The sequence below is a fragment of the Dipodomys merriami genome, unplaced genomic scaffold (assembly GCF_024711535.1).
Source record: "Dipodomys merriami isolate MVZ:Mamm:240054 unplaced genomic scaffold, mDipMer1.0.p SCAF_107, whole genome shotgun sequence".
Taxonomy (NCBI): domain Eukaryota; kingdom Metazoa; phylum Chordata; class Mammalia; order Rodentia; family Heteromyidae; genus Dipodomys; species Dipodomys merriami.
In genome coordinates this window covers 4,591,752-4,663,840 of record NW_027202349.1, presented here as the reverse complement: position 1 = coordinate 4,663,840, position 72,089 = coordinate 4,591,752, and the positions used below count along the sequence as shown (strand labels likewise).

The following is a 72,089-nucleotide window of genomic DNA, read 5'->3' as shown; positions in this document are numbered from 1 at the left end:
TCTAAGGAACCTTCCTTCCTGGGTGGAATTTGAACCAGGGTCTTCATATTTTAATATTCAGACATTCAGATCTCCTGAATGTCTATGATAGATAAAATATATAACTGTAAATAATATTTGCAAGTGTTCTGATCTCAAGAATAACACTGGAGCCGGGCGCTCTTGGCTCATGCCTGTAATCCTAGCTGATCAGGAGGCTAAGATCTGAGGATCGCGGTTCAAAGCCAGCCCAAGCAGGAGTGACCGTAAGACTCCTATCTCCAGTAAACCACCAGAAAATCGGAAGTGGCGCTGTGGCTCAAGTGATAGAGCGCTCGCCTTGAGCTGAAGAGCTGAGGGACAGTGCCCAGGCCCAGAGTTCAAGCCCCAAGACCGAAAAAAAAAAAAAAAAAAAAAAAAGAATAACACTGGTGGAAAATGATGCAGCAAAGTTTAGTGTAGTGTTCTTTCTACAATACGGAGGGCATCATATTAGCAGAAGTGTAGTATTTTTTCACAATAATTATATGCTTGTCCTGTTGTGAAATTAAGGAATTTTAAGGTGCACATTACAAGTTGGAAATTGTTGAGCTAGGATGACTTTATGGCAGAAAACTTGGGATTGATGGTCATAGAAATAATGGCTTACTTTGATGAACAAATGTTTACTCTAGAGGAATTAATATAGATACTTCTTAGTTTTACCTTCTACCAGACTGTGGCTATTTTTTCTGTTGAATTTAAATATGTAATGCCACATTGAAAACTGCACCTATTGCAGAATTAAATAAAATGCAAACAGGTACTCTTTTGAATGTCTCTAGTATGGCATGTTCAGAATTTGAAAATGAGTAGTTAGTAATAATAGGAATCTTGAAGAACACATATACTCTGCCCTCTTAAAACAATTATTCAGTTTGAAAAGTTAAGAGTTTCCATAGAATGGAACTATTTCTGTTTTAGTATGAGACAATACTAAAATAATATTTTTTTCAAAATAATGGCAAGTAAATTCTGAAAATATTGTATAGTTTCATAATATTCAAGATGATGACCCTCTGATAAAGGGGTAATTAATTCAAATTAGTAGCCAAAATGTTCATTAATTAAAAAGGTAATACACATAGAATAATATTTACTATACCAATAAAGTGAAATTATATTTTATGCAGCTCATTTTTAATATAATTTTATTATCAAGGTGTTATATAGAAGGGGTTGCAGTAATTGTAAGGTTTGAATACATAACATGTTGAACTTTTTACCCGCTCCCCATTTTTCTCACAGTTTTCCTTCACCCCTATACAGCTCATAAGTTGTAATGTAAATTTCCAACATGTTGTTTTTGAGTATTGCTATTACATTGGTTTGGCCTTTGTTCTTTGTCTCGCCATTTCGTTGTGCATCCTCCCTTGCCAAATTAAGATAAAAGTATCTACAATACACAGGATACTGAAATCAAATATAACAGGGGATAAACCAAAGAGAAAACACAAAAGAAAAAAGAAATCACATAGTACATTAAAAACAACAACCACAAACAGAAAATTCTGTTCCCATATCCAGGAGGTCATTTTGCTCAACTGCTAAGACTATCCTAGACATTTCTTTTTTTTTTTTTTTTTAATTGTATTTTATGTTATTTGAGAACATACTGTACAGAGGGGCTACAATTACATGGGCAGGATAATGCATATATTTCTTACCAAGCATTGCAGCCTCCTCCTTTGTTTACCCTTCACTTCCCTTCCCCGCCTCCCCCCTCCCCCCACCCAATTTTACCCCCCTCCCCCCAACCAATTATACCCCCCTCCCCCCCCACACCGACATTGTAAAGCTGGTTTTGACATGACATTTTGTACTTCTCATTGTTGCAACAGGTCCACCTGAATCCTTAAACGACTTGTTTGTCCCCATCTCCTCCACATGTTATACTGACATCAAATATAGTGAAAGCAGGGGTTACACTGTGGGGGAGGGACATACAAAGCAACAAAGAAATAATCTTATAAATGCATTAGAAACACATGTATGAAAGAAACGAAAACATTAAAATACATACTTAAGGGTTCATTTTCCTAACATCACATTATCTGACCTTTTCCGCTTGACTCATACCTATACTAGATATTGCAAATAAGGGAAACCATGGGACCTATGCTTCTTTGGGCCTGGCTTACTTCACTTAATATAATTTTTTCCAAACGTTTCCAGTTCCTAACAAATGGGGAAATGTCATTCTTTCTGATGGAGGCATAGAATTCCATTGTGTATATATACCACATTTTCTTGATCCATTCATCTACTGAGGGGCATCTGGGTTGGTTCCATATCTTAGCTATGGTAAATAATGCTGCAATAAACATAGTTGTGCTGGTAGCTTTAGTGTGGTCTTGTTTGTAAACATTTGGGTAAATGCCCAAAAGTGGGATTGCTGGATCATAGGGGAGATCTATGTGAAGTCTTTTGAGGAACCTCCATACTGCTTTCCAAAGTGGTTGAACAAGTTTACATTCCCACCAACAATGAAGTAAGGTTCCTTTCTGTCCACATCCCCTCCAGCACCTGTTGTTATTAGAGTTCTTGATTTTTGCTGTTCTATCTGGAGTGAGGTGATATCTCAATGTTGTTTTGATTTGCATTTCTTTTATGGCTAGGAATGTTGAACATTTCTTCATGTGTCTATTGGCCATCGTTCTTTCTTCTTCAGAGAAGCTTCTCTTTAAGTCTTTCGCCCACTTATTTATTGGGCAGTTGTTTCTTTGAGGATTTGTTGTTGGGTGGTTTAATTTTTTGAGTTCCAAGTATATTTTAGATATGAGACCCTTGTCCGTTGTATGGCTAGTAAAGATCTTCTCCCAATTGGTGGGCTTTCTATTGATCTTGCCAGCTATGTCATTTGCCCTGCAGAAGCTCTGCAATCTTATGCAATCCCATTTGTCCAGCCTTTCTTTGATTTGTTGTGCTTCAGGGTCTCTATTCAGAAAATTTCGACCTGAGCCAAGGAGACCTAGGGTTTCTCCTATTCCATCCTGTAATGTTTTCAGAGTGTCTGCTTTGAGTTCAAGGTCTTTGATCCATTTGGAGTTGATTCTGGTGCAGGGTGATATATAAGGATCTAGCTTTAGTTTTCTACATGTAGTTAACCAATTTTGCCAGCACCATTTACTGAAGAGGCTGTCTTTCTTCCATTCTATTGTTTTAGCTTCCTTATCGAAAATTAGATGGCTATAGGTCTGTAGGTTCATTTCTGGGTTTTCAATTCTATTCCATTGGTCCTGAGGTCTGTTCTTATGCCAATACCAAGCTGTTTTGATTACTATGGCTTTATAGTAGAGTTTGAAATTTGGTATTGATATTCCTCCAGTATTGTTCTTTCCGTTGAGGAGGGTTTTTGCTATTCGGGGTCTTTTATTGTTCCATATGAATTTTTGGAATGCCTCCTCTATTTCCTTGAAGAATGAGGGTGGAATTTTGATAGGTATCGCGTTGAATTTGTAGATAGCCTTGGGAAGTATTGCCATTTTCACGATGTTAATCTTGCCAATCCAGGAGCATGGGAAGTTTTGCCATTTTTTAAGTTCTGTGTTGATTTCCTTTTTCAAGATTTTAAAGATTTCATCATAGAGGTCCTTCTCTTCTTTGGTTAAGTTAACTCCTAGGTATTTTATTTTTTGTGGGGCTATTACAAATGGAGTTGCTTTCCTAATTTCAGCCACACTTTTCTCATTGTTGGCATATAGAAAAGCCATTGATTTTTGGGGGTTAATTTTATAACCTGCTACTTTGCCAAAGTTTTGAATCAGCTTGAGTAATTTGGGAGTGGAGTTTATGGGATTCTTTAAATACAAGATCATGTCATCTGCAAAGAGGGAGAGTTTTATTTCTTCTTTCCCTATTTGGATCCCCTTTATGTGTGCATCTTGCCTTATTGCTGTAGCTAAGCATTCTAATACTAGATTGAAGAGAAGTGGAGAGAGTGGGCATCCTTGTCTTGTTCCTGAGTTAAGAGGAAATGGCTTTAGTTTTTCACCATTGAGTATAATGCTGGCTGTAGGTTTGTCATATACAGCCTTTATTGTATTGAGGAATGATCGATGGATTCCTAATTTTTCCAGAACCTTCATCATAAAGGGGTGTTGGATCTTGTCAAATGCTTTTTTTGCATCTATTGAGATAACCATGTGGTTCTTATTCTTGCTCCTGTTGATGTGATGAATAATATTAATTGATTTGCGTATATTGAACTAGCTTTGCATCCCTGAAATGAATCCTGTTTGATCATGGTGTATGATTTTTTGGATGAATTGTTGAAGTCGATTGGCCAAAATTTTGTTGAGAAGTTTTGCATCAATGTTCATCAAAAAAATGGGTCTATAGTTCTCTTTCTTTGATGAGTCCCTGCCTGGTTTTGGGATGAGGGTTATGATGGCTTCATAGAATGTGTTCGGTAGTGAGCTTTCTCTTTCAATTTCATTGAAGAGTTGGAGGAGTATTGGTGTGAGCTCTGCTTTGAAGGCCTTGTAAAATTCCGCTGTAAAACCATCTGGTCCTGAACTTTTCTTAGCTGGGAGGTCTCTTATAGCTGTTTCTATTTCAATGCTTGATATGGGCCTGTTAAGCTGGTTTAACTCATCTTGGTTTAGTTTTGGCATGTCAATATTTGCTAGGAAAAGTTCCATTTCTGTCAAGTTCTCAAACTTATTAGCATAAAGTTTTGAGAAGTATTCCCTTATAATGTTCTGAATCTTGGTTGTTTCCGTGGTGATGTTTCCATTCTCATTTCTGAGCTTATTAATTTGGGTGTGTTCTCTCCTTTTTCTGATAAGGTTTGCTAAGGGTCTGTCAATTTTGTTAAGTTTTTCGAAGAACCAACTCTTTGTTTTGTTGATTCTTTCTATAGTTTTTTTGGATTCTAATTCATTTAATTTTGATTTAATTTTGATTATTTCTTTCCGTCTACTGGATTGGGGTTTATCTTGCTGCTCTTTTTCAAGGAGGTTTAGATGTGTCATTAAATTGTTAGTTTCCGATCTCTTCAATTTGTTGATGTAGGAGCTCAGAGCTATAAACTTGCCTCTGAGTACTGCATTTGCTGTGTCCCAGAGGAGCTGGTAATTTGTGTGTTCATTTTTGTTGAATAGCATGAACATTTGAATTTCCTTTCTAATCTCTTCCATGACCCACTCATGATTCAGCAGTGTGTTGTTCAGCCTCCATGTGATACCGGACTTTCTTTGGTGGCTTTTGGTGTTGAGTTCTAATTTTATTCCCTTGTGGTCAGAGAGAATGCAAGGTATAACTTCAATGTTTCTGAATTTAGACAAGTTTGCTTTGTGGCCTAAAATGTGGTCTATTTTAGAAAACGTTCCATGTGCTGCTGAGAAGAACGTGTATTCTGATGCTGCTGGGTGAAATGTTCGGTAAATGTCTGTTAAGTCTAGTTGATCTATGCAGCTGTTTAGATCTGCGGTTTCTCTGTTGAGTTTTTGCCGAGTTGATCTATCTAGTGGGGAGAGTGTTGTGTTAAAATACCCAACGATTAATGTCTTTGGATTTATCTGGGATTTGAGGGAAAGTAGTGTTTCTTTGATAAATTTGGGTGCTCCATTGTTTGGCGAATAGATATTTATAATTGTAATATCCTTCTGAAGGAGAGATCCTTTAATTAGTATGTAGCGACCTTCTTTATCTCTTCTCACGAATTTTAATTTGAAGTCTATTTTATCTGATATTAGTATTGCAACTCCCGCCTGTTTATGAGGGCCGTTTGCTTGGTAGATTTTGTTCCAGCCTTTAACCTTGAAAATATGTTTGTTTTTACGGGCAAGATGTGACTCCTGCAGGCAGCAGATAGAAGGGTCTTGTTTTTTAATCCAACTAGACAGTCTATGTCGCTTAATTGGAGAGTTCAGTCCGTTAACGTTAAGAGATAGGACTGAGAGGTGTTTGGGATTTCCTGCCATGTTATCCAACTTCTTGGAAGCTGTGAAAACTGGGTTCTTCCTAAGGTTCTTGGATTCTCAGTTTGGGTGCAGTTTCTTGGCCTTTGTTGCGTTCTTGTTGGTTTTCTATGTGTAGGACATCTTTAAGAATCTTTTGCAGGGCTGGTTTGGTGGAGATGTATTGTTACAATTTTTCTTTGCTATGGAAGGTTTTTATTTGGCCTTCAGCTATGAAGGAGAGTTTAGCTGGGTACAGTATTCTTGGTTGATAGTTGTTTGTTTTCAGGGCATGGCATACGTCATTCCAGGCTCTTCTTGCTTTGATTGTCTCTGCTGAGAAATCTGAGGTAATTCTAATTGGTTTCCCTTTATAGGTGATTAACCTTTTCTCCTTGACAGCTTTAAGGATCTTTTCCTTGGTCTGGGTTGATCCTGTGTGGATTATAATGTGACGGTGGGATGTCCTATTCTGGTCTGGTCTATTTGGGGTTCTAAAAGCTTCTTGTATCTGAATAGGCCTATCTTTTTGTATGTTTGGGAAGTTCTCTGCTAGGATCCTGTTAAACAAATTTCCTAGACCATTAGCTTCTGTTTCTAGGTGCTCCTCTACACCCATTATCCTTAGATTTGGCCTTCTGAATGTGTCTTCCAGGTGTTGGATAGACCTATCATATTTCTTGGACTTGTCTTGGATGGTTGTTTGTTCTTTCTCTATAATATCTAGGCTGTCTTCAATCCCTGAGATTCGATCTTCTGCATGGTCTAACCTGCTGTCAAGACTCTCTACTTTGTTTTTTTATCTCTTTTCCTTCTAATTGGTCAGCTTTGATGGCTTCAAGTTCTTTGTTGAAACTCTGTTTTAGGTCTTGTATGAATTTCTTTACTTCCTTAATTTGGTGTTCAGTGTTTGTTCTCAAATCACTTAGTTGATCGGTTATGGTTTCTTTGGACTCCCATTCCTTCTGTTGGGTTCCATTCAGCATTCCCTTTGTGGTCTCCCTGACTTCCTTCAGCTCTTTGTTAATGGATTCCATGAATGCCTTTAGTGATCTTTGTGTATTCTCTACCTGGTCTCTTAATTCGTGAATTACTCTTTGATTAGTTTCCTCCCTTCTGTGGGATTCCTGCAGTTCTCTTTGAGTGTTCTCTGCCTGCTCACGCTCCCTTTCTCTTTGAGTATTCTCAAGTTGTTCACGCAAATCCTGTATCAGTTTTTGAGAAGCTTCCTCATGCTTATGATATTCCTGTATAAACTTCTGGGATGCCTCCTCTCTCTCCCTATCACGCTCATACAGAGTCCTTTGTATATTGACAAACTTCTCATTTATCATGTTTGCTATTAGTGTTTGTAGAGCTATTTGGGAACTCTCCTCTGGATTATTCTTTATCTGTTCTAATCCCTGATTATCAAGGTTGGGAATTGAGATACCCGAATTTGCCATTTTTCCTGTGTTTTTCCGGCTTACTCGGCCCATTTGAGATAAAGATTGCACCAGTTTTGTGCTAGAACACTATCTTAAGGCAACCATCAACCAAAGTTTGCATTTGTACAGTCAATAGTCTACAGATACAATCTAGTTCAACAGATACTTCTATTCAACATCAAACGACTATATGTTAAAGGACTTCGAACTGCAGAAAAGAATTTGGAAAACCAGAAATTATTAGGATTAGGGAGAGATGTGGGTAAAAAATAGGAATAGATTGGTGTGGGGAGGCCCAGGGAGAGTTAACTATGTCCTAATCACAGTGCAGGAAATGGGTTGGGTAGGATGCAAGTAGAGAGAGAGAGAAAAAGAAGAGACGGAAAGGGGAATAAAGAGAGACCAGAAAAAGAATAGAAACGTAAAAATTAATGTTATTATAGAGGTTAAAAGACCGTCTATTTAGAGAGGAATGTGAATATGTTCAGAGAAGGGGAGGGACATAGAGGAGATGTGAAAAGCTTTAAGGATGGGAACGAGAGAAGAAAAGATCAGAAGTTCAATAGAGCTAGATAAAAAACAAAAAGATAATTAAGAAAGAGAGAAAAAGAGAAAGAAGACAAGAAAAGAAAGGAAAACTCTCATTCACGTATTCCTAAAATAAAAATTATAAGATGAGAAAAAAAAAGTTACTGGAAAACAATTATTTTTTCAGAAGAGGCAAAAATTAAAGATTAATAAAAGTTTTAGAAGGGAAAAAAAATATATACATAAGGTAACAAAAAACAAAAAACAAGCAAAAAAAGAAAAGAAGAAGAAGAAAAAAAAAAGAAAAAAAAGTCTTTTGATTTTTTTTTGGGGGGGTGGGGAGGAGTGGGAAGAATCCTGTATCTCCCTTTTGTCTGCAACCAGTCTCTTGTTGGAGTCTCTGGTCAGCTTGAGGTCCTGTGGCTTGATTGGTTTCTTAAGTCGGTTGGTTGGAAGAGGCAGAAAAATGCTCTGCTTTACCCAAGATTTTGAGATCCCCCTCCCAGGTTAGTTTTCTGGGAGGGTGGTCTGCTTTGAGAGTCACAAAAGAGGGGGATGTGGTGATGAGGCTAGGTTCTGGGTAGAGTTGAGGCCTTTCAACAAACAGTAGTTCTTCCCTGGGGCTATTTTGTGATAAAGCTCACAGCGCCCAGCCTGGAGCCATTCTCAGGGTTTCTGTTTTTCAATTGATTGTGGTGGCTGCTAGAGGGAGGGGCAGCCTCTGGCTCTGGTTACCCAGTGAGGTAAGGCACTCTGATGGCTGGCGCCTGAGCTGGGTGACTTTTCCCTGGTTGGAGCTGAGTCTGGCAGGTCACTTCGGCGTTAAGTTCTTGTGACCTGCTAAATGACTCATTTTATTCCAAGGCCTGAGCTGGAGCTAGCAGCAACTCCGAGCTTTGTCGGTATCCAAGATGGAGATCACCGGTGCTGTGGGGGGAGGGGTGGCCTTCCCTCTTCTGCTCCCTGAGGAGTGAGGATGTGGGCTTGTACTCACGCCGAGTCTTGGATCCTGGGTTGTCTCTGGTCTGCAAACAGCAGGATGAAGATGTTCGCTCCTTGTTGGTTCTTGTTGGTGTTGAGTAGAATCCGCTCGTCCGCTGCGTCTGGCTCCTTCGTCCCCGACTCTCTGTGTCTCAGGTATGACTCCGGCGGTGGTCGCCGCCGCGACCCCGCCGCCGGAGCGGCAGCTGGTGTGTTTCCTTGGCTTCCCCTCTCTTGTCTAATTCTCTGTCCTGTGATGACACACTTGGTGTGATTCTCTGGCTTAGGACTGTTCACTGGAACTCTAAACCTACTTTCTATGCGAGAGCTTGTTCAGATTCCAGCTTCTCCTTCCCCATCTTCCCGGAACTCCCTATCCTAGACATTTCTAACTTATTACAAATGAGGAAACCACGGAATCTGTTTCTTTGTGTCTTGTTTATTTTACTTCATAGGATTTTTCCAAGTCTTTCCAGTGCAAACATAAACCACATTTTGTCAATTCGTTCATCTACTGAGTGGCATATTGGTTTAAAACATGACTGCATATAACTATCACTTAGTGTCATTCAAAAATGAGAGAAGCCACTTCCCCAGACATTCTAAAAGCATGATTTCTAAGTAAGATAGGATTTTTATGGTGGTACGAGTTTTGAGATATCTGGATGAGTCTCGTGTATATCTTGCACTGAATTAGGCAGGAAGATATCCAATATCATAGAGGATAAAAATGGTAGTGACAAAAATATTTCCCTTGAGAAAGATATAGAAGGCTGCCAGAAGTATAAAGTAGTTCAGATAATTTTGAAGAATTTAGAAATGCAAGCTTAAGTATGTCTCTTTAAATAACAATTATGTAAGTGGAAGGGCAAAAGAAGGGGAAGAGAAAAAAATGACTGACCGCATATCATTGTCCCAAGATAGAGTAGAAAAAGACATAATGTATAACTTTCAAGTTAAAGAGAGACCAATAGAATACATCCTACTTAATTTAGGTTCATGCAAAATAATTACTTGGTTTTTTCCTATTTTAATGCTCCAAAACAATTGAAGAATTATAGAAAAGTTATGTGATTGCCATTGCTTTAACCTGAACACTAACTGTGATGAGCCCTTTTTTTCTCACTTTGCAGTTGGAAAATAGTCCCTGGTTGATGATGTTGTGGCTGATTAAAGTCAGAGTTAAGGGCTTGTACTTGTACAATTATCCCAGAATAGGTTAAAGCAGTTTTTTCCCTAAGATATCCAAGTACATTGTCTGAATTTGTACTTTGAACACACCCTCACACCTGAGCACATTATTTGAAATTATACTTCAGCATTTCTTGGCACATTCTATTTTGTGCCCTTGTCTTCTTTGCACATTCCTTTTGAGCTCATATTTGCTCTATTTCCATTTCATCTGTAAAAACTGATAAGAAAATTGTTCAACTACCACTTCTTCTTTGCACATGCCCTGTCTATGTATGAAGGTACAATGTCCATGTTAAGCAATAGTGTAGTTCTAACTCTCTGAGGAGAAAAGTTCCACAATATGACCCTATGTCCACATTAGAGTGTGTAGAATTTAAAGCATTGTAAGACAAACCGTGATATTGGAATTAGAAGGCTCCTTATGGACATTTTCTTGGAGCTCATTAGTTTTCCCAAGAGAAATATAAATACCCACAAAATCTGGATTGATATTTTTAATGTTACCACTTTGCATGCATCCATATTAAAAATTTGCACAAATAAAGAAACAAAAATACTAAACCATAACAGGTAGATTGACTACATGCTTATATCAAATTATGGAATAGATTTTGGAAGCATTGCAAATTCCTAACTAGTATGAAATAACTTCCTCTCTCCCCATCGCTACACACAAAGATTTAAGAGTGTGAACAGAATTATTTCAAGTAATATAGTATAAATGTTACTGCAATATCATGTGTATATCTAAAATTACCTTGAAAGGAATAGATTCTACATTCTATTGAAATATTAGTGAGTCTATTCTAGGAAACTTTTGGAACAATAGACTGTATGTCTTTGAAATGAAAAAGGTAAAAAAATAGCATAAAAGTTTTAGAGTAAGTCTGTGTTCAGCAACATATATATATATACATATATTATATGTAGAAAGACATACATTTTTAGAGATTATTTGTCATCAGAAATATATACATATATATGCATTTATGTGTAGAACGATGTATATTATAGTGAAACAAAAATCTTAAAACATAATTAAAATTTAAAAAATACATCCAACCAAGCGCCAGGGACTCATGCCTATAATGTAAGTTGTTCTGGGTAATGAGATCTTAGAATTGTGTTCGAAACTAGTTCAGACAGGAAAGTACTTGTTAGGGGGCTGGGAAGGTGGCTTAGTGGTAGAGCCCTTGCCTTGCATGCATGAAGCCCTGGGTAAGATTCCTCAGCACCACATAAGCAAAAAGAAAAAAAGCTGGAAGTGGCTCTGTATCTCAAGTGGTCGAGCGCTAGCCTTGAGCTGAAGATCTGAGGGACAGCCCCCAGGCCCCACTACTGGATCCCCCCACTAAAGAAGTACTTGTTAGATTCTGATCTCCAATTAACCACTAAAAACCGGAATTACCTCTGTGCCTCAAGTTGTAGAATGCTGGCTTTGAGCATAAAAAGGCTTAGGAATAATGCCCAGGCCTTGCAAACAACAACAAAATATATCACATTAATTTCACAAAAGCACCATTTAACTGCTGTGAACATTTCTTACAAACATGAATACATGCCCCTGGAAAATGTTAGGTAAAAAGTATAGAATATTTATGTTTATGTTAAAGACATGACTATTTAGTTTGATTAAGATATTAAGGTAATAATTAAGAATTAAGAATAATGATAATTTATTGGGACTGGTCTTTTATTATATTTTACTATAGTAATAAAATGATATTTGTAATGATTGTATAAAAATACTCTTGTTTGGTATTTGAGTTATAATAAGTAATAAACACTTTTAATTGATTTCCAAAAAAATCATTTTCTTAATGGTATCAATCCTTTTGTAATTTCAAAACAATTAAAAAAATTAGTCCAGTGCTGGTTGGCTCCAAGGCTATATTTGTTTTCTTGTTCTAGTTTTAATATGTTGGTAGAAATTAAAATTCCAAAAATTCATTGGATGTTGATATTCAGGAACATCTTCATAGGTACTAATATTGGAGTCGCTTAAGTGGAATTGTTTTATTTCATTTGTTATTTTCACAAATAAATAAAGATGATTATGTATTTTGTTTCTTTTCATTGCTATTGGCTCTTACCTTGAGAATAATTTTTTTCCTAGCAAAGTAGAGAAAAGCAATTGAATTGAGGAAGTAACATATGACTTTCATAGAATGCAGATGCATGGATTTGGGTCTTCTGTCATTTGCTAAAAGTTTCTTGCGGAAAAGGTTATCAATTACTTATATGTGATGCATAACTCCTAGATATTACAGTTATCACATACACTTTTTGATTGAGTTATCTCTGTATGAACTCAAAAAAAACACTCAAAAACACTCAAAATACACAAAATCACATATTTGTTTTAAATGCTGTAGTTTACAAAGAATTTTTAGTCAATATTGAAAACATCTTTTTAGGTATTCTGCAATTTATGTGAAGTATTTTAACAATTGTTTTGTTTTTGTTGCCATGAAATTTACATGCAATATTTAATCTCCTTTTATTGTATAGATTTAGTGCTTTGGAAGTAAATTATACAATGATAGATTTTCCAAGCCTAATTTTCACAAACTTGCATTTCTTCAAATAGAAATGCTGTAAATTTTAGAACAGACATTAAAATAGATATAAAATTCACTTACAGGAATTTGTCCAGCATACATCCTCTATAGTGTGTCTTTTCAAATTTGTTTTTGGGGATTATTTCCAGGGTCTCACACATATTACTCAAGTGCACTGTCAATGAACTACATTCCCTGTCCAAACAAGATTTTTACTTCTCTTTAATACATACATAGAAGTGTAATGGCTGGATCATATACAATTCTCTTTGACCTTTTGAAGAATTGAAATCTTGCTTGCTAAAATGATCGAACTATTATACAAATCATTCTCCTATGTAGAGCTTATCATTTTCTCCACAAATGCATTACTATATTTTGTGTCATCTTTTTATATTAGGTTCAGACTAGTGAGTTTTCTTTGTCTTTTTTCTTAGATACTAAAGAGGAACTTATTTTATATGCTCCTTCTATTGACTATTAATTTGCATATGTTCTTCAAAGAAATATCTTATTCAGGAAAAAATTTATATAGAATTAGAAGATACAAAAATACTTAAGATTCAGAATCATTGTAGCATTAACATTGGAGCATTAACACATATGTTCCCTGTATCTGTTGGATATGTTTTCACTTCGGTTATAGGGTCCTTTGAATTATGAAATGCTATCAATTGATATAATCCAGTTTATTCTTGCTTATCTTTAGCCACTAATGCTTTCCATGTCAAAGTTTTAGAAACCTTTACTGATGTAATGTCATGAATTTTTATATTTATATTTTATAGGTTTTCACATCTCACATTTAGTTTGATAATCATTTTTTATTTTAAATTTTTGTGTAAGGATGGAGGTAGGACGTGTGCCTGAGGCTCATATCTGTTACCCTAGCTACTGAGGAGTCTGAGATCTGAGGATCACAGTTTAAAGCGAGCCGTGGCAGGAACGTCCATGAGACTCTTATATCCAATAAACCACTAGAAAACCAGATCTGGTGCTGTGACTCAAGCGGTAGGGCACGAGCATTGAACAGAAGAGCACACAGACAGCGCCTAAGCCCAGAGTTGAAGCCTCATGAATGACAAAAAACAAAACAAAACAAAAAAGTATTTAGGTAGTAGTCTAAGATCATTCTTTAAATCTCAAGAGACAATAGTGCCAATACACCATTTAAGATTTTATTTTTATTTCATAAAGTTATAGGATAGTTTTCAAAATTTATTGACCATAAAACTAAGAATTTATTTTTGACAAATTTGTTACAATCTTCTATGTATCTGCTCTTATAGTAGAACTATTTTGTCTTCACTAGTAAACATGGTAATAAGATTCAAAGCTAGAATGAAGGCTGAAGCTACATCATTTTACATGATTGTTCTGACTGACCTGTATTCCTTGAATTTACATACAAGTTTATTGAGCAGGTGGACCAATATTCTACAGAGATATCTAGATGTTTGATAGTCACTCATATTTTGTACCTTATAAAAACACAAGACCCCAGATATTATATATCGAGAAATGTCTTTAGAGAATACTTGAAACAACTAAAATTAATTTAGGAATGAGTTAAGATTTAGATAATGCTGTAGCATAATAAATCTGAATGATAACAACTTGAGCTATACAACAGAGGAGAGTGAGAGGGGAAAGAATGATGGACCATGTAGGAGCTATATGACATTGCTATTGTGTTTCAAAAAACAGAAAGATTTCAGAGAAGAGAAGGAGAAGAGTAATTGTCCTAAGTCAAGTTTCTTTTTAATCCATCTAATAGTTTGGACCAAAAGTCAGTGAAAATGGAAAAATAAAATAAAAAATAGAGCATTGTATATACCTGTAACAATGTAAGGATATTGTAATAAGAATATGATAATTAATTCTCAAAGAAATAAGAGAAAGAGTAGCTAAACTCAAAAGGAAAAAAAATGAAGAGAGAAAAGAAGCAAAGTAAAACCTTTATCAATAACAAACACAAGAGTTTGGAAGTGGAAAGGCAGTGGGAATATTCTAAGTAACTAAATATTGCTAGCGTGGATAGAATATGGATCACGTTTTATCATATATTATTTTGAAAAAACATACTAGGAATGAAAGTTTCAAAGTCATGATTTAAAACACTATTTTGATTATAACTAGGCAGTATAGCTCAGTGGTAAAACATTGGCCTAGCATGTGTAAAGCAATGGTGTGACCTCCCAAACATTACAAAGTACACAGAAAGTGCACACACACAAAAACCATATAAACACACACATACACACCACATACACATATTTGGAATATAGATTTTATCATATTAAACAGAGGAAATTATAATAAATAGTAAAAGTATGTTATATGATATCATAATATTGCTTGTACTATTTAAAAGTTTAGTAGAAATAAAATAATCACAGTATGCTTGGATTTTAATAGCTTAAGTAAATTGAAAATTAATACAAGAAATGAGAACCTTTGCAAATAAGTTTTAAATAATAAACATTTTGAAACGTGTCCTTTTATTTTGAAAAAAGATTGATGTTACTTGTATTTTAACTCAAGATTTAGAATATGATAGCGAGGTGCTGTATATAACACTAGCGATGGCTATATCTCTAATCAGTTCACTATGAATAGTTTTATAATAAGGTCACAGAGTTTCTCAGTATCTCCCGAATTACAAACTCTATTTACACTTCCCACCATAGCTAGAAAATGGATTCCACAAATCAACATGCCGAGCTCAAACATTTTTTTTTATTTCAAGTAAAAATATTTCCAAAAAGTGACCAAGTAATGAAGCCTTTCTTTTTTTTTTTTATAAAATATTATTTTATTTTATTTGAGAACATACTGTACAGAGGAGCTACAATTACGTGGGCAAGATAATGCATACATTTCTTACCAAGCATTGCAGCCTCCTCCTTTGTTTACCCTTCACCTCCCTTCCCAGCCTCCCCCCTCCCCCCACCCAATTATACCTCCGTCCCCCCCCCCCACCGACATTGTAAAGCTGGTTTTGACATGACATTTTGTACTTCTCATTGTTGCAACAGGTCCACCTGAATCCTTAAACGACTTGTTTGCCCCCATCTCCTCCACATGTTATACTGACATCAAATATAGTGAAAGCGGGGGTTACACTGTGGGGGAGGGACATACAAAGCAACAAAGAAATAATCTTATAAATGCGTTAGAAACATATGCATGAAGGAAACGAAAACATTAAAATACATATTTAAGGGTTCATTTTCCTAACATCACATTATCTGACCTTTTCTGCTTGACTCATACCTATACTAGATATTGCAAATAAGGGAAACCATGGGACCTATGCTTCTTTGGGCCTGGCTTACTTCACTTAATATAATTTTTTCCAAGCCTTTCCATTTCCTAACAAATGGGGAAATGTCATTCTTTCTGATGGAGGCATAGAATTCCATTGTGTATATATACCACATTTTCTTGATCCATTCATCTACTGAGGGGCATCTGGGTTGGTTCCATATCTTAGCTATGGTAAATAATGCTGCAATAAACATAGTTGTGCTGGTAGCTTTAGTGTGGTCTTGTTTGTAAACATTTGGGTAAATGCCCAAAAGTGGGATTGCTGGATCATAGGGGAGATCTATGTGAAGTCTTTTGAGGAACCTCCATACTGCTTTCCAAAGTGGTTGAACAAGTTTACATTCCCACCAACAATGAAGTAAGGATCCTTTCTGTCCACATCCCCTCCAGCATCTGTTGTTGTTAATGAAATTGAAAGAGAAAGCTCCCTACCGAACACATTCTATGAAGCCATCATAACCCTCATCCCAAAACCAGGCAAGGACTCATCAAAGAAAGAGAACTATAGACCCATTTCTTTGATGAACATTGATGCAAAACTTCTCAACAAAATTTTGGCCAATCGACTTCAACAATTCATCCAAAAAATCATACACCATGATCAAACAGGATTCATTTCAGGGATGCAAAGCTTGTTCAATATACGCAAATCAATTAATATTATTCATCACATCAACAAGCCTTTCTTAATAAAGTATGTGCTTCCTGAAAATACAGTAAGTATTTGTTACCTGGACAAATATGTTCATAAGTATAAGAAAATAAATTTATTTAACATCATTAACATTATAAAAATTAAGAAAACAATTTTTAAATAGTCACATGTTAAATATTATAAAAGCAAAATACATGTCTGAATAATTTACATGTGTAAAAATCATGCAAAAATAAATAAACTAATTCTACAACTCTGAAAAAAATGAATTATCCTAAAGAAACAAATGAAAACATTTAAGCACAAAGTATGAAATTTAGAAAATAAAATGAAGTGTACTCTTTAGTTGACTTAATTGAGTGTAAACCCTTTGTATATCAACCCATTGATCAATAGCAACAGCAAAAGTATCAGTGGTTCTTGTTTTGAGTGTACAAAAATATCGATGGAAGATATAACAATGTTCCTTCCCTAGGAAATGTATTCATTACCTCATTTATGTAACTTTAACTCCTTTGTACATTACCAATACAATAAAATTAATTGAAATTTAAAATAAACCTCTATATATATATATATACCAATTAAGAATTCTTAGAAGCCATTGGTTAAAAACTTTCTAAAAATCTTCCCTAAATATGCAAGGAATATACTTTGATGATACTATTTAAATACTTCAACTTTAGCAGAAAAGCAAAAAAGTTTAAAAACTATTACAAAGTAAAGTAATAAATCAGAATATATTACTATTAATAATAATCATAAGACGAATTTATAGTGGTAGTCAAATATGTAAGAAATGAAGAAATTTGCCATTCATTTGCACTTAATAAGTGTGAAAGAATTTTCTAGGACTTTTTAAATTATCATAAGTTTAATGAAGAAACTCTTCTGTCACATCATATGATAATCAGATAAAGCTGATATTAAAGAATAGATTGTACTAAGTTTTTGATTGTTCATGTATATACTTAATTTGGTTGTGGGAAATTGTGGGTATTTCAAACTGGAGTATATTTTTCTTTCTAGGCCAGCATCATATCAGTGGTTAATTTTAGGATAGGGATTTTCTTTCCACAAGAACATGCACCTGATCTGTCCTTTTAGCCTTCCCATCATCAATGGCATCTGACATGAACACCAACTTGTCTAGCCTGCTACCTTGACTGGCCTGGATCCGCAGTCCTTCCAATGTTAGTAACTAGATAGTTAAGGATGTTGGAAATGATCCAATGCACCCAGCTGTAGATTGAGAAGGAATTCCACTAAACTTTTGGCCTGGGTTCTATTCTCAAGCCTCCTAAGTAGGTAAGAGTATAGATGGGAACCCCTGGTACCAAGCAGTAACTATTTTTAAAGCAATTAGACATATATATATATATATATATATATATATATATATATATATATATATATATATATATATAACTTAGGCTTGTGATTACCTCAGGAAATGAATAAAAGAGCAGTGAAGCATAGAGGACACCCAGAATTTTAACTAGGTACTCAGAGGCTGAATAAGCTTAGCTAGCAACTAGGGAGTCTGAGATCTGATGACCACTGTTCAAAGCCAGTCCAATCATGAAAATACAAGCGATTATCTAAAAATAAAAACAGAAGTGGCTGAAGTGGTAGACCACTATCCTTGGGCACAGAAGCTGAGGAATATATCCCAGGCACTATCAAGCCTCAAGAATGATGAATGCATGCATGAGCACATGCACATATGAGTTTGCATACTCACATGCGCATGAACACACACACACAAATGAGTATTTCAATGTGAAATTCTTTAATTTTTACCTTGCTGTACTTTATTTCCCTGTATTAGGTCACAAATTAACAAAATCAGCTAAGGACCTATTTACATAAAATTCATCATGTTTCTCTAAAATCTACTCTCATTTTGGAAGCCTGCTTTTATTTGACCCAAAAGTAAATTATTCAGGTAGTCAAGTCATCACTCTCAAGTCTACAGTATTAGATGATTGTTTAGGTTCCTCCTAGCAATATGATTTTGTGAAATCCTGCATCAAGTAATATATTTCTTTCACTAGAAGGGAAGCTTCTGTCAAACAATTAATAATAAGGTTTTCTCCTCTTGGCATGCATCTGTAGTTATATTATCTTCATATATTTCATGATCTGTGTATGACAAAGACTACCGTGAAAGTAAAAACACCCTTCTCAGCGTTTAGCATTTGTATACCATTCATAGATATGAAGGTGTTTAAATGTTACTGAAATTTCTTTGGAATAAATAATGTTCACCCTATTTTGAGAAAGAAGAATTGGTTTCACAGCACTTTAGGTAAGAACTTGAGGGAAATAAACAAAAGGAAAAGTAAGGAACAAATCAATACATACATTCAAATGAAACAAAACAACACAAGAAAACACAAATTAATTCAGTACTCAAGAACCTGCAGGAAATGAAAAGATTTAAAAAAAAATCAGCTATGACAAACTTTTGAAAATCCTAACTACATGGGAGTGCACTGTTGTGAGAACAGTGGCTAAAGCCCAGACTAGACAGAAAGATCTGTACATAATACCATGCACTTATTATTCTAAATTGCAGGAAGAATAACATAAAGTGGACTGTGGCCAAGATCATACACAAGTAGGAAGCCAGTTTCTATCTGAAAAAATAATCTTGATAATTTAGGGCTGGACACATGACAAAGTGGTAAGAACACCTATTTAGGGGGCACAAGACACTGAATTCAAACTGTAATATTAGGGGTATTAAAGATAAAAGCTATGATTTTAAATAATTGGAATAATTGTAACACTTGAGTATTTGAGTCGAGAAAACTCCATGAGAGAGACAGAATGAACCTATGTTCCAATGCTTTCTACTTAAGTGATAATATTTATTGGTACTTCAGACAAAACAGAGTTACCTTGCAAATGAGCATGGATGTACATTTGTGTGATGGAAATACTCTACTTACACAGGTGTAAATTAAATAATTTTTTTGGGTAGATTGTAGTTCTTGAACTAAGAGCCCGGGTGATGTCCCTGAGCTTTTTCTCTCAAGGCTACCACTTTATTACTTTGAGCCACAGTTCCAATTCTGATTTTCTGTTGGTTGTTTGGAGATAAGAGGCTCATGTACTTTCCTGCCCAGGATGGTTTTAAACCATGTTCATCAGATCTCAGCCTCCCGAGTAACCAGGATTCCAGGCATGAGCCATCGATGTTTTTAATAATTTAGTAAATTGTATAGTTACAGAAGTTATAATTATCATTGTAACCTGTGTAATATATGTATGTGTGTATTTATCAATATATACGGATAGAAATAGTTTAACATATTTTTGTATCTACAGTACATATATGAAATCATCATTATAAAATAAAATGGAAACAAAAGTTAATGAGGAGGAAAACAAAGGGAATTGTTACACGTTTCTTTTTGTTGAATGAAATATGAATCAGTTTGGGAAAACCATCTCTACTTTAACAAAATGGATAATTGCTATTAATTCCAATCCATCTATTTACCCATATTGTACATCCTCGCACATGCGTGTCAAAATCAAACCACACTTTTTGTCTTTATTTAACTCACCTGTTATAATTTAGGGGCTAGATGAAGTAATCAAATAAAGATTAAAAGAATAGTAAGTGAGGCTATGAGTTAGAGCTGAAAAAGATTTTAAATATGATAATAGCTAATTAAAATGCATATTTCTTACTTTTACACTGTTTTTATGTCTCTCATTCCCACATTAGGAAAGTACATAGAACGTTCTCACTAAATTTATGTAATTATTAAAAATGTATTGAAAGAATATGGGCACAGTGTGGTTTTAGCTTATTGAGACCTGTATGGGGTAGTTTGTTTTTGAGGATTTGCAATACGTTGTGATGGAGATGAAGGGAAGGATGTGCTTATTCTAAAAAACTGGCTATAGGATTGCTCCCAGAAAGATAATGATGAATTCTTCTAAAAGGTTACAGTAAAATCACTTTCACAATCATCTTCATTACTGCACTATTCACCATAGCCAAGATGCCCTTTGGCAGAAGGATGATTGGAGAAAGTGTGTCATATATACACAATTGTATTGCACCTATCCATTATGAGGACTGTTACATTATTTGCAAAGAAATGGATAGATCTAAAAATATGTTAAGTAAATGAAGTCAGATCCAGACACACAAAGGACCCATGTTCTGTCTCGTATTTGGAAGCCAGAATTATATGCAAGTTAAACAACAATATTAACCAAAGCTTTCATTTTTCAGAGCAATATTTAAAAGGTGTAATTTCTTATAAAATTGAATTTTAATCCCAAAAATTGAATACCAAGAAACAATCACTTGGAAGATGTGAGGGGAAGTCAAATGGAAGGAATAAAAAGAGTTATGGAGTAACAGTGAAGACATTATATTCAATGGAAATAATATGAAACTAGAAAAAATTAAAGTGGGGTGAGGTTTGGAAGGGTAGGAAAAGTTATATAAAGATCCATTATACTTAAAAAACTCATTTATTGAATGGAAATTCCCGTGTACAACTAGTTAAGATAATAAAAACATGATTAAAAACAATGGAGACATTTGATCTTAAACTGAATTCTCTTAAGCCATGAGTCATTATAATAGTTTCCTCCTCAGAAATTTTCTTTGCAGGTATTTTCCTCATAGTGACAGAAAAGTGATCAATGCAATGCATATCAATACATCACATTGCACATATAAAATCACAGTAAAAATGCTTGATTTCATCACATGATAAAATAACAGGTAGAATGTGCCAAATGCTAATTGATTGTTTTTCCAAGTACTTTACCTATGGTATATAATTTAATCCTCACAATAATTGCATGAAGTGGAGCTCCTTACATTTTTAATTCTCAGATGATTATATTGAAGTCTTCAGAGTTGGAATTACTAGTACAACATTGCAGACATGGTGTTAGCCTGAGGTTCATCTCCCACTGTATCAATTATCCTCATTCTATTTTATGACTAAAATACCAGCACTTAGGCTACAAATTCTAGGAAAATTTCCCAGAATTATTGTGTACACTCATAATATTTTACTTTATCTTAGAAAATAGGGAACTGTAATATGAATACTCAAAGTTCATAATCAATGCATACCTCCCTTGTGAAAAGAACTGCTAAAGTATAACATTCTTGATTTCTAGCTCAAAATAGTAGAAATCATATTTTAACCCTTCACTAAACACTGAACTGCCTGGGGACCCTATCTCTATTTAACACTGTCTTACTGAAAGAATGACCTCCATAATTCCTGATGGAAACAGACTGCAGGTCTTATGGACCAATCATTTCCACATTGTAGCTCAACTAAGTTGTTTACCATTAGAAGTATTTTGATTGCTTTTTATACCCAACATTTTGAGAGAAAGGTACTACTTTAAAATGCTATTAAAGCAAGACTGATATAAAAATCACCTTTGACCCTAGATAAATATTTTATCTTTCCTATAACCAAAAATGCACTCTGACCTATCATTAATGTTAGGAATGAGAGGTTTAAAATCATAGACATCAAGGCCTAAGTATGAATTAAAGACTCTCCATTTTGTGAATACTATTGGTTTAAAAAGACATGAAGGGCTGGGAAGGTGGCTTAGTGGTAGAGCGCTTGCCTTTCATGAATGAGGCCCTGGGTTCAATTCCTCAGCACCACAAAGGCAAAAAGAAAAAAGCTGGAAATGACGCTGTGGCTCAAGTGGTAGAGCGCTAGAATTGACCTGAAGAGCTGAGGGATAATGCCCAGAGTTCAGGCCCCACTACCGAACGCCCCCACAAAAAAGACATCAATACTACCAAATTTTTCAAAATTTCTTATGATGCTGAAGATTCAATTATAAACTATTAACACTTGATCATAACTCATTTTCATGGGAGTAGAATACAAAACACAAGATTAATCCTAATCATTTTAAAAGACCTTTATTTATACTACAAATTCATTCTTATAACTACAAATAATCTAAAAATAACAAGCACAGTGAGACAAAAAATAATTTAACTGCATCATCTACATTCAAAGGACTGTGCTAATAGAAAATATAATTATACTAATAATTAGGTTACCCAATTCACTTACATTCTTTTATTCTATTTCTTTTAGTTTCATAAAAACTGGCTTTTCATGAAATGATGCATGAAAAGCCTATATACCCACTTACATTTTCAGATCTTAACAATATTTATTTCAGAAATGTCTTTAGCTGTATAGTCAATGAACTAAAATAATAGTAAAATATTTAAATGTTTTTCAGAAATTGCAAAACTCGCTCTGGGATGTTATTTATATTGGAAAAGATATTCGAAAAGCCTTATTTGTTAAAGTTGTGATAGTTACTCCCACAAAAGAACTATTAATGAAGAAACCTTTGTATGTACAAACTTCAAATGCATCCACAATCTGGAGGTGACACATGTTTTTGTTTTTGTTTTTGAAATATATATCTAACACGCATAGCCACAATACTGATTTTCAGTCAATATGATGGGATATTCAAACCTTAAAAATACGGATTTTATTATCTTAGTGTGAATAGATACGATCTTACAAAGAAAGTTATTTTTAACAGAAATCCGGAGTTTACCTACCTTGAGTTTCACAGAAATAACCAGAGAGTAATACTTGTTCAAGTCGGTCAAAATCACTCCATGAGTATTTCTTAAAAATATAATCAATTTAAGAGGTCAAATACATATTTTGAACTGACAGTCATAACTTACTACCCAATTATATGTGTATCTTTTTACCTAACACATACTAAACGCTGAAAATGATCTCTTTTATCTAACTTAATGTTGTAATTGCTTCGATTATGATGATGTTATTAACAAATAAAATGTACAGAAGGGTGTTTCCACTGAAATGACAGGACAGAACACTGATAAATAAAAAAACATTTTAAAAAACATTTTAACACAGCTCTTTTCAGCCTCACCCTGTTCATATTTGCAAGCAACATTGCAACAGCACACACACACACACACACACACACACACACACACACACACACACTTAAACACATATGTGTGCACATGTACACATATACACGCATGCCAAATTCAGAGTTTATTGTACAAAAAAGTTCAAATAAAATATGAGTGATTAGGACAAATTATAATTTGTCTTATTACAAAATAATACATATTCCAGTCACCAGGGTTGTTACATTTTACCTGCCCCTCCACATGTCACCACTTATTTTATTTTAGGTAATTAATTAACTAATTCATTCCTTCATTAGTTAAATACTAATACTAGAGCTTGAACTCAAGGCCTAGCTCTGTCCCAGAATTTGTTATTTTTTTGTTTTAGTTTTCTCAAGGCTAGCATTTTACTGCTTGTAAGACAGCTCCATTTCTAGCTTTTGCTGGTTACTTTCAAACCAGAATCTAATGGACTATTTTTCTTGGTCTGGTTTCAAACCACAATCATCAGATTTCATCTTTCTGATTAGCTAGGAATAATGACATGAACCACCAGTGTGGCTCCTACTTTTTCCTATACTTATCTATTGCATATACTTCGATAGCAATTAAATATTGAGAGTATAGAAGCAAGATGTACACTGATTATACTCTTCTCTCAGAAATTCAAATTAGTAATGTAAATTTCTTCTTAAGATCATACACAAAAATACTTAAGAAGAAATCTGATGATGATGATGATGATGATGATGATGTGTGTGTGTGTGTGTGTGTGTGTGTGTGTGTGTGTGTGTGCTGCAATATGTTTCACATATAAGCACTGTGCAGGGGTGTCCAGCCATTCAGATTTATTGCATAAATATCTGCCTTGAGCTACTAACTCATGGACAATGTCTAAGTGTCCGCTCTAGGCTTCCTGATGAAGAGGGGTATACTCATCCTCATCCCTAGTATTCATGAGTGGCCTTTTTGGAAAGTAGTGTCCGCACTGTAGTAAGCTACAAGAAAAACACTCTACCACTTATCACCTTCCCAGCCCAAGGATTAAGATTCTTGTCTGTAATTTAGTCAAAGCTATGTCTCTTTATGTAGGTGACTAAAAATGTATGTGCTAATTTCAAGTAAATACATAAATTCTATTTCCATCTCTTTTAACAAATAAAACAATAAAACTGCTTTATAAATAGATCAGAAGCATTGATTTTGTGGATAGCTAGGTCATTGCACATCTGTATCTCTCTTCCTCTCTCTCTTTCATGATTTTCATAGACAATATGGTTGCTCCATAATTGTCCTAATTTATTTTGCTTTTATATTTTTGGTTGCATTATTTCACTTTCTGCTCTATCATTTCCCATATCAGCACCACATAAACAGAACCACAGAAGTGATTCTGTGGTTCAAGTAGTAGAGCGCTTGCTTTGATTTGAAGAGCTCAAGGACAGTGCCAAAGCCCAGAGTTCAGGCCCCACAAGTAATGTTTTTTTTAAAAAAGAATCTAAATCCTTGATAACTCTAGGAACAAATATGACTGAAATCAGTTGAATCACACTTTTCCTGCACAATGAAAGAAAAGGTCCAGGCTAGGAAAGCTGCTAGAGAAGGCAGGCAGATTGTATCTGTGAAAAAAAACTTTGAGGAAAATGGTATCGAGGATTACTTACTGGTGATCCACTTGCATTGGAAACATGATGCTGAACTATTACTTGCTGATTCTGAAATATTGCTTCGATCATTATATACTCCAAGAAGAAAAAATGAAATTTAATTGATATCAAAGGAATACTAATACATTTTGACTTCTCATTAAGCATCTTCAATCATCAAAATCACTTGAAAACAGTAGATAGGCCAACTTTTTTAGATGAAAACAAGTGTCTTTAAAAAAACAAGGAATTTAAATAGTCATGCAAAGGACTTCTATTTTACTACTGTATTATACATTTTTTTTCTAATGTTGGGTACCAATAAAAAATGGATCTATTAGAAAGCTCTTAAAGCTCATATATTGAATAGTAAGTTCTCTTACACTATATCATAGTATTTCCCAAATCATATACATAGAAGGCATTGTTTCCTATTTTCTCCTTCCTAGAATAAGCTGCACATGAAGACACCACTGGTCCTCATTTTCAGTCTGTGCATTTGAATACGGAGTGAATATCAATTCACTACTATCCAGTTAGAATAATTTAGAATAGTAAAAATGGAAAAAGAGAAAATAAATCATGGTGAAAAACATATGCAGAAAATTCACCGGATTTTCTGACCATGTCAACCAACGTGAGCTACTGGGGAAATACATGGACACCTCATTCCCACTATTACTCAAAGTCTCTGGTTAGGCAATTCTGATGAAGACAAGGAACAAGATGAAAACGTGAGGAATGGTATCAATTGCAAGAAAATAATGGAGAAGAATCCATGCAAATTTCTTCTTTGGGATGCCGAAATTAATCGACTTATTAGAGTTCCGAGACTACTTTCCCAAAAGGCCACTCATATGTATACTAGGGATGAGGTAAGTATACCCCTCTTCATCGGGAAGCCTAGAGTGGACATTTAGACATTGTCCATGAGTTGGTAGCTCAAGGCAGATATTCATGCAATAACTCTGAATGGCTTGGCACCCCTGCACAGTGCTTATATGTGGAATAACACCAGAATGGATTCTTTCTTACTTCATCATGATGAAGATACCAATCCCCAAACTAAAGGTCTCTTGACACCCTTGCATCTTGCTGCTGGGAATAGAAATAGCAAAGATATGCTGTATCTCCTTCTGTTGAAACATTATATCAAACCGGGTCTGAAGAACAACTTGGAAGAAACTTCATTTGATATTGCCAAAAGGATAAGTATGTATCACTACCTCTTTGAAATTGTGGATGGCTCTACAAATTGTTCTCCTACATAGGAGTTTGGTTAAGTTTCTTAAATTTCAAAAGTGCCAGTCCATCCTTTGTGTACCTACAACATATTTTCATATACAAAGCAACAGCAATATCTTAATTTAAAAATTCATGGATTCCATAGTATTCTTCCACGTGAATTGCCAGACTTTGATATCAAAATGTATTCGAGTTGTTTGTATGCATCTATAATGATTGCTGCAGAGGTTGAGAGTTTTTTAAATTTTAACTTATGGTTGAAATGAATAGTATAGAAATTAAAGATATTCCTGGTGCTTGTCTAAAAAAAGTATCTATGTTTGTATAAAGTCCATAATATATTTCATTGTCTTCTATATATAATACGTTGAAGTCTACATTGATTTACAATATATAGGTTCATTCATAAATGTGTCCTTTCAGATTACATTCCATAAAGTAAAACTTTAAGATTCCTTTTTCCTAGGTCCTTATATTATTTGTTTTTTATTTTTTTATTTTATTTATTTTTTAAAAATTACGATTTTTTTATTGTGAAAATACCATACAAAGGAGTTACAGTTACTTGGGCAAGATAATGAGTACATTTCTTAGCAAGAATTGTTGCCTCCTCTTTGTTTCCTTCCCATCTCTTCCCATCTCACACCCCCAACCCCTCACCTCCGCCTACTCTCCCCCTACTCCTTACCCCGGCCTCCCCTCCACCAGGCCAAAGTTGTAAAGTTCATTTTTCAACATAATGACTTGTACATATCGTTGTTGCAAGGGTCCACCTGTATCCCTATTTAAATTATTTGTTTTATTCCCTTCCCCTCCACAACTTATCCCAACATCAAATACAGTGAAACCAGGGGTTAGACTGTGGGGAAGGGACATAGAAAGCAACAAACAAATCATGTTATAAATGTGTTAGAAACAACATGAAAAAAAAACATTTTTATTCCACCTTCCCATCCCTTCCCATCCTTCCACCTCCTTCCCACCCAGCCCTCCCTGCCCCCCTACCAAAGTTGTAAAGTTCATTTTCGACATAACAACTTGTACTTGTCATTGTTGCAACGGGTCCACCTGTATTCTTATTTAAAGGACTTGTTTTTCCCCTTCCCCTCTACAAATTATACCGACATCAAATACAGTGAAAGCCGGGGTTATACTGTGGGGGAGGGACATACAAAGCAACAAAGAAATAATCTTATAAATGTATTAGAAACAATCACATGAAAGAAAAAGAACATTTGAATACATATCTTAGGGTTCATTTCCCTAACATCACCTTATCTGACCTTTTCTGCTTGACTCAGACATATACTAGATATGGCAAATAAGTAACACCATGGGACCTATGTTTCTTTGGGCTTGGCTTACTTAATATAATTTTTTCCAAGTCTTTCCATTTCCTAACAAATGGGGCAATGTCATTCTTTCTGATGGAGACAGAGAATTCTATTGTGTATATATACCACATTTTCTTGATCCATTCTTCTAGTGAGGGGCATCTGGGTTGGTTCCATATCTTAGCTATGGTAAATAATGCTGCAATAAACATAGTTGTGCTGGCAGCTTTAGTGTGGTCTTGTTTCTAAACATTTGGGTAAATGCCCAAAAGTGGGATTGCTCGGTAAGAGGGGAGCTCTATGTGGAGTCTTTTCAGGAACTTCCATACTACTTTCCAAAGTGGGTGAACAAGTTTACAGTCCCATCAACATCCCCTCCAGCATCTGTTGTTGTTAGAGTTCTTGATTTTTGCCATTCTAACTGGGATAAGGTGGTATCTCAATGTTGTTTTGATTTACATTTCTTTTATGGCTAGGTAGGTTGTGCATTCCCTCATGTGTCTATTGGCCATCCTTCTTTCTTCTTCAGAGAAGTTTCTCTTTAAGTCTTTAGCCCACTTATTTATTGGGCAGTTGTTTCTTTGAGGATTTGTTGTTGGGGGGTTTGATTTTTTGAGCTCCAAGTATATTTTAGATATGAGACCCTTGTCCGTTGTATGGTTAGTGAAGATCTTCCCCCAATCTGTGGGACTTCTATTGATCTTGCTAGCTATGTCCTTTGCCATAGAGAAGCTCTGCAGCTTCATGCAATCCCATTTGTCCAAACCTTCTTTGATTTGTTGTGTTTCTGGATCTCTATTAAGAAAATTTTGGCCTGCGCCAAGGAGACCTAGGGTTTCTCCTATTCCATCCTGTAATGTTTTTAGAGTGTCTGCTTTGACTCCAAGGTCTTTGATCCATTTGGAGTTGCTTCTGGTGCACGGTGATATATAAGAATCTAGCTTTGGTTTTATACAAGTAGTTAACCAATTTTGCAATCACCATTTACTGAAAAGACTTTCTTGCATTCTATCTTTTTAGCTCCCTTATCATTAGATGGCTATAGGTCTGTAGGTTCATTTCTGGGTTTTCAATTCTATTCCACTGGTCCTGAGGTCTGTTCTTGTGCTACTATCATGCTATTTTGATTACTATGGCTTTATAATAGAGTATGAAATTTGGTATTGATATTCCCCAGCAGTGTTCTTTCAATTGAGGAGCGTTTTTGCTATTCGGGGTCTTTTATTGTTCCATATGAATTTTTGGATTGCCTCTTCTATTTCCTTGAAGAATGAGGTTGGATTTTGATTGGCATCGCTTTGAATTTGTAGATAGACTTGGGAAGTATTGCCATTTTCACGATGTTAACCTTTCCAATCCAGGATCATGGGCATTTTCGCCATTTTCTTAGTTCTGTTTTTATATCCTTTTTCAAGTTTTTAAAGTTTTGATCATAAATGACCTTCACTTCTTTGGTTAAGTTAATTCCTAGGTATTTTATTTTTTGTGGGGCTATTACAAATGGAGTTGCTTTCCTAATTTCAGCAACACTTTACTCATTATTGCCATACAGAAAAGCCATTGATTTGGGGGTTTAATTTTATACCCCGGTACTTTGCCAAAGTTTGGAATCAACTTCAGTAATTTGGGAGTGGAGTCTATCGTATTCTTTAAATACAAGATCATGTCATCTGCAAAGAGGGAGAGTTTTATTTCTTTTTTCCCTATTTGGATCACTTTTATCTTTGCATCTTGTCTTAGTGCTGTAGATAGGAATTCTATTACTAGATTGAAGAGAAGTGGTGATAGTGGACATCCTTGTCTTGTTCCTGAGTTAAGAGGAATGACTTTAGATTTTCACCATTAAGTATAATGGTGCCTGTAGTTTTGTCATGTATAGACTTTATTCTATTGAGGAATGTTCCATGGATTCCTAATTTTTCCAGAACCTTCATCAGAAAGGGGTTTTGGATCTAGTCGAATGCTTTTTCTGCATCTATTGAGATAACCATGTGGTTCTTATCCATGCCCCTGTTGATGTGATGAATTATATTAATTGATTTGCGAATATTGACCCAGCTTTGCATCCCTGAAATGAATCCTGTTAGATTGTGTTGTATGATTTTCTGAAGACGATTGGCCAAAATTTTGAGAAGTTTTGCATCAATGTTCATGAAAGAAATGGGCCTATAGTTCTCTTTCTTTGATGAGTCCTTTCCTGATTTTGGGATGAGAGTTATGATGGCTTCATAGAATGTGTTGGGTAGTGAACTTTCTCTTTCAATTTCATTGAAGAGTTGGAGTAGTATTTGTGTGAGTTCTTCTTTTAAAGGCCTTGTAGAACTCTGCTCTAAACCAACTGGACCTGGACTTTTCTTAGCTGAGAGGTCTCTATTGCAGTTTCTATTTCAATGCTTGAAATGGGCCTCTCAAGATGCTTTAACTAATCTTGGTTTAGTTTTGGCATGTCAATATTTGCTAGGAAAAGGTCCATTTCTGCCACGTTCTCAAACTTATTAGCATAAAGTTTTGTGAAATATTCCCTTATAATGTTCTGAGTCTTGGTTGTTTCTGTGGTGATGTTTCTATTCTCATCTCTGAGTTTTATTTGGGTGTGTTCTCTTCATTTTCTGATAAGATTTGCGAAGGGCCTGTCAATTTTGTTAATTTTTTCGAACAACCAAGTCTTTCTCTTGTTGATGTTTTCTATAGTTTTTTTTATATTCTAATTCATTTATTTCTGATTTAATTTTAATTAAAATGAATTAATTGAAAGAATTATTTCTTTCCATCTATTACATTGGGGTATATCTTGCTGCTCTTTTTCAAGGAGGTTCAGATGTCTCATTAAATTGTTACTTTCAGATCTCTCCAATTTGTTGATGTAAGATCTCAGAGCTATAAACTTGCCTCTAAGTACTGCCTTTGCTGTGTCCCAGAGGAGCTGGTAATTTGTGTGCTCATTTTTGTTGGATAGCATGAACATTTGAATTTCCTGTCTAATCTCTTCCATGACCCAATCATGATTCAGCAGTGTGTTGTTCAGGCTCCATGTGTTACAGGACTTTCTTTGGTGGCTTTTGGTGTTGAGTTCTAATTTTAATCCCTTGTGGTCAGAGAGAATGCACGGTATCACTTCAATGTTTCTGAATTTGGACAAGTTTGCATTGTGGCCTAAAACGTGGTCTATTTTAGAAACTGTTCATGTGCTGCTGAGAAAAATGTGTACTCTGATGCTGATGGGTGAAATATTCGGTAGATGTCTGTTAAATCTAGTTGATCTATGAAGTTGTTTAGATCTGGGTTTCTCTGTTGTGTTTTTGCCGAGTTGATCTATCTAGTGGGGAGAGTAGTGTGTTAAATCCACAACAATTAATGTCTTTGGACTCTATGGGATTTGAGGGAAACTAGTGTTTCTTGGATAAATTTGGATGCTCCCTTGTTTGGCGAGTAGATATTTAAAATTGTAATATCCTCCTGAAGGAGAGATTCCTTAATTAGTATGTAGCATCCTTCTTTATGTCTTCTCATGAATTTTCATTGGAAGTCTATTTTATCTGATATTAGGATTGCAACTCCCGCCTGTTTATGGGGGCCATTTGCTTGGTAGATTTTTTTTCCAACCTTTAACATTGAAAATGTGTTTGTTTTTACTGGCAGGATGTGACTCCTGAAGGCAGCAGATAGAAGGATCTTACTTTTTAGTCCTACTAGACAGTCTATGTCGCTTAATTGGAGAATTAAGACCGTTAATGTTGAGAGATAGGACTGAGAGGTATTTGGGAGTTCCTGCCATGTTATCCACCTTGTTGGGGTCTACAAAAACTGGGTTCTTCCTATGGTTCTTGGATTCTCAGTTTGGGTGCAGTTTCTAGGCCTTTATTGTGGTCTTGTTGGTTTTCTATGTGTAGGACATCTTTAAGAATCTTTTGTAGGGCTGTTTTGGCAGAGATGTACTGTTTCAATTTTTCTTTGCTATGGAAGGATTTATTTTGGCCTTCAGTTATGAAGGAGAGTTTAGGTGGATACAGTATTCTTGGGTGCTGGTTGTTTGTCTTTAAGGCATGGCATACATCATTCCAGTCTCTTCTTGCTTTGATTGTCTCTGCTGAGAAATCTGAGGTGATTCTAATTTGTTTCCTTTTATAGGTGATTGATCTTTTCTCCTTGACATGTTTAAGGACCTTTTCCTTGTTCTCAATTCATCCTATGTGGATTATAATGTGACGGTGGGATGTCCTATTCTTGTCTGGTCTATTTGTAGTTCTAAAAGCTTCTTGTATCTGAATAGGCCTATCCTTTTTCATGTTGGGAAGTTCTCTTGTAGGAGCCTGTTAAACAAATTTCCTAGACCATTAACTTCTGTTTCTAGCTGTTCCGCTACACCCATAATCCTCACATTAGGCCTTCTGATTGTGTCTTCCAAGTGTTGGATAGATCTATCATATTTCTTGGACTTGACTTGGATGGTTGTATGTTCTTTCTCTATAATATCTAGGCTGTCTTCAATCCCCGAGTTTCGATCTTCTGCATGGTCTAAACTGCTGTCAAGGCTTTCTATTTTAAAATTTCTTTTCCTTCTAATTGGTCAGCTTTGATGGCTTCAAATTCTTTGTTGAAGCTTTGTTTTTGATGTTGTATGAACTTTTTTACTTCCTTAATTTGGTGTTCATTGTTCATTCTCAAATCACTTAGTTGAATGTTTATGGTTTGCTTAAATTCCCTTTTTTTCGGTTGGGTTCCATTCAGTATTCCCTTGGTGGTCTCCCTGACTTTCTTCAGCTATTTGTTAATGGATTCCATGTATACCTTTAGTGATCATTGTGTATACTCTCAATTCCTGTATTACTCTTTGCTTAGCTTCCTCCTGTTCACGCCATTCCTGTAGTTCTCGTTGAGTGTTCTCAGCCTGCTCATGCCATTCCTGCCTTTTTCTTTAAGTATTCTCAAGCTGTTCACCCAAATCCTGTATCAGTTTTTGAGTAGCTTCCTAAGCTCAGAATATTCCTGGATAAACCTTTGGTTTGCCTCCTCTCTCTCCCTATCACACTCATACAGAGTCCTTTGTAAGTTTTCAATCTTTTCCTGTTTTGACCTTTTGTTTGCCTCCATTGAACTTTTGTTTGTCTCCTCTCTCTCTCTCTCTCTCTCTATCATGCTCATACAGACTCCTTTGTATATTTTCAATCTTTTCATTTATCATGTTTGCCAGCACTGTTTGTAGAGCTAATTGGGAACTCTCCTCTGGATTATTAATTATCTGTTCTGTCCCCTGATTATCATGAGTGGGAGTTGAGATACCCAGGACTTGCCATTTTTCTTGTCTTTTTCTGGCTTACTCGGCCCATTTGGGATGAAAATAACACCAGTTTAGTGCTAGAACACTAACTTAAGACAAGCATCAACCAAAGTCTGTATTTGCACAGTCAATAGTCTGCAGATACAATTTAGTTCAATAGGTACATCTATTCAACGTCAAATGGGCTAACTACCACAAATATGAATTTGACAAACGAGAAATTATTAGGGTTAGGGAGAGATATGGGTATAAAATAGGAAGGCACAGGGAGAGTTAACTTAAGTCCTAATCTCAAAGCAGGAAATAGGTGGGATAGGTTGAAAGTAGAGATAAAAGAAAAAGAAGAAAGAGCAAGGGGAAAAATAAGAGACCAGAAAAAATAGAAAAGTAAAAATTAAAAATATTATGCAGATTCAAAACGAAATATTCAGAGAAGCACATGCATATAATGCAGAAGGGGAGGGATATAAAGGAGATGTGAAAAACTTAAAAATAAAAATACTGAAAATATTATATAGGTATAAAGAGGTAATACTGCCATTAAGGAATTTAAGTCTAAGAGGTTTTGAACTGAATAATCAATTCTTGGATTAAGTGTGTACACAATAAAGGATAAGGTCTAATAATCAACTGTGGGCATGTCTGAGGATGTGCAGAAAAACAATTAACTCACATAAAAGAGAATGAAAGAAAAGAAAAGGGGAAAAGAATAAGAAAGAAAGAAAAAAGATCAGAAATTCAATAGAGCAAAACAAAAAACAAAAAAAAATTTAAAAGAAAAAAAAAAAAGAAAGAAAAACGCATACACACATATACCTCTAAAAAAATAATAAGAGGGAAAAAATGTTACTAGGAAACATTTTATTTTAAAAAAGGTAAAAATTAAAAATTAAAAAAAAAAGTTTTAGAAAAAAATTTTTATAAAATGTACAAAAAAAGGAAATAAAATAGTTCTTTATTTTGGGAGTGGTGGGAAAAATCCTGTATCTCCCTTGTGTCTATAAACAGCCTTTTGTTTGAGTCTCTGGTCCGCTTGTGGTGTTTGATTTTCCTGTGGCTTGGTTGGTTTCTTAAGTCAGTTCGGTTGAACAGGCAGAAAAATGCTTTGCTTTACCCAGGATTTTGTGATCCTCCTCTCAGTTTAGTTCAATGGGAGGGATATGCTTTGATTATCACAAAAGAGGGAGATGGCTTTTTCCTCAAGTTTGGAGATGCTGTGATGAGGCTAGGTACTGGGTAGAGTTGAGGCCTTTCAGCAAACAGTAGCTTTTCCTGGGAGCTAGTTTGTGAGAAACTCACAGAGCCCAGCCTGGAGCGACTCTCTGGATTTATGTTTACTGAATTTCAATTCATTGTCAAGGCTGCTAAAGGGAGGGGCAGCCTCTGGCTCTGATTACCCAGTGAAGAAAGCCACTCCTGGGGCTTGCGCCTGAGTTGGATTACTTTTCCCTGGGTCGAGCTGATTCTGGCAGGTCACATAAGCAAAAAGAAAAAAGCCAGAAGTGGTGCTGTGGCTCAAGTGGTAGAGCACTAGCCTTGAGCTGAAGAGCTGAGGGACAGGGCCCAGGCCCAGAGTTCAGGCCCCACGACTGGACCCAAAAAAACCACAACAACAAAAAAATATAATTGTTCATTATACCTATAATTTCAAAAGTAGCTAAAGCCAAGAAGATGAAAAAGTTGTTCATATGCATGTTTACTTAATGTCCTGGCCTGTCTACCATACAACCAGGCAGGAACTTACACTAATGACTTTCTATCACCAAATATTTCCATAGCTCCTGGAGAAGTCTATATATTTCTCCTCGATATTAGGCCTTAAATGGGTAATGTTTTAATCAAAGTGTTTCCTCTTGCCTCCAGGCTTTAAATTTACAAATGGTAAAGCTTTAGGTCTAACTCTACCAAAAACTGAGGTAGAAATAATGGGATAATACTTTAAAACAGAGTTGCCTTTGATACACTAACCACACAGAACAATGCATAACAATTTCTTATATTATATCTACTTATATATTTAATATTTATATGTGCTGATCTTAAATTTCACACAGTGAATCTAACTAGAATTAATTTATAAATTGACAAATAAATTGAAATTTATTCCCATAAATAGATTGGAACATAAATAATTAGGTTTAGAATATATATTTGAATATAAAAAGTATCAATTCATTGTCTTTGGTATAAGCTTGTGATACCTTCTAAGTGTTCTTGATCTTCTGAATTCACATAATAAAAAAAAAACAGTATTGTTTTCCTCTAATCTTGAAGAGATTTTACACTGCTGCTGTGTTTATTGTAATAACTCGCTGGTCCCAAAGTGTTTTTCTCCATATGATGCCTAAAAGCTATTATTCTTCTGCAGTACCCACAGGTCCGAGGATACCAGATCCCAGTTATCTGCATCATCAGATAACAATGGCAAGTCTTCTCACCTTGGCCCATGCAACATGCTAACAGAAAGTAATTGAAGTCCCATCTCAATTTCTCATTTCCTATAATATTTCAGGGCTCCAATTCCTTGCAGTAATTAGCAGTAAGCAATTGTGAAATGTAAGGCAACTTAAAATGAAAGAGGAAACCACAAGATATGAGAGAAAGTATTGTAGTTCAAACTTTCAATTTACAGATGACAAGCCCATATGAGTAAACAAAATCACAAATGTCACAAGATTTTTTTTTAATACCTCTCTCCTATTGATGAATGAAAGATTTCAGCCCAGCATAAGTAGGCCAAAAAAATTCCTGGAATGATAGATCCATAATTGTTCTACCAAGGCTAGGAAACTTGACTTCGATGTCAAGTATAATTTAGTAAAACATTGAGAAGACCCTAGTGCTTCAAAACACTGGCACTTCAGTAAAACTTGGTTCTGTAGTATAAAAATGTTGTCATTCTCAAACCAATGTAACTTACATTTAATCTCCTGAAAGTATGTTCCTTTTCAAATAAACTTTTTAGAATCATATTCACCAAAATAACACTTGACAAGTAGATGATAGTGATATTAAAAGTTTCTCAAGTGTAGGAATCAAGTTACAATAGAGTTGATTTATTTACCGAGCACTAATGCCAAATAAGTTCAACCATTCATTAAAGTGTGGAAATAGTATCTCCCACCATTTGCGTTGTTCAGTAGGTGCCTTCCAGAAATGTGTTAAATAGATCAGCCTCCCATATTTCAAACCCAAATATTATCTAATAAAGTAAATTTCATCACATAAGAAGGTACATTTTAAAAAGTCACTAATAGTTGCCTTATCATGTGTTGCCTTATCATATATTTTCCCTATCTGTAAACATAGTAATAAATATGACTGTAAGTCTTGAATATGGGTACTGATCAGAGATGTGACAAACATAAAATCTATCTTCTATTTCTATCATATTCCTCTAAGTAGTAAATTTTAGTTTTCTTCTTTTTCCAAAACTTATAGGTAGTAGAAAATATCATCCCATGTAAAATCAAATAATCACAGACCATTGCACAAAGCCATTTATAAAAACTGGTAGTTAGCTATAAATTCTAAGCAATTTTTAAACTTTCTTGTTGACTGTTTAGGTGCTTCACGTCTCCAGTCTTGCAAATTGTTATTACAGATGAATGAATTATGGAAGTATATGCTGACATCAGTTCAAGTATATGCAGGATTGAAACTCCATGGAATATATATAAACATTTCAAAGTATTAACAGACAATTTAACAGAATAACTATCAGGAAGTTGAAACCAGAAAGAAATAATAGTAAAGACATAGAATGAATGAAAAATGGAACAAGGGGCAAGTACAGCTACAATACTCAATGTACACATATAATAAAAGAAGTGGTAAATCTGAAATAAATCTTGAAGAAAGTGTTGGTTGAGAATGATAGAAGGAGTGACTCTGATCCAGGAGCATTGGACAATTAGATGGACATATTTAATTGTAACACAATTGCACAACCTATTGAACTTCAGTTAAAAACACAACTACAAACAAAAACACACAAAAAGCACAACCAAACAGCAATCTCTAGAAAGTATGTATATGACCTCACAAAATTTTAAGCAGTTAATGAAGGGCAATCTTGGGAAAAGCAAACAAAGCTGTTCAAAGAGGGCAGTTTAAGGTAGGGGAGAATTTTGAACAGATTTAAATAGATTGTCTAAGGTTATAAATCACCTACATCTACTGCACATATTTTCTTCTGTGAGTATTTCTTTTTTTTGGTCTGGTCATGGTGCCTGAACTCTGGGTCTGGGCGTTGTCCCTTAGCTCTTCAGCTCAAGGCTAGCGCTCTACCACTTGTACCACAGCTCCATTTCCGGCTTTTTTCTTTTTGCTTATGTGGATCTGAGGTATCGAACCCCCATTCTGTGAGTATTCTTTGTCTGAACTGTTTACTCCAGTCCTGAGCTGTGGCTTTATAGCTTATGAAGATAGAATGGAAGAATCAAAATCAAGAACCCATTACACCACTGGAGAGAAAACAGTACCCTATGGTTTCTCTCATCTCTCTTCACTAATCTTTTCTCATACTTTTAATAAAGTCAAGTGATTTTGAATTATATTTCCTTCTTTTTCAGAGAATTATTGTTTGGTAATTAAATGTCAATTCACAAATTTTGATGTCTTTTTTTTAAATAACTTTGAATTTAAATTCCACTACAACTTTGTTTCACACAGTGAGAGTATATTTCCTGGGTAAGGACAATTCTCAAGGGAACCTACAGGATTTACAGCAAGGTTTGTGAGGTTTGTTTGTTTAGTGTGAAAATGAGCCATATTCACCCACATTGTTCCCTCTCAGCTAAGTCTCCATGGATTTCTTTGCATTAAAGCCTATTTTCTCAGACAATTTTAAATTTTCTTAATAGGCTAAGTTGTTAAAATGTTTGAACAATTAAAATTTACCTGTCAAAAATTTTTAACTCTTTTTAAATTCCTTTATCAGAATCATGAATTCACCAATCTTAATCCCACCTTTACCATCAAAAACAGTTAACATGTTGTTTTAATGATATAGTGTCCATGAAACTACTATTTTCCAGTGGGTTTGTATTGCGTATATTTGACCACATAAGCTGATGCTGAACAAAATGAATTCCAAGATATGGAAACAGATATTTATTTGCAGTTGGTTTTTTATGTACTATGTGATTTCTAGTTTCTTTGAGATTTTCCCCTATGGTTTATCCCCTGCTGTGTTTGATTTTGGTACCCTGTGTATTGTGTATACATTTACCTTAATAAGGAAGGGAACAGGAACAAAAACAATGGCGAGTCAAAGGACAAACAGCAAACCAATGCAATAGCAATTCTCACAAGACAATAAGTTGCAAATGTACATTACAACTTGGGAGGGTTATTAGGGTGAAAGAAAAACTTAGAAAATTGAGTGAAGGGATAACAAATTTGAAAAGTTATGTACTCACTACCTTACAATGGCTGTAACCACAGTGCACATCATTTTCACATTAAAATTAAAAAAAAAAAGCTGATGAAATAAAATTTCACTGTTTTGGTATAGTAAATATTATTCTTTATGTAGTAACTTTTAAAAAATCAGTCTTATTGGCATCTAATTTGAATTAATTACCTCTTCTTTATCAAAGGGTCATCAACTTGAACGATATCCAACTAGAAAATTTTTCCCAATATTTTGAAAATAAAATAAATATAGTACTTTGTAATACTAAAACAGAAAAGTTTAATTCTATGAAATCCCATAACTTTTAAAAGTAAATAAGTTGTTAAGAGGACAGAATGTATGTGTTCTTCAAAATTCTTATGACTAATAAATACTCATTTTCAAATTCTGAACCTGTTTGCATGTTATTTAATTCTGCAGTAGATGCAGTTTCCAATGGGGTGTTACAGACTGAAATGTGAATAGAAAAAGAGCCACATTCTGATATGGGATAAAACTATGAAGCATCTTATAATTAATTCTTCAAGATTAAGCAGTTGTTTATCAGATTAAGCTATTATTTCTATGACCATCAATCACAAAATTTATGCCATAAAGTCATCCTAGCGCACCAGTTTCCAACTTGTAGGGTGCACCTCAAAATTCCCTTAATTTACATTAAAAATAGCTTATGTCCATTGTGAAAATACACTGCACCTCTGCTAATGTGATGCCCAATATATTCTGAAAAGAACACCACTATAAACAGGGTTGTATCATTTTTCCTTCACTGGTATTCTTACAAATATTATTTATATTTATACTTTTTTAACTATCATAGATAATCAGGATGCGAAGATTGGAAGATTACAGTTCAAAGACTGTGAAGACTCAGTGTCTATGTTGAAGCGGCAGAATGATGCAGGCTCTGGCCTCAGGATTATCTGAGGACTGTGTTTGAGTATTAGGAAAGCTCTTGGCATTCCGGGCTAGAGAGAGAAAATGTTCTCTCTCCCTACCTCAAAACACATGTCACAGACTCCTGGGAGCTGAGGAAGTGGCTCTTCTGCTTGCTTAAGCATAGATGAACACCTGGTCAAGCATTTTCCTGAGATTGGAGAAGTGGTTTGAGCTTGCTCTAAAATAGTTTAGATAATAATATTCCAAGACATTATCTCAAAAGTCAAGTAAAAATGTGTCTGTTGAAATATTTGTGTGAATGTCTTCTGACCACATCTTGGCAAAGATCATGCTTGCTTGTTACAATTGGTGCCCAAACAGGGACCCTGCATTGTTGAATTCAGGAAAGGATATTCAGGAAAGTACTTTTAATTACAGGGTGATGGGACAAGTTAAATCTACTCTGTACTTACATATGCTTAATCATTTACTTGCTGCTTATGCTGTAAATATGTCTTCTTATGACATAGAAATGTGTATTAATGTAGTTAGGGAATGGAATCCTTGGTTCCCCGAGTAAAGAATAATGTAGAAAGAGCTGTTCGAGAATGGGAAAAGATTCCTATTATATTTTTGTCCATTTGGGCTATTTTACATACCCTTTTTAAAGCTTTGAATGAGGAAAGATTAATAGCAGATGTAAAGAAAGAGTTCCCCCCTTCTTTTGTAGATTTACAATTGGACTCTGAGGTTAAAGATGCAATAGATAAGGATGCATTGCAATTAACAGAGAAAAACAAGAGCTAAAGGCTGAAAAGGAATAAACTGAAAGTATAAATAAAATGTCTGAGCAAATGGAATTGATTTTATCAAGATTACAACATATGGAGTTGGAAATTAGCAGAGTGAATGGAGAACCTGAGAAAGTGAAAGTAAAGCAGCCTTCGGCTCCTCAACTGGCTGATGCAATTTTTACAGCATCATTCCCTCCCAAAACAGAGGGCTCAGACAGTGAGTTTGATGATGAAATGCCTATTTTTTCTTATCCTGTAATTCAACCATCCCCTATGAATGGTATAGCTCAACCAGCCAGATATGAAAGTGTTGCTGTTTATGATATTGGTAAACTTAAGAAGGCAGTTGTATGGTCCTCAGTCTCATTAGGTTAAGGAATTGCTTAATGGGCTTGCCCGACATTACAATAATTTTGCTCCCATGGATTGGAAGATGTTTGTAGAGCCTTGCTTAAGAAACCTAAACACCTACAATGGCAAATGTGGTTTACTGAGTTATGTACAAAAAGGGCTAGACAAAATGCACAGAGCAGTAATCCACACCTTTCCCATGTTAGGTGGAACAGAACAATATGCGGATGCTCATATAAAAGTAAACTCTCCTGAAGAAATCCATGAGCAGTTAAGAGACATAGGTATTGAGGCATAGGAAAGGATTCCGCCGGTAGGAGAGCATTATGTCTCTTGGACTAAAGTAATTCAAAAACCTAGTAAACCCTATGTTGAATTTTTATCACGATTGAAATTGACCTTGGAACTTACTGTTGTGGGAGAGGTTGCATGGCAACAACTGCTGCGCATGTTGGCTTATGAGAATACTAATGAGGACTGTAGATGAGCCCTATTGCCTATTAAAGAATCTGGGGATGTGAATACATATTTAAGGGCCTGCAAAGACTTTACATCTGAATCCAGGCCTATGCAGGTGTTTGCTGAAACTATGGCCACTACCTGGCATGCTATGCAAACAAACCCTCTAATCTAAAGTGTTTTGGATGTGGTCAAATGGGACATATAAAGAAAAATTTTAAAAAGGCTACTGATGTTAACAAGAGAAGACCTGGAATTTGCCCTAAGTGTGAAAAGGGGAAGCACTGAGAAAGGGAGTGTAGAGCAAAAAGAGACAATAAAGGAATTCCTATAAAATATGCTTACCCTATGCAGGGAAACTCTCCATCGGGCTAGCCCCGGAGTCCAGGATTAATAACCGAGGGCAGCCAACCATCTTTTCCCTCGTCCCTGCCACAGCCCACAGCACCGCAGTGGACATACCAGCCTTAAAAGATTTTATTTTGAAAGGTGGTGATAAGCCACAAAAAATTCCTACCAGAATTTATGGGCCTTTACCTGAAGCAACATTTGGTCTATTGACCGGTAGATCCAGTCTTAATACAAAAGGAGTTTTAGTACATTTAGGAATTATTGATGCTGACTATATTGGGGAAATAAAAATTTTAATGTCAGCTTCTGCAGATAATTCCTTTAAAAAGGGAGAATGAATTGCTCAAATTTTGTTATTACCATAGATATCTATTGGAAAGTTATTTAAACCCCACATTGGGGGATTTGGAAGTATTAACCAACAAAAATGTGTTTGGACTACTCATATTACTAAAATGCACCTAAGATTAAGATTAATATTCAGGAAAAGATATTGACAGGACTAGTAGATACTGGCTAAGATATTACAATTATTAACACTCATGAATGGCCTAATCATTTATTATATAAAATAATCTCCTGTAATATTAAAGGAGTTAACAATACTCTTGTAAATTTTATAGGACAAGCAGTGTTGTATGTTTCTATAACCTCAGAAGATAGACAGACAGCTGTCCTTAAACCTTATATTATGGAAGTTCCAGTTAACATAATTGGTAGAGATGTACTGGAACAATGGGGAGCTCATATTCAATTTTAACATTTTTAGATGGAGCCCATATTGATATTATGGAAATCTGAGGAACCTCTTTGGATTGAGTAATGGCATTTATCGAAAGAAAAATTAGAAGCAGCTTATCAATTAGTTGAAGAACAGTTAACCAACGGACATATTGAGCCGTCTATGTCACCATGGAATTCTCCAATATTTGTTATTAAAAAGAAGTCAGGGAAATGGAGATTCCGGACTGATTTACGAGGAGTAAAGGCTTCCATGTACCCTATGGGAGCTTTACAACCTGGTTTACCATCGCCTGCAATGCTTCCTAAAAATTGGCCAATAATAGTAATAGATTTACAAGATTGCTTTTTTACCATTCCTGTACATGTAAAAAATTGTAACAGGCCGGGCGCTGGTGGCTCACGCCTGTAATCCTAGCTACTCAGGAGGCTGAGCTCTGAGGATCGCGGTTCAAAGCCAGCCCGGGCAGGAGAGACCGTGAGACTCCTATCGCCAATAATCCACCAGAAAACCAGAAGTGGTGCTGTAGCTCAAGTGGTAGAGTGCTCACCTTGAGCTGAAGAGCTGAGGGACAGCGCCCAGGCCCAGAGTTCAAGCCCCACGACGGACAAAAAAAAAAAAATTGTAACAGACTTGCCTTTTCTTTACCACAAATAAATCATCAAGGCCCTTATCAGCGCTTCCAATGGAAGGTGTTGCCCCAAGGAATGATGAATTTTCCAACTATGTGTTATATGTTGATAAGATATATGTTGATAAGGCCTTAAAATCTGTTAGACAAAAATGGCCTCACATTTATATTTTTCATTATATGAATGATATTTTAGTTGCAGGACCAAATATGACAGAATTAGAAATGGTGTTACAGTGCTTACCATCTATATTTAAAGAATTTGGATTAATAATAGCACCTGAAAAAATACAAAAAGACATGTTGGTAAAATATTTAGGATATGTTGTCTGTAGACAAACATTCGCACCTCAAAAAATATCTTTATGACGTGATCAATTACATATGTTAAATGATTTTCAAAAGTTCCTATGAGATATTAATTGGATGGAACTGGCCTTAAGAATTCCTACTTATCAATTACATAATTTGTTTTCATTGTTACAAGGGGAGCCTGATTTACATAGCAAAAGAACTTTAACTAAGGAAGCAGAAAGAGAAGTACAATTTGTAGAACAGAGAATAAAATAAATGGTTATACATCGAGTAACGCTAAGTCAACTCATAAATTTATTTATTTTAGATACATGGAAACACCCAAAAGGAATTATAGGACAAAATGAGATACCATTAGAATGGATTTATACACTGCATAGATTTACAAAAAATATGCCTTATGAACAACAGTTGGCAATTATTATTCAACAGGCCAGGCAATGGGTATTCACCCTATCAGGGTATGATTTATTTGAAATTATCCTTCCTTTGCCAAAAGACCAAGTAAAATATTTGTTAAACATGTCTGAAATGCTATAAATTACATTAGTAAATTTTACTGGGCAATTTTCCTATCATTTTCCCAAAGGTAGATCGTGGAATTGCTTGCTTAAACAACAATTTGTATTTAATAATATAATTACCAAGGTACCTATTTCCACTGCTCTTTCTGTTTTTACAGATGGCTCCAAAACAAAAAGTGTTTATTGGACAACAAATACATATTGGGTTCAAACAACTACTTTAGCATCAGTTCAACAAAATGAACTTTTTGCTATTATTAAGGTGTTACAAGATTTTGTGGGAGATGTTAATATTGATACTGATTCTGCCTATGCTGTAGGGGTTGTGACTAATATAGTCACTGCTGTTCCTTATTCATCTAAACCCCAGCTAAACCAATTATTTAAACAATTACAAGCATTACTGCAACAACATAAGGCCAAAGTGCTAACTCACATTAGGGCTCACTCTTCGTTACCTGGGTACCTTGTATATGGCGATAATCAGGTTGATAAATTAGTTTTGCTTCTGCTAAACAAGATCATGCTCATTTACATACAAATGCTGGCCATTTACATATGCATTATAAAATACCTTATTCTCAAGGTAAACAAATTATAAAAAGGTGCCCCATCTGCAGACCAATGCATTTGAGAGTTGTACCTGCTGGAGTAAATCCTCAGGATAACAACCTAAGGAGCTCTGGCAAATGGACATAATCCATGTACAAGCCTTTGGCCATTTTTCCTTTGTACATGTTACAATAGATACTTATTCCAAATTTGGGCTTTTGCCCTTACGGGAGAAACTGTTAACCATGTAATAGAACACTTATTGGAAGTTTTTGCCATTATGGGAGTGCCTGCCAAATAAAGACTGATATTGGATCAGCCTATAAAAGTATCAAATTTAAAAGATTTTGTGAACTTTATGATGTGGTACATATTACCGGAATAGAATATAACTCCCAAGACAATCCATTATTGAACGAGTTCATTGCACACTAAAACAACAAATCAAAAAATTAAAAAGGAGGAAAAGGTTGGATGAAGGTATGGATATTTTGTGGTTTTCCATGCAAAATCCTAAAATAATTTTACATCAAGCTCTTTTTGTTCTTAACGTTTTTAACTTACCACAAGGAGATATTTTACCTAGAGCTGAGCGCCATTTTGAACAAATATCACAAAAACCTTATTTAAATGCTCCTACATAGATTAAGATTACATTGAAAGCAGAATGGCAACTAGGAACATTACATAAGGGATGAGGATAGAGTTTTGTGTCTACACAGGATGGCAAACAATACTGTCTTCCTGCACAATGGATACAGACGCGGCCCAGTGAGGACAGCCCCATATCCTGCAACGAATCAGCCACCAGTTGAGGAAGAAGAAATCCCCACTGCCCACCTGGGGACAGGTAAAAAAGTTGACTGGAGAAGGACAGAAGATGTTACAATGCACTGGTAAACCTGTCATGGCTGAGAACTTGTTCTAGCCATGTGTGCCCTGCTTGCTGTAAACCCTGTCCATGCTAATGCTAATGTAAGTTATTCGGGCTTTTGTTCCTAACCCTCCTTTATTGGAACCTGTTGTTTGGGGAGACATGGATATAACCATCTATAATGTTCCTGCTGTTTAATCTCTCCTTGGAATAATTTGACATTTTGCAATAAGGATGATGGTAGCTTTTTAAATTTTACTTACTATACTCATCCCTTGCCTGTTTGTCTGGGGCCTCCTCCATGTTTAGTTATGAATTGGCAACATTGGGTTTTACCTGGGAAACGCACTTCCAATTCTACAACACAGCTGAAGCGATTAACTACTTGGTCCATAAATAGTAGCTGGGAAAGTGTCACCTTTGATGGCAAGTTATCCTTACCTATGTGTCCTGATTTTACTTATATTGATTTATAATATCAGCCTTTTGTGTGGCAAGGGTGTAGAGGGACATTTGGAAAAGTGTTCAATAATTTTATTAATTAGGGACCTTTTGGACAGTTTATTAACACATGTTAAGAATGGAATAGTACCAGATGTGATTTATCAAATGTTACTAGGATGCTGGAGATCGACTGATGGCCTAGGGAGATGGAGGCATTGCAGATGCATGCTGGGTTTCATGGCTGTACTCACTGCTTTTCAGACTCAATTTGGAAGGTCAGAGCAGTGCTGAAACCCGTGATGCTATCAAATGGATCGTTTTCAGGGACGTCGAACTCTGCATCCACTTATAATTTTACTTTGTACAAATCTTATGATGTTACTGCTTGTGTACCTCTGCCTTATGTATTTTTAGTGGGAAATTTTACATTTTCTCCTAATATTTCTTGTTTTAATTGTCGCCTATATTCTTTTTTTATAATTTTATTTTATTTTATTTGTGAACATACTGTACAGAGGGGTTACAATTGCATGGGCAGGATAATGCGTATATTTCTTACCAAGCAATGCAGCCTCCTCCTTTGTTTACCCTTCACATCACTTCCCAGCCTCCCCTCCCCCCATCCCAATCCTTCTCCTTCCCCTCTCCCCCCCCCCCCCCGCACCGACGTTGTAAAGCTCATTTTGGACATGACAAATTGTACTTCTCATTGTTGCAACAGGTCCACCTGTATCCTTAAAAAAACTGGGTTTTCCCCATCTCCTCCACAAGTTATACTGACATCAAATATAGTGAAAGCAGGGGTTATACTGTGGGGGAGGGACATACAAAGCAACAAAGAGATAATCTTATAAATGCATTAGAAACACATGCATGAAAGTAAAAAACATTAAAATACATATCTAAGGGTTCATTTTCCTGACATCACATTATCTGACCTTTTCTGCTTGACTCATAAATATACTAGATATTGCAAATAAGGGAAACCATGTGACCTATGTTTATTTGGGCCTGGCTTACTTCACTTAATATAATTTTTTCCAAACCTTTCCATTTCCTAACAAACGGGGAAATGTCATTCTTTCTGATGGAGGCATAGAATTCCATTGTGTATATATATCACATTTTCTTGATCCATTCATCTACTGAGGGGCATCTGGGTTGGTTCCATATCTTAGCTATGGTAAATAATGCTGCAACAAACATAGATGTGCTGGTAGCTTTAGTGTGGTCTTGTTTGTAAACATTTGGGTAAATGCCCAAAAGTGGGATTGCTGGGTCATAGGGGAGCTTTATGTGAAGTCTTTTGAGGAACCTCCATACTGCTTTCCAAAGTGGTTGAACAAGTTTACATTCCCACCAACAATGAAGTAAGGTTCCTTTCTGTCCACATCCCCTCCAGCATCTGTTGTTGTTAGAGTTCTTGATTTTTTGCCGTTCTAACTGGAGTGAGGTGATATCTCAGTTGTTTTGATTTGCATTTCTTTTATGGCTAAGGATGTTGAACATTTCTTCATGTGTCTATTGGCCATCCTTCTTTCTTCTTCAGAGAAGTTTCTCTTTAAGTCTTTCGCCCACTTATTTATTGGGCAGTTGTTTCTTTGAGGATTTGTTTTTGGGTGGTTTAATTTTTTGAGTTCCAAGTATATTTTAGATATGAGACCCTTGTCCGTTGTATGGCTAGTAACGATCTTCTCCCAATCCGTGGGCTTTCTATTGATCTTGATAGCTATGTCATTTGCCCTGCAGAAGCTCCTCAACTTTATGCAATTCCATTTGTCCAAACTTTCTTTGATTTGTTGTGTTTCCGGGTCTTTATTAAGAAAATTTCAGCCTGAGCCAAGGAGACCTAGGGTTTCTCCTAATCCGTCCTGTAATGTTTTCAGAATGTCTGCTTTGACTTCAAGGTCTTTGATCCATTTGGAGTTGATTCTGGTGCAGGGTGATATATAAGGATCTAGCTTTAGTTTTCTACATGTAGTTAACCAATTTTGCCAGCACCATTTACTGAAGGACTGTCTTTCTTCCATTCTATTGTTTTAGCTCCCTCATCTAAGATTAGATGGCTATAGGTCTGTAGGTTCATTTCTGGGATTCCAATTCTATTCCATTGGTCCTGAGGTCTGTTCTTGTGCCAATACCAAGCTGTTTTGATTACTAGGGCTTTATAGTAGAGTTTGAAATTTGGTATTGATATTCCTCCAGCAGTGTTCTTTCCATTGAGGAGCGTTTTTGCTATTCGGGGTCTTTTTTTGTTCCATATGAATTTTTGGATTGCCTCTTCTATTTCCTTGAAGAATGAGGTTGGAATTTTGATAGGTATTGCATTGAATTTATAGATAGCCTTGGGAAGTATTGCCATTATCACGATGTTAATCTTTCCAATCCAGGAGCATGGGAGGTTTTGCCATTTTTCAAGTTCTGTGTTGATTTCCTTTTTCAAGATTTTAAAGTTTTCATCATAGAGGTCCTTCACTTCTTTGGTTAAGTTAATTCCTAGGTATTTTATTTTTTATGGGGCTATTACAAATGGAGTTGCTTTCCTAATTTCAGCCACACTTTTCTCATTGTTGGCATATAGAAAAGCCATTGATTTTTGGGGGTTAACTTTATAACCTGCTACTTTACCAAAGTTTTGAATCAGCTTGAGTAATTTGGGAGTGGAGTCTATGGGATTCTTTAAATACAAGATCATGTCATCTGCAAAGAGGGAGAGTTTTATTACTTCTTTCCCTATTTGGATCCCCTTTATTTCTGCATCTTGTCTTATTGCTGTAGCTTGTCGCCTGTATTCTTGCATTAATTCCTCTCTTAATTTTAATGACAGTAATAGTACTATGATATTACAACAAAGAACTCATATTTGGCTACCTGTTAAATTAGGAAGAGAATGGTCCCAAAATCCTTTGGATAGTGTTGTTATTGAATTTTTTTACCAAACTACTAAAACGTACAAAGCGTATGATTGGAGCAATTATATGTGATCTTAAACTTAATTGCTATTACCACTGTTGCTGCAGTGTCTGGAATTGCCCTATACACTTCCTTACAAACTAAGCACTTTGTGGAAGAATGGCACTGGGATTCACATGAATTGTGGGTCTCACAGGTAGAAATTGATGCTCTAATATAAACACAGATTAATATTCTTAAACAGACAGTGGGATGGTTAGGAAAAATATTATTGGTTGTGGAAAAACAGTTATTATTAAAATGTGATTGGAATTTTACTACCTTTTGCATTACTAATATAAAATATAATAAATCTATACATGATTAGAATGTAATACAGTAGTATTTATCTGGAAATTCTACAGCTCCTCAATTGATTGCTCAGTTATAATTTAATGTACATGATATTTTTGGTAAACAATTTACAAATGATGATGCTTCTAATATTGCTGATGCATTTATTAAACAATTGGAAGGGTTGGATCCGAAAGAAATACAACATAGCATTTTAAATACTACTAGTAGTATGGGAATCATTATTGTTATTATTTTGTTTGCACTTGTACTGTTATATTTGATTTTTATGAAACCAATGCAAGCGTCTATGATAACGCTGTGGAAAGCTTTTCTTTTAAAACAAAAGAAAAAAGAATAAAGTTGTGAAGACTCAGGGTCTATGTTAAAGGGGCAGAATGATGCAGGCTCTGGCCTCAGGATTATCCGAGAGCTGTGTTTGAGTATTAAGAAAGCTCTTGGATGCCGGGCTAGAGAGGGAAAATTTTCTCTCTCCCTGTCTCAAAACACATGTCACAGACTCCTGGGAGCTGAGGAAGTAGCTCTTCTGCTTGCTTAAGCATAGATAATCAGCTGGTCAAGCATTTTCCTGATATTGAAGAAGTGGTTTGAGCTTGCTCTAAAATAGGTTAGATCATAAAATACCAAGACATTGTCTCATAGGTCAAGTAAAAATGTATCTGTTGAAATTTTTGTGTGAATGTCTTCTGACCAAATCTTGGCAAAGCTCATGCTTGCTTGTCTTTAAATACCACTGACAATAAAGCACAGCATTCAGTGGCAATTGCTGTTTGCACTCTGCATCCCTTATGTCTTGGTGATTTCGTTACCCTTACCCAGGGACCCCAACGCAGTAGATGTTGACAAAAGCCCACTCGGGCAGGAAGGTTCCCTAGATTCTTATCTCCAATAAACTTCTCAGCAAAAGACAGACACAAGTGATCTGAGGTTGAAATAGTAGGGCACACGCCTTGAGAATAAATAGGCTCAGAGAGAGTGTCCAGTCCCAGAGTTCAAGCCCTAGGACAAACCAATAAAACAAAAACAAAAATAAAAACAAATCCCAAACCTAGCATTTTTCTCACTGTATACAGAGGAAGTAATTAAGGGAAATTGCTTCCTGTGTTACATACAGTTAGAAGAAAGAAGATGTCACACAATTATTCTCTTCATACCATGTTATATCAAAGCCTCAAAAAATTGCCCTTTTTCGGGCTGGGAAGGTGGCTCAGTGGCAGAGCGCTTGCCTTGCATGCCTGAGGCCCTGGGTTCAATTCCTCAGCACCACATAAGGAAAAAGAAAGATACTGGAAGTGGTGCTGTGGCTCAAGTGGTAGAGGGCTAGCCTTGAGCTGAAGAGCTGAGGGATAGCACCCAGGCCCAGAGATCAGGCCCCACTACCGGACCAAAAAAAATTGCCCTTTTTCTAAATTTATAAATTAATATCATCCATTTGTTGGCAACTCTCTCTACATTATTCACATTATAATTTTATACATGAAGTGTTGTAATTATCTATTAGCTGAGTTCTAATTATAACTCTTATGAAAGAATATTCTAGGCAAATAGAATGCAAGAAACATTTGTAAATTTGTCAATTAAACACTGTACTTAAAAAGAATTTTGTAAGTATCTTATAGAATATGAAATTACAAACAAAACCAAAGTATTTATTTTAAATCTAAACTCCAATTTAGCAAGATCTACATAGTCCTTCATTAGATTAACTTTGCTATTTCCCCAGGCTTAAGTTTTTGTAATCCTTCATCCTTTCCTTGGAATCAAACAGAGTGATGATTACTTACTTTTTCAAATTTTGGATGGGAATCATGATCCATTTTGCATCTAAGGTTCTGTAATGAAGAGTGCATTTAAAACACAACTGAGGATTATATATGAGTTGCACTTCAATAGGAAACTTGACTTCTCAAAACATAATGACAAAATTAGCCCAAACGTCCAACTTTGTATTCCTTTCTTGTTTGGTTTATTTTATTAAGACAAAAGTATACTACCTGGTCCAGGGAAGGTATCACTGTGTAATTCCACTATCTAATCTCCTATCTTAATCTCAGTGCTAGAATTCTAGCCTTGTATCACATTGCCCCTCCATAGATTCTTGGTTTATTTAATCTAGATACAGACTAGCAATTCTGAACTTCTCCAGTAATATTATGCACTGCACTGCTCAGAGTGTTCATGTACTCTTCAAAGATGTTCTAACATTTGACACAGGATATGAATATTTTCAGATGCACCTGCAGGAGTCTCTGATTCATTCCTCCATGGATCTGATCCTTTTAATAATGATTACTTGACTCTCTTACTATCTCTGGTCCCTATCTATGTAGTATTCTTAAACTTTTTTGAAGAAAGTTCACTTGAGGATTTTCTAACATTAAAAATTATCAATTGATTCTAGTCTTACTCAGGACATGTTTTCTATTGTTTTCTAACTTTTCCACATATTCTGAGAGTTGCTTCATATGTGTATTTGTGCACATATAAGTGCCTCTGTATATATGTGTATGATTGCATGTATGTATGCAAAGCCTCAACATCTTATTCAGCAACCTTGCTCATGACTGGTATTCCAATAGTTGAGCCATTCTTCCAATCCAACTTTTGGCTGGTTAATTATGTATAGTTTCTCAAAGACTGTTCTGCCCAGGCTGGATGCAAACTGAACTTCCCAGACTACTTTACATTCTTAGGTTGTATTGCTCCAGTAGTATCAAATTTTAAATTACAAATATTTTGTGAGTGTAAAGACTAAGGTGTAGCATAGATTTTTAACTAAAGAATTTATATAAAGATAGATGAACATGCACATTACATATGCTGAGTGTACACTGTTAGAAATGTGATCCTAAGCTTGGTGGTGGTGAGATCTTCGGATAGGGTTAAAAGCCAGCCTGGACAGGAAAGTCCCAGAGACTCTTTTTCCAATTAACTACAAGAAAATTAAAAGTGGCACTGTGGCTCAAGTATAGAGCATTAGGCTTGAGCTGAATAGCAGAGGGACAGCTCCCAGCCCTGTGTTCAAGTGCCAAGACCACCACCAACAAAAAATATATAAGTAAAGGAAAGAAAATAAATGTGATCTTATCCACCAGTTGATGGCTAGTATAATCCCTGCTCTCTCAGGATGGACTTTTTTTCCAATTAAGTCCATGCTCTTATATCTGATTTGCATTGGAAACAGAATTATGCTTCCATTCTACTGTCTACAAAGTTGCGTGATTAGCAAGCATGATTTAAAAAGGGAGTGGCCTCATACTTCGTGTTCCACGTAGGAGTAATGCTAAGTGACATCAACTGTATAGACGTCTCTTCAAAGAAGAAATATTAGATGTTTATTGGAAAGCTAGTATTTGACTTTTTTTATTGTGAGAATACCGTACACAGGAGTTACAATTACACAGGCAAGATAACGAGCACATTTCTTATCAAGCATTGTTGCCTCTTCTTTGTTTCCCCTTCCCTTCCATTCCCATACCCCCTCTCCCCTCACCCTATCCTCCCCCCCCACCAAAGTTGTAAAGTTCGTTTTTCAACATAATGACTTGTACATCTCATTGTTGCAATGGGTCCACCTGTATCCCTAAACGATTTGTTTTTAGAGAATATGTACAGCAAAGATTCTATAACATAACTCAGCAAAAGCAGGTGCACTGAATCATTTTGGAATTAATTTTTTTGCTTGGGAAGATTATTGATCTTGTCGTTCTTTTTGGGAAAACTTAAAGTCATATTTCACTTTTTGTTGGTTGTGTGGCTTGAATTCTGATCCTGGGCACTGTCCCTCAGCTCTTCAGTTCAAGTTGAGCGCACTACCACTTTAGCTACAGCACCACTTCCGGGTTTCTGGTGGTTAATTGAAGATAAGGGTCTCGTGGACTTTCCTGACAAGGCTTGCTTTGAACCACAATCCTCTGGTCTTAACCTCCTGAGTAGCTAGGATTACAGGTGTAAACCACCAACACCCAGCTCATATTTGCATATATGTGCACTGAATGACACTGTGTAGACAAAGAATGGAATTTTTAACCAAATGATAACATAGTAGATTTTCAGAAAAATTGAGGTAGCAGTAAATATGTCCTCCTTTTCCATTTTGTTACATTAATGACTCATGAGCTATGGGACCCTTACATTAGCATCCTGTGACATCTGTATAGGTGTATTTAGTATCAGGAAATGTTCATAGAGAAATGTAGAAAGAATGAGATTTTTAGAAAACAAAGGAGATAAGGTATGAAAGAACAGCATAGAAGGAGATACATTTATCATGCAGAGATTAAGAACTAGCCTAAGAGATTTAGAATGCTAAAGGCAATGAGGAAAAGCCTACTTGACAACTAGCTCTTCAGTAACCAAAAATGGTTCTCTAGACCAGTTTCTGGTAAACTTAGTTACTATCATTTTTTCCTTCCATCTGGAGTTATTCCTTATTTTCTGTCACAACTATTAATTAGCTTCTGCCTTTTTGGTGCCAAAACTGACCAGAAAGTTTTCAAAATCACACTTAGACTATTTTCACTTTGTGATTAGCAGTGATGACACAAAATCCTGGAATCGTTGAATTTCCAGAATTAATCTTCACCTAACATCTAAGCACATTCCTGGCATTAATTGCTGTGACTTAATGAACAAACCTTTTTTCCACACAGTATCCTAACATAAGTAAAATACATGAATTAGGGGCTATTGTCAGGTGTCAGTATGAAAGGAGCAATTATATATTTCAAGTATGGGTTCTTTATTTTCCAATTACTCTTTTTTTGCCAGTTCAGGGGCTTAAACTCTGTGGTAGGGAATTATTCCTGAGCTTTTTATTTTCTCAAGGCTAGCACTCTACCACTTGAGGCACAGCATTCCTTTCAGTGTTTTTCTTTTTTATGTGTTACAGAGGAATTGAACCCAAGGTTTCATTCATGCTAGGCAATCACCATACCATGAAGCCACATTCCCAAGCCCTAAGAGAATTTCTTAAGAAGGCATTACATTTTCATTCCGTAAGTATGTATCATAAGTTTGTCCAGGTGCTAGAAAATGATGCAGAAAGCAATACAATATAATAAGTCCAGTAAGGCTGGATGGACAATGAATTTCACAGTCTAGCCAGGGCACAGTGGGTCTTACCTCAGGGAGCTGTTTCAACAGGCTAAGCGAGACAGCTCGTGACCCAGAGCCCACCTCCAGAATGAGAGGGTCACCGTGGATTCCAGCCATATGGGGATGCTGGCCCTCCTCCTCCAGTTTTGTGAAAAGAGAGAGAAAAGTCAGAATTACAATTAAGTCGGGTGGCGGTGGCTCAGAACTCTAATCCTAACTACACAGAAGGCTGATATATGAGGATCATGGTTCATAGCCAGCCCCGACCGGAACGTCTCTGAGACTCTTATTTCCAAAGAACCACCAGAAAACCAGAAGTGGTGCTGTGGGCTCAAGTGGTAGAGCACTAGCCTTTTGCTGAGGAGCTCAGGAACAGCGCCCATGCCTAGGGTTCAAGCCCCACAACTGACAAGAAGTGGACTTCCTACCACAAGAAGTGGATTGAATAGCACCCATTGTCCTTGGGAGGATGGTAATGAAGTCAGGACGAGTTTCCTGTGAAGTTAAAATGATAAGGAGATCACCTGACTTCTCTGTGCCTCGGTTTCCCCAGATGCAAAACTCAACACAGTGAAGCATCCCCTTCCTCATGGGGATAGGGTAATAATGAAAGAGAGCCATGTTTTGTTTCAAAATCCCCACCTGTTGCATGATTAATAACTGACCCCACCTGAGCCCTTTTCGGGTATCTTCCTGTCATTTGCTAACAGAATAGCCAAGAACCTTCTCTAAAGGCCACTCCCTCCATGCCAAGTCATGCTCCAGAGATTCCCTCTGTATAAATCCCTTGTTTCCTCAAAACTGTCCTGTGAAGAGAATGAGATCTGATGGTTGTGGCCCTACCCAGAGCTTCACCTGTGGTCAAGAATCGGCTGCTGTGGACTAAATGTTTGGGATAATCCATCTAAATCGATGACTGAGCATGGTGCTACATGTCTACCATCCCAACTACAGAGGACCAGGTCTGGTGGAGCGGTAGAGCATACCTGTCCCAGATAGGAGGACCTCAATCCAGTCCAACCAGAATCATATATTGAGTCTCTGTTTCAGAAATGCACAAGGCAGAAAGGTGGCTCCTCAGAGCCAGCGTGAGGAAACAAGCAGGGGGTCATGGTGCCCCCAGAGGGGTGTCTGACCTCGGGTAGTGGTGATTTGGGTGCAGCCACTCACCTGTGCTGCTGGGAAAATCTGCTGGAGTCTGCTCCAGGTGGGGCAAGCATCAATGGCAGTGGCATTGCAAACAGATGGGCCAAGAGCAAAGAACCAGGGCCAGGGACCAGGTCAGTGCTTTAGGAGGGCTGGCAGGCAACTTTACCTGAGGTTTGAAATCCCACACCTGGGGAAGGGGGGAGGGAGCCAGGGTGTGGGCAGGCTTCTCAATTTCCTACTATAATCCAAAGTCGCTTGAGTCTCTTCCTCATCACTCAGCCACCTCTACCTTCCTCAACTGCTGGTAATGTTGTAAACTAACAGAGGGAATCCAGGTGCTACTGGGCATCACAGAATGTGGGCGTGGTCACCATTCTTGTATCCCATTGGTCAGAAAGAACCATGAAATAATGGGGGTGTGGCTGGATTTCTGTGATGCAAGCAGCATGGGTGGAGTCAAAAAGACAGCAGCTCCCGCAGCCCTTTTCCCAGGGACCAATTCAGTTGGAGACAAGAGGGTGACCTGCTTTATCTGGATGGCTGCACAGATTGTTGTGTATGTCTGTTTGTTACCAGACCCGGACCTTGAACTCAGGATCTGGGAACAGTCTGTGAGCTGCTTTTGCTCAAGGCTCGCCTTCAACACTGGAGCCCTGGGCTTCTGGCTTTGTTGGAACTGAAGTTGGACAGAGGTCTCAAGGACTTTTCTTCCTAGGATGACTTTGACCATGATCCTCCCATTACAGCCTTGTAAGTATCAAGGAGGACTGTTGAGAGCCACTGGTGCCTGCCTAATCATTGGTCTTGCTGATATTCTTGGACAGACCGGTGCGTACCCTATCCCCAGGTTGAAGTGTTGGGAGCTGGAGCCCACAGTTGGAATCCTGGTCCTGCCACCTCCAAATGGCAGGAGATTCTAAGGAACTCATTCCTATCCATATGAATACCAATGGAATGTGATGTATGTCCTGATTGAATGGGCAGTTCTTGAATGATTCTAGGATAAAATTATATACAATATATTATAGGACACTGATCGATTTTAGTTAATTCTTTATTAAGCATTTAAACAATCACATTCATAAAATTTAGACATAATAAAATACATAAGAATTGGGCCTCACATACTGCAAAAGTGCCATTTTTCTGCCAGGTCTGGGTTTGAAACTCATGGTCTTAGTAACTCTGTTGCACTGTGTGGGAATGGGAAGCTGGCCTCCTTGAAGTCAAGAAATTCCGGTCTGTTCCTTATGCCTAAAATAGATCCTCACCACTAGAAAATATCCTATTCATGTAGAATTTACATATATGATTTATATTTATATACATTGGTTGACTCCATATTGCATTCAGTATAGTTATTTTATTTTTTGTTTTATTCATGTATTGACCATTTATTTTATTGACTATTATGGAACATAAAACATTGATTACATTGATTACACAGGATATAGGTCTGCATATGTATTCCACTTCATACCTTACACCCAGAACTTTCAGAGAAAAGGAAAACATGTGTCACCTTCATCTTCTTCCTCCACGATTCATTTTTGGTAGTGCTGGCATCTTAACTCAATGCCTACAAGCCTACAAGGCCCAATTCATGAATGGGTGAGTGTTAGCATGCCATCCTGGGGCAAATTGAGCTGACAGGGTGTTCCCAGGACCTCAGATCAAGCCCCAGGGGTTACCAAAATAAGAAAAGATTGACATGCAGATGGCAGTACGCTAATAAATATATATCTTTATAGAGTGTCAAAGATGTTAGATAAACTACATTCTTACCAATTCCTGGGTATTAATTGTGCCTCAATGTAGTTAATGTAATTAATGTAATGTAATTAATAAATTGTTTCCATTCTTAAACTATTAATGAAATCAATGTCCTGAATTTATTGCCTTCCTTTAAGTAATAATATTCTTTCAATGCTTCATAAATATTAAATCAAATCAATCAGCCTCCTGAAATGATGCTGTCTAATTTTATAAAGCATCATCCATGATCAATTCATTCAACCCTGACATTGACAACATTCCATTGTTAATCCTGATAGTCTGGCAGCCTTCAGCAATGCAAGGTGAAGTACCCTTTGCAACAGTGTCATTCAGACCCATGATGGTCACCATGCAAAGGAAGAAAACGTAAAATGGCCATTTTTGTGCATTGCTTTCCCTTCAAGGCCTGGGGGTCTAGGATCCCAGGAGGAGCTATAGATCTAGTGGCTGTACCCCAGCCTAGGGTTATCAAAGCTGAGGCAGAGTTGCCATAACCTGAGTTCAAGCACCGTATTGAGAAAAGTAAAATAAAAAAATTAGCTCCCTGGCTTGCAATTCATGCTGTTTATTCTTCCAGGCTTTGGATTCGAACTCAGGATCTGGGTAAACCTGCAGCAATGGGGATGAAGATAAAAAAGTCAGGCCTGTTCACTAGTACTGAATTCAAGCCCCAGCCCTGGAAACATACTATTTATATACATTGTAAAGATAGGATATTTACTTACCTATAGATGTTCAACCATACATGTTTGCTGTGGTTGTTCTTGTATCTTTTGTTATATTCATTTATTTACCATTGATTGTACTATGATGAAACCCCTTCCATGTATTACATTGATGACATCCTTTCACAAAGCATATAGATTTATAAAAACGTTCTCCATCATACCAGGATTCTCAGGATCACCAAGGATATTCAGAGAAAAGGAAAACAAGTTTTACACTTCGCTTCTTACTCCACGATTCACTTGTTGGTAGTGCTGGGATCTTAACTCAGGGCCTAGTAGGACCAATTGGCCAATAGGTCAAGGTGAACACACTAACATGTGAGCTACTAATGAGCTAGGCCATTCCCAGGATCTGACAGTGATCACCAGGGTGGTCCACTACAGTCATGAATTCATAATTTAAACATACGATCTATAGTGACATACGTGTGTGTACAAAATCTTGTGTTCAGTGAATTTCTCCTTATTTTGTTTCTACTTTATGGAGGTATTGTGTATTTTACTAAGTAAGGTGACAGGTTTAACTGTGCTGACATGGAGGACAACCTGTTCCCATGGTTATAGGGTTGCCTATGAATTCCCCTTCCTAGTTGAGACTCAGGACTTACACAGGAGATGAAAATATTTAAAACAACTGGCTTCTGACATCAGGATGAATATTTTTGTGAGTGACGGGATTTGAACTGAGGTTTCAATAGCTCTGTTGCACTGAGGGGGAAGGGGAAGCTCACCATCCTTGAAGACTATAATGTCAGGCCTGGTACAGGGCCTGATTTAAAGCCCCAGGACTGAACAAAATAGCAAACGCACCTTTTTATTTTTTTATGTTTATTTAAATTTTATTTATTTTATTTGTGAACATATTGTATGGAGGGGTTACAATTACATGGGCAGGATAATGCGTACATTTCTTACCAAATATTGCAGCCTCCTCCTTTGTTTACCCTAGACATCCCTTCCCAGCCTCCCCCCTCCCTCCCCAATCCCAATCCTTCTTCTCCCCCAAAACCGACATTGTAAAGCTCGTTTTGGACATGACAACTTGTACTTCTCATTGTTGCAACAGGTCCACCTGTATCCTTAAACGACGTGTTTTTCCCCATCTCCTCCACAAATTATACGGACATAAAATATAGTGAAAGCAGGGGTTATACTGTGGGGAAGGGCATACAAAGCAACAAAGAAATAATCTTATAAATGCGTTAGAAACACATGCATGAGAGAAAAAAAACATTAAAATACATATCTAAGGGTTCATTTTCCTAACATTACATTATCTGACCTTTTCCGCTTGACTCATACAAATACTAGATATTGCAAATAAGGGAAACCATGGAGCCTGTGTTTCTTTGGGCTTGGCTTACTTCACTTGATATAATTTTTTCCAAGTTTATCCATTTCCTAACAAATGCGGCAATGTCATTCATTCTGATGGAGGCATAGAATTCCATTGTGTATATATACCACATTTTCAAGATCCATTCATCCATTGAGGGGCATCTGGGTTGGTTCCATATCTTAGCTATGGTAAATAATGCTGCAATAAGCATAGTTGAGCTGGTAGCTTTAGTGTGGTCTTCTTTGTAAGCATTTGGGTAAATGCTGAAAAGTGGGATTGCTGGGTCATAGGGGAGATTTATGTGAAGTATTTTGAGGAACCTCCATAATGCTTTCCAAAGTGGTTGAACAAGTTTACATTCCCACCAACAATGAAGTAAGGTTCCCTTCTGTCCACATCCCCTCCAGCATCTGTTGTTGATAGAGTTCTTGATTTTTGCCATCCTAACTGGAATGAAGTGGTATCTCAGTGTTGTTTTGATTTGCATTTCTTTTATGGCTAAGGATGTTGATCATTTCTTCATGGGTCTATTGGCCATCCTTCTTTCTTCTTCAGAGAAGTTTCTCATTAAGTCTTTCTCCGAGTTATTTATTGGGCAGTTGTTTCTTTGAGGATTTGTTGTTGGGGATTTAATTTTTTGAGTTCCAAGTATATTTTAGATATGAGACCCTTGTCCTTTGTATGGCTATTAAAGATTTTCTCCCAATCCGTGGGCTTTCTATTAATCTTGCTAGCTATATCCTTTGCCATGCAGAAGCTCTGCAACTTTATGCAATCCCATTTGTCCAACCTTTCTTTGATTTGTTGTGTTTCCGGGTCTCTATTCAGAAAATTTTGGCCTGAGACAAGGAGACCTAGGGTTTCTGCTATTCCATCCCATAATGTTTTCAGAGTGTCTGCTTTGACTTCGAGGTTTTTGATCCATTTGGAGTTGTTTCTGGTGCAGGGCTATATATAAGGATCTAGCTTTAGTTTTCTACAAGTAGATAACCAATTTTGCCAGCACCATTTACTGAAGAGGCAGTCTTTGTTCCTTTCTATTTTTTTTAGCTCCCTTATCTAACATTAGATGGCTATAGGTCTGTAGGTTCATTTCTGGGTTTTCAATTCGATTCCATTGGTCCTGAGGTCTGTTCTTATGCCAATACCAAGCTGTTTTGATTACTAGGGCTTTATAATAGAGTTTGAAATTTGGTATTGATATTCCTCCAGTAGTGTTCTTAGCGTTGAAGAGCGTTTTTGCTATTTGGGGTCTTTTATTGTTACTTATGAATTTTTGGATTGCCTCTTCTATTTCCTTGAAGAATGAGGTTGGAATTTTGATAGGTGTCACGTTGAATTTGTAGATAGCCTTGGGAAATATTGCCATTTTCACGATGTTAATCTTCCAATATAGAAGCATGGGATGTTTTGCCATTTTTTAAGTTCTGTGTTGATTTTCTTTTTCAGGATTTTAAAGTTTTCATCATAGAGGTCCTTCACTTCTTTGGTTAAGTTAATTCCTAGGTATTTTATTTTTTGTGGGGCTATTACAAATGGAGTTACTTTCCTAATTTCAGCCACAAGTTTCTCATTGTTGGCATACAGAAAAGCCATTGATATTGGGGGTTAATTTTATAACCTGCTACTTTGCCAAAGTTTCGAATCAGCTTGAGTCATTTGGGACTGGAGTCTATGGGATTCTTTAGATACAAGATCATGTCATCTGCAAAGAGGGATAGTTTTATTTCTTCTTTCCCTATTTGGATCCCCTTTATGTCTGCATCTTGTCATTGCTTTAGCTAGGCATTCTAATACTAGATTGAAGAGAAGTGGAGAGAGTGGACATCCTTGTCTTGTTCCTGAGTTGAGAGGAAATGGCTTTAATTTTTCACCATTAAGTATAATGCTGGCTGTAGGTTTGTCATATACAGCCTTCATTGTATTGAGGAATGTTCTATGGATTCCTAATTTTTCCAAAACCTTCATCCTAATGGGTGTTGGATCTTGTCGAATGCTTTTTCTGCATCTATTGAGGTAACCATGTGGTTCTTATTTTTGCTCCTGGTGATGTGATGAATAATATTAATTGATTTTGGTATATTGAACCAGCTTTGCATTCCCGAAATGAATCCTCTTTGATCATGGTGTTTGACTTTTTGGATGAATTGTTGGAGTCGGTTGGCCAAAATTTTGCTGAGAAGTTTTGCATCTATGTTCATCAAAGAAATGGGTCTATAGTTCCCTTTCTTTGATGAGTCCCTGCCTGGTTTTGGGATCAGGGTGATGATGGCTTCATAGAATGTGTTCGGTAGTGAACTTTCTATTTTAATTTCATTGAAGAGTTGGAAGAGTATTGAAGTGAGCTCTGCTTTGAAGTTCTTGAAGATTTCCGCTGTAAAACCATCTGGTAATTGACTTTTCTTAGTTGGAAGGTCTCTTATCGCTGTTTCTATTTCAATGCTTCATATGGGCCTGTTAAGCCTGTTTAACTCACCTTGGTTTAGTTTTGCCATGTCAATATTTGCTAGGAAAAGGTCCATTTGTGTCAAGTTCTCAAACTTATTAGCATAAAGTTTTGACAAGTATTCCATTATAATATTTTGAATCTTGGTTGTTTCCGTGGTGATGTTTCCATTCTCAAATCTGAGTTTATTTATTTGGGTGTGTGCTCTTCTTTTTCTCATAAGATTTGCTAAGGGTCTGTCAATTCTGTTAATTTTTTCGAAGAACCAACTCTTTGTTTTGTTGATTCTTTCTATAGTTTTAATTCTAATTCATTTAATTCTGATTTAATTTTAATTATTTCTTTCCATCTACAGTATTGGGGTTTATCTTGCTGCTCATTTTCAAGGAGGTTGAGATGTCTCATTAAATTGTTGGTTCCAAATCTCTCCAATTTGTTGATGTAGGAGCTCAGAGCTATAAAATTGCCTCTGAATACTGGTTTTCTGTGTCCCAAGGAGCTGGTAATTAGTGTATTCATTTTTGTTTAATAGCATGAACATTTGCATTTCCTTTCTAATCTCGTCCATGACCCACTCGTGATTCAGCAGTGTGTTGTTCAGTCTCCATGTGATACCGGACTTTCTTTGGTGGCTTTTGGTGTTGAGTTCTAATTTTGTTCCCTTGTGGTCAGAGAGAATGCAAGGTATAACTTCAATGTTTCTGAATTTAGACAAGTTTGCTTTGTGGCCTAAAATGTGATCTATTTTAGAAAATGTTCCATGTGCTGCTGAGAAAATCGTATATTCTGATGCTGCTGGGTGAAATGTTCAGTAGATATCTGTTAAATCCAGTTGATCTATGCAGCTGTTTTGATCTGCAGTTTCTCTATTGAGTTTTTGCCAAGTTGATCTATCTAGTGGGGAGAGTGGTATGTTAAAATCCCCAACAATTAATGTCTTTGGATTTATATGGGATTTGAGGGAAACTAGTGTTTCTTGGATAAATTTGGGTGCTCCATTGTTTGGTGAGTAGATATTTAGAATTGTATTCTCCTCCTGAAAGAGAGATCCCTTAATTAGTATGTAGCGACCTTCTTTATCTCTTCTCACGAATTTTAATTTGAATTCCATTTTATCTGATGTTAGGATTGCAACTCCCGCCTGTTTATGGGGGCCGTTTGCTTGGTAGATTGTGTTCCAACCTTTAACATTGAAAATGTGTTTGTTTTTACGGGCAAGATGTGACTCCTGAAGGCAGCAGATACAAGGGTCTTGGTTTTCAATCCAAAAAGACAGTCTATGTCGCTTAATTGGAGAGTTCAGTCCGTTAACGTTAAGAGAAAGGACTGAGAGGTATTTGGGAATTCCTGCCATGTTATCCACCTTCTTGGGGGCTGCGAAAACTGGGTTCTTCCTATGGTTTTTGGATTCTCAGTTTGGGTGCAGTTTCTTGGCCATTATTGTGTTTTTGTTGGTTTTCTATGTGTAGGACATCTTTAAGAATCTTTTGTAGAGCTGGTTTGGTGGAGATGTATTGTTTCAATTTTTCTTTGCTATGGAATATTTTTATTTGGCCTTCAATTGTGAAGGAGAGTTTAGCTGGGTACAGTATTCTTGGTTGATAATTGCTTGTTTTTAGGACATGGCATGCATCCTTCCAGGCTCTTCTTGCTTTGATTGTCTCTGCTGAGAAATCTGTGGTGATTCTAATTGGTTTGCCTTTATAGGTGATTAATTTTTTCTCCTTGCAGTTTTAAGGATCTTTTCCTTGGTCTGAGTTGTTCCTGTGTGGATTATAATGTGATGGTGGGATGTACTATTCTTCTATGTTTTATTTGGAGTTCTAAAAGTTTCTTGTATCTGAATAGGCCTATCTTTTTGCATGTTTCGGAGGTTCTCTGCTAGAATCCGGTTAAACAAATTTCCTAGGCCATTAACTTCTGTTTCTAGGTGCTCCTCTACACCCATTATCCTTAGATTAGGCCTTCTGATGGTATCTTCCAAGTGTTGGATACATTTATCATATTTCTTGGACTTGTCTTGGATGGTTGTATATTCTTTTCTATAATATCAAGGCTGTCTTCAGTCCCTGAGATTCGATCTTCTGCATGGTCTAACCTGCTTTCAAGTCATTCTATTTTGTTGTTTATCTCTTTTCCTTCTAATTAGTCAGCTTTGATGGCTTCAAATTCTTTGTTGAAGCTTTGTTTTAGATCTTGTATGACCTTCTTTACTTCCTTAATTTGATATTCCGTGTTTATTCTCAGATCACTTAGTTGAATGCTTATGGTTTCCTTGGACTCCCATTCCTTCTGTTGGGTTCCATTCAGCATTCCATTTGTGGTCTCCCTGACTTCCTTCAGCTCTTTGTTAATGGATTCCATGAATGCCTTTAGTGATCTTTGTGTATTCTCTTCCTGCTCTCTCAATTCCTGTATTACTCTTTGATTAGCTTCCTCCCATTCGTGGAATTCCTGTAGTTCTCTTTGAGTGTTCTCAGCCTGTTCACGCCATTCCTGCTTTTCTCTTTGAGTATTCTCAAGCTGTTCATTCAAATCCTTTGTCAGTTTTTGAGTAGCTAACTCAGGCTTATGATATTCTTGAATAAATTTTTGGATTACCTCTTCTCTCTTCCCATCACGCTCATACAGAGACCTTTGTATGCTTTCAATCTTTTGATTTATCATGTTTGCCAGCAGTGTTTGTAGAGCTATTTGGGAATTCTCCTCTGTTCTGTTCCCTGATTATCAAGATTGGGAATTGAGATATCCAGATTTGCAATTTTTCTTGTGTTTTTCCTGCTTGCTCTGCCCTTTTCAAATGAAAATAGCACCAGTTTTGTGCTAGAACACTATCTTAAGGCAAGCATCAACCCAAGTCTGAATTTGTACTGTCAATAGTCTACAGATACAATCTAGTTCAACAGATACATCTATTCAACATCAAACAACTATACGTTAATGGGCTATGTACCGCAAGGAAGAATTTGGAAGACCAGAAATTATTAGAGTTAGGGGGAGATGAGCGTAAAAAATAGGAATAGATTGTTGTGCGGAGGCTCAGGGCTAGGTAACTAAGTCCTAATCTCAAAGCAGGAAATAGGTTAGGTAGGATGACAGTAGAGAGAGAGAAAAAAAAAAGAAGAAAGGGAACGGGAAAAGAAAAGAGACCAGAAAAAATAGAAAGGTAGAAATTATTCAAAATATGTAGATTCCATAACAATCTATTTAAATAAGAACGTTAATTTATTGAGAGAAGGGGAGGGATTTAATGCAGATGTGAAAAACTTAAAAATAAAAATGTTTAAAATATTATATAGGTATAAAGAGGTAGTACTGCTATTAAGGAGTTTAAGTCTTAGAGGTTGTGACTTGAGTAATAAATTTGTGGATTAAGTGTGTTCACAATGGGGGATAGGGTATAACAGTCAACTACGGGTTTATCTGAGGATGTGCAGTACAAGAATTAAGTCACATAGGGAGTTCCGGGAAGATGGCGGAGGAGAAGCTGGAATCTGAACAAGCTCTTGCATAGAAAGCAGATGTAGAGTTCCAGTGAACAGTCCTAAGCCAGAGAATCACACCAAGTGTGCCATCACAGGACAGAGAGTTAGACAAGAGAGGGGAAGCCAAGGAAACACATGAGCTGCCGCTGCGGCGGCAGGGTCGCAGCGGCAACCACCGCCACGGGGTCATACCTGAGACACAGAGAGTCCGGGACGAAGGAGCCAGATGCAGCGGATGAGCGGATTCTACTCAACACCAACAAGAACCGACAAGGAGCGGACATCTTCATCCTGCTGTTTGCAGACCAGAGACGACCCAGGATCCAAGACTCGGCGTGAGTACAAGCCCGACGTCCTCACTCCTTCTCAGGGAGCAGAGGAGGGAAGGCCACCCCTCCCCACCCAGCACCGGTGATATCCATCTTGGATACCAACAATGTTCGGAGGAGCTGCTAGCTCCAGCTCATGCCTTGGAATAAAACGAGTCATTTAGCAGGTCACAAGAACTTAACGGCTAAGTGACCTGCCAGACTCAGCTCCATCCAGGGAAAAGTCACCCAGCTCAGGCGCCAGCCATTGGAGTGCCTTGCCTCACTGGGTAACCAGAGCCAGAGGCTGCCCCTCCATCTAGCAGCCACCACAATCAATTGAAAACAGAAACCCTGAGAATGGCTCCAGGCTGGGCACTGTGAGCTTTATCACAAAATAGCCCCAGGGAAAAGCTACTGTTTGCTGAAAGGCCTCAACTCTACCCAGAACCTAGTCTCATCACCACATCCCCCTCTTTTGTGATTCTCAAAGCAGATCACACTGCCAGAAAACTAACCTGGGAGGGGGATCTCAAAATCTTGGGTAAAGCAGAGCATTTTTCTGCCTCTTCCAACCAACCGACTTAAGAAACCAATCAAGCCACAGGACCTCAAGCTGACCAGAGACTCCAACAAGAGACTGGTTGCAGACAAAAGGAGATACAGGATTCTTCCCACTCCTCCCCACCCCACCAAAAAATCAAAAGACTTTTTTTTCTTTTTTTCTTTTTTTTTCTTCTTCTTCTTTTCTTTTTTTTGCTTGTTTTTTGTTTTTTGTTACGATATATATATTTTTTCCCCTTCTAAAAGTTTTATTAATCTTTAATTTTTGCCTCTTCTGAAAAAATAATTGTTTTCCTGTAACTTTTTTTTCTCATGTTATAATTTTTATTTTAGGAATATGTGAATGAGCGTTTTCCTTTCTTTTCTTGTCTTCTTTCTCTTTTTCTTTCTTTCTTAATTATCTTTTTGTTTTTTGTCTAGCTCTACTGAACTTCTGATCTTTTCTTCTCCCTTTCCTATCCTTAAAGTTTTTCACATCTCCTCTATGTCCCTCCCCTTCTCTGAACATATTCACATTCCTCTCTAAATAGACGGTCTTTTAACCTCTATAATAACATTAATTTTTACGTTTCTATTTTTTTTCTGGTCTCTCTTCATTCCCCTTTCCGTCTCTTCTTTTTCTCTCTCTCTCTACTTGCATCCTACCCAACCCATTTCCTGCATTGTGATTAGGACATAGTTAACTCTCCCTGTGCCTCCCCACACCAATCTATTCCTATTTTTTACCCACATCTCTCGCTAATTCTAATAATTTCTGGTTTTCCAAATTATTTTCTGCGCTTCGAAGTCCATTAACATATAGTTGTTTGATGTTGAATAGATATATCTGTTGAACTAGATTGTATCTGTAGACTATTGACTGTACAAACGCAAACTTTGGTTGATGGTTGCCTTAAGATAGTGTTCTAGAACAAAACTGGTGCAATCTTTATCTCAAATGGGCCGAGTAAGCCGGAAAAACACAAAAAATGGCAAATTCAGGTATCTCAATTCCCAATCTTGATAATCAGGGATTAGAACAGATAAAGAATAATCCAGAGGAGAGTTCCCAAATAGCTCTACAAACACTAATAGCAAACATGATAAATGAGAAATTTGACAATGTACAAAGGACACTGTATAAGTGTGATAGGGAGAGAGGAGACATCCCAGAAGTTTATACAGGAATATCATAAGCATGAGGAAGCTACTCAAAAACTGATACAGGATTTGTGTGAACAAATTGAGAATACTCAAAGAGAAAGGGAGGAATGGCGTGAGCAGGCAGAGAACACTCAAAGAGAACTGCAGGAATCCCACATACGGGAGGAAGCTAATCAAAGAGTAATTCAAGAATTGAGAGACCAGGTAGAGAATACACAAAGCTCACTAAAGGCATTCATGGAATCCATTAACAAAGAGCTGAAGGAAGTCAGGGAGACCACAAAGGGAATGCTGAATGGAACCCAACAGAAGGAATGGGAGTCCAAAGATACCATAACCAATCAACTAAGTGATTTGAGAACAAACACTGAACACCAAATTAAGGAAGTAAAGAAATTCATACAAGACCTAAAGCGGAGCTTCAACAAAGAATTTGAAGCCATCAAAGCTGACCAATTAGAAGGAAAAGAGATAAAAAACAAAGTAGAGAGTCTTGACAGCAGGTTAGACCATGCAGAAGATCGAATCTCAGGGATTGAAGACAGCCTAGATATTATAAAGAACATACAACCATCCAAGACAAGTCCAAGAAATATGATAGGTCTATCCAACACCTGGAAGACACCATCCGAAGGCCCAATCTAAGGATAATGGGTGTAGAGGAGCACCCAGAAACAGAAGTTAATGGTCTAGGAAATTTGTTTAACAGGATCCTAGCAGAGAACTTCCAAATCATACAAAAAGATAGGCCTATTTAGATAAAAGAAGCTTTTAGAACCCCAAATAGACCAGACCAGAATAGGACATCCCACCGTCACATTATACTCCACACAGGATCAACCCAGACCAAGGAAAAGATCCTTAAAGCTGTCAAGGAGAAAAGGTTAATCACCTATAAAGGGAAACCAATTAGAATTACCTCAGATTTCTCAGCAGAGACAATCAAAGCAAGAAGAGCCTGGAATGACGTATGCCATGCCCTAAAAACAAACAACTATCAACCAAGAATACTGTACCCAGCTAAACTCTCCTTCATAGCTGAAGGCCAAGTAAAAACCTTCCATAGCAAAGAAAAATTGAAACAATACATCTCCACCAAACCAGCCCTAAAAAACATTCTTAAAGATGTCCTACACATAGAAAACCAACAAGACTGCAACAAAGGCCAAGAAACTGCACCCAAACTGAAAATCCAAGAACTTAGGAAGAACACAGTTTTCGCAGCCCCCAAGAAGGTGGATAACATGGCAGGAACTCCCAAATACCTCTCAGTCCTATCTCTTAACGTTAACGGACTGAACTCTCCAATTAAGCGACATAGAATTTCTTTTTGGATTAAAAAAAAAGACCCTTCTATCTGCTGCCTGCAGGAGTCACATCTTGCCCGTAAAAACAAACACATTTTCAATGTTAAAGGCTGGAACAAAATCTCCAACGCAAACGGCCCTCATAAACAGGTGGGAGTTGCAATCCTAATATCAGATAAAATAGACTTCAAATTAAAATTCGTGAGAAGAGATAAAGAAGGTCGCTACATACTAATTAAAGGATCTCTCCTTCAGGAGGATATTACAATTATAAATATCTATTCGCCAAACAATGGAGCACCCAAATTTATCAAAGAAACACTACTTTCCCTCAAATGCCACATAGATCCAAAGACATTAATTGTTGGGGATTTTAACACACCACTCTCCCCACTAGATAGATCAACTCAGCAAAACCTCAACAGAGAAACCGCAGATCTAAACAGCTGCATAGATCAACTAGACTTAACAGACATTTACCGAACATTTCACCCAGCAGCATCAGAATACACGTTCTTCTCAGCAGTACATGGAACGTTTTCTAAAATAGACCACATTTTAGGCCACAAAGCAAATTTGTCTAAATTCAGAAACATTGAAGTTATACCTTACATTCTCACTGACCAAAAGGGAATAAAATTAGAACTCAACAAAAAAAGCCACCAAAGAAAGTCCAGTATCACATGGAGGCTGAACAACACACTGCTGCATCATGAGTGGGTCATGGACGAGATTAGAAAGGAAATGCAAATGTTCATGCTATTCAACAAAAATGAACACACAAATTACCAGCTCCTCTGGGACACAGCAAAGGCAGTACTCAGAGGCAAGTTTATAGCTGTGAGATTCTACATCAACAAATTGGAGAGATCTGAAACTAACAATTTAATGACACATCTAAACCTCCTTGAAAAAGAGCAGCAAGATAAGCCCCAATCCAGTAGACGGAAAGAAATAATCAAAATTAAATCAGAATTAAATGAATTAGAATCCAAAAAAACTATAGAAAGAATCAACAAAACAAAGAGTTGGTACCTCGAAAAACTTAACAAAATTGAGAGACCCTTAGCAAACCTTATCAGAAAAAGGAGAGAACACACCCAAATTAATAAACTCAAAGATGAGAATGGAAACATCACCACGGAAACCACCAAGATTCAGAACATTATAAGGGAATATTTCTCAAAACTTTATGCTAATAAGCTTGAGAACTTGACAGAAATGGACCTTTTCCTAGCAAATATTGACATGACAAAACTAAACCAAGATGAGTTAAACCAGCTTAACAGGCCCATATCAAGAATTGAAATAGAAACAGCAATAAGAGACCTCACAGCTAAGAAAAGTCCAGGACCAGGTGGTTTTACAGCGGAATTTTACAAGGCCTTCAAAGCAGAGTTCACACCAATACTCCTCCAACTCTTCAATGAAATTGAAAGAGAAAGCTCACTACTGAACACATTCTATGAAGCCATCATAACCCTCATCCCAAAACCAGGCAGGGACTCATCAAAGAAAGAGAACTATAGGCCCATTTCTTTGATGAACATTGATGCAAAACTTCTCAACATAATTTTTGCCTATCGACTTCAACAATTCATCCAAAAAATTATACACCATGATCAAACAGGATTCATTTCAGGGATGCAAAGCTGGTTCAATATACGCAAATCGATTAATATTATTCATCACATCAACAGGAGCAAGAATAAGAACCACATGGTTATCTCAATAGATGCAGAAAAAGCATTTGACAAGATCCAACACCCCTTTATGATGAAGGTTCTGGAAAAATTAGGAATCCATCGATCATTCCTCAATACAATAAAGGCTGTATATGACAAACCTACAGCCAGCATTATACTCAATGGTGAAAAACTAAAGCCATTTCCTCTTAACTCAGGAAAAAGACAAGGATGCCCACTCTCTCCACTTCTCTTCAATCTAGTATTAGAATGCCTAGCTACAGCAATAAGACAAGATGCAGACATAAAGGGGATCCAAATAGGGAAAGAAGAAATAAAACTCTCCCTCTTTGCAGATGACATGATCTTGTATTTAAAGAATCCCATAAACTCCACTCCCAAATTACTCAAGCTGATTCAAAACTTTGGCAAAGTAGCAGGTTATAAAGTTAACCCCCAAAAATCAATGGCTTTTCTATATGCCAACAATGAGAAAAGTGTGGCTGAAATTAGGAAAGCAACTCCATTTGTAATAGCCCCACAAAAAATAAAATACCTAGGAATTAACTTAACCAAAGAAGTGAAGGACCTCTATGATGAAAACTTTAAAATCCTGAAAAAGGAAATCAACACAGAACTTTAAAAATGGCAAAACCTCCCATGCTCCTGGATTGGCAAGATTAACATCGTGAAAATGGCAATACTTCCCAAGGCTATCTACAAATTCAACGCGATACCTATCAAAATTCCACCCTCATTCTTCAAGGAAATAGAAGAGGCAATCCAAAAATTCATATGGAACAAAACAAGTCCCTGAATAGCAAAAACGCTCCTCAACGGAAAGAACACTGCTGGAGGAATATCAATACCAAATTTCAAACTCTACTATAAAGCCCTAGTAATCAAAACAGCTTGGTATTGGCATAAGAACAGACCTCAGGACCAATGGAATAGAATTGAAAACCCAGAAATGAACCTACAGACCTATAGCCATCTAATCTTTTATAAGGAAGCTAAAACAATAGAATGGAAGAAAGACTGCCTCTTCAATAAATGGTGCTGGCAAAATTGGTTAACTACATGTAGAAAACTAAAGCTAGATCCTTATATATCACCCTGCACCAGAATCAACTCCAAATGAATCAAAGACCTTGAACTCAAAGCAGACACTCTGAAAACATTACAGGATGCAATAGGAGAAACCCTAGGTCTCCTTGGCTCAGGCCGAAATTTTCTGAATAGAGACCCGGAAGCACAACAAAGCAAAGAATGGTTGGACAAATGGGATTGCATAAGGTTGCAGAGCTTCTGCATGGCAAATGACATAGCTATCAAGATCAATAGAAAGCCCACGGATTCGGAGAAGATCTTTACTAGCCATACAACGGACAAGGGTCTCATATCTAAAATATACTTGGAACTCAAAAAATTAACCACCCAACAACAAATCCTCAAAGAAACAACTGCCCAATAAATAAGTGGGCGAAAGACTTAAAGAGAAGCTTCTCTGAAGAAGAAAGAACGATGGCCAATAGACACATGAAGAAATGTTCAACATCCCTAGCCATAAAAGAAATGCAAATCAAAACAACATTGAAATATCACCTCACTCCAGTTAGAACAGCAAAAATCAAGAACTCTAACAACAACAGATGCTTGAGGAGATATGGACAGAAAGGAACGGTACTTCATTGTTGGTGGGAATATAAACTTGTTCAACCACTTTGGAAAGCAGTATGGAGGTTCCTCAAAAGACTTCACATAGATCTCCCCTATTATCCAGCAATCCCACTTTTGGGCATTTACCCAAATGTTTACAAACAAGACCACACTAAAGCTACCAGCACAACTATGTTTATTGCAGCATTATATACCATAGCTAAGATATGGAACCAACCCAGATGCCCCTCAGTAGATGAATGGATCTTGAAAATGTGGTATATATACACAATGGAATTCTATGCCTCCATCAGAAAGAATGACATTGCCCCATTTGTTAGGAACTGGAAACGTTTGGAAAAAATTATATTAAGTGAAGTAAGCCAGGCCCAAAGAAGCATAGGTCCCATGGTTTCCCTTATTTGCAATATCTAGTATAGGTATGAGTCAAGTGGAAAAGGTCAGATAATGTGATGTTAGGAAAATGAACCCTTAAATATGTATTTTAATGTTTTCATTTTTTTCGTGCTTGTGTTTCTAACGCATTTATAAGATTATTTCTTTGTTGCTTTGTATGTCCCTCCCCCACAGTGTAACCCCTGCTTTCACTATATTTGATGTCAGTATAACATGTGGAGGAGATGGGGACAAACAAGTCGTTTAAGGATTCAGGTGGACCTGTTGCAACAATGAGAAGTACATAATGTCATGTCAAAACCAACTTTACAGTGTCGGTGTTGGGGGGTGAGGGGAGTATA

The 72,089-nt window shown here is 36.6% G+C and overlaps 2 long non-coding RNA genes across 2 annotated transcripts; both read right to left on the bottom strand.

Moving 5' to 3' along the window:
* Window positions 1–15,626: 15,626 nt before the first annotated feature.
* Window positions 15,627–25,278, bottom strand: LOC138814952 (uncharacterized). Its single transcript, XR_011368132.1, has 3 exons — window positions 25,205–25,278; window positions 23,205–23,274; window positions 15,627–15,737 (listed from the first exon to the last, which is right to left on the bottom strand). It is a non-coding gene; the product is annotated as an uncharacterized lncRNA (long non-coding RNA).
* A 111-nt stretch (window positions 25,279–25,389) lies between these two features.
* On the bottom strand, window positions 25,390–53,876 carry LOC138814948 (uncharacterized). Its single transcript, XR_011368131.1, has 3 exons — window positions 53,770–53,876; window positions 50,430–50,477; window positions 25,390–25,418 (listed from the first exon to the last, which is right to left on the bottom strand). It is a non-coding gene; the product is annotated as an uncharacterized lncRNA (long non-coding RNA).
* Between the last annotated feature and the right edge of the window lie 18,213 nt (window positions 53,877–72,089).